This window comes from Phyllobates terribilis, unplaced genomic scaffold (assembly GCF_046119375.1).
Source record: "Phyllobates terribilis strain yellow unplaced genomic scaffold, ASM4611937v1 Scaffold_152__1_contigs__length_4461920, whole genome shotgun sequence".
In the NCBI taxonomy this organism is placed as follows: Eukaryota; Metazoa; Chordata; class Amphibia; order Anura; family Dendrobatidae; genus Phyllobates; species Phyllobates terribilis.
This window is the reverse complement of record NW_027362912.1, coordinates 3,391,116-3,463,204: the sequence shown is the minus strand read 5'-3', so window position 1 is coordinate 3,463,204 and position 72,089 is coordinate 3,391,116. Positions and strand designations below refer to the sequence as shown.

Sequence of the window (72,089 nt, the reverse complement as noted above, 5' to 3'; positions counted from 1 at the left end):
TAGCTTAACAAGATGCTTTTCATGCTCCTCGGAATAGTGGTGGAGGTCGCAGTAGCTTAACAAGACGCTTTTAATGCCCCTTACAAGAGCCATACAGTACAGCATTTTAAATATATTATTCCCATTATTGGGGAGTGGGTCTCCCACAGTCTTTGCTTATGCCTTCCAAGCAAAAGCTGACAAAAATAAGGACTGAGGAACTTTCAATAATGGCAACACGGACCACGGTCACCCTGGTGGTATAGTGGTGGTGGAGGCTGAGGATAAGGAGAAGAACATAAAACAGCCGAAATGAGGAAGCGTATACCCATGTGTGGGTGTGAAGTGGTGCATTTGAATACACCTCCCGAAATAACACAGTGGATTTGACTTTATGTTACTCTGCTGTCATTTGGTGGTGATGAGAAGTCTGGCCCAATCCAGCTCTTGTTCATTTTGATAAGGGTCAGCTTGTCAGCATTGTCAGTTGACAGGCGAGTGCGCTTATCAGTTATAATTACCCCAGCAGCACTAAAAACACGCTCCGATAACACGCTAGCGGCAGGGCAGGCCAGGACCTCCAAGGTGTACAGAGTGATTTCATTCCAAGTGTCCAGCTTGGATACCCAATAATTAAAAGGCACAGAGGAATCACGGAGGACGCTGGTACGGTCGGCAAGGTACTCCCTCACCATCTTTTGAAACTTTCCACTCCTTGTGAGAGTACCCCGCGCCTCAGGGCCTGTAAGCTGGGCAGGTCTCAGAAAACTGTCCCAGAATGTTGACAGTGTTCCCCTGCCTCTGCTGGATTGGAGTTGCCTCTCTCTCGCTTGTACGCCTTGGTTGGTCAACGAACTCTGACCTCTGCCGCTAGTGTCTTCAGATGGGAATTTTTTTTTAACAGTTCTGCAGCAAGGGCCTTCTGGTACTGCCCCATTTTTGTAGACCTCTCCACCTCAGGAATAAGAGAGTGAACGTTCTCCTTGTAGCGGGGGTCTAAAAGTGTCACCAACCAGTAATGACTGTCACCCAACATTTTGACAACGCGAGGGTCACGGTTAAGGCAGAGTAAGAAAGTCAGCCATGCGCGCCAGACTGGTAACGGGCAAGACTTCCGTGTCCACACCAAGATGACGAATGACCATGCTCTCCTCCTCCTCCTCCCCCCTGTCCTCAGGCCACCCACGCTGAACCGACGGTATGACAGTTGTACAGGTACTACCGCCTACAGCGCATGATACAAGCTCCTGTTCTTCCTCCTCCTCCTCTCCCTCATTGTCCCCCAATGCACGTTGGGATGAGATGAGGCTGGGCTGTGTGTAATCGACCGCTACGGCTTCTTGATCCATCTCATCATACTCTGGCTGCAATGCCTCCTCTTTAATTCTCTGCAGAGAGCATTGCAAAAGACAGATAAGTGGAATGCTGACGCTAATGATGGAGTCATCGCCACTCACCATCTTGGTGGACTCCTCAAAGTTGGTCAAGATGGTACATACAGTACAGACCAAAAGTTTGGACACACCTTCTCATTTAAAGATTTTTCTGTATTTTCATGACTATTAAAATTGTACATTCACACTGAAGGCATCAAAACTATGAATTAACACATGTGGAATTATATACTTAACAAAAAAGTGTGAAACAACTGAAAATATGTCTTATATTCTAGATTCTTCAAAGTAGCCACCTTTTGCTTTGATGACTGCTTTGCACACACTTGAGAGACTGCCATAAAGACTGAGAGGAGGGGGCATCTTTGCATGCAGTATGGACAGGGGATTGCCATGCACACACAACAGGTGACACCTGCTGACACTGGTCGTGGACCCTGGGGTTCGCCCCACAAAGTCGGGTGCTTTACTGCCATGTGCCTGATCATGCTGGTGGTGGTCAGGCTGGTAGTTTTGTCACCCCTGCTGATGCTGGCATGGCAGGTGGTACAAATGGCCTTTTTGGGGTTATCAGCAGAGTCTTTAAAAAAATTCCAGACTCTGGAAGACCCACAGGTTGTACTGGCAACGTCCCTCGTGTTGGTGTTACGGGGAACTGTTGCCGGCCTTCTGTGTGCGGCCACCACACTGCTTCTTCCTGCCTGTTGGGGTACTCTGTCTCCCTCACCCGGTCTGCTGCTGGCCTTGCTCTGCATGTCCTCCTGCCACGTTGGGTCAGTTACTAGATCATCCACCACCTCCTCCTCTTCCACTTGCGCACCATGATCCTCCTCCTCACTTCTTGGCAATTGTGTTTCGTCATCGTCAACCTCTTGTGACAAATTGCCAGCGTTGACTTCCTGTGGCCGTGGCTGTTCAAATATTTGGGCATCTCTACATGGGATCTCCTCTTCCACCACTTCAAGCGGAGCAGGCGAGGGGCACAAATCTGGAAATGGACCAGTGAACAGCTCTTCAGAGTGTCCAAGTGTGGGATCAGTTGCTGTCTGACGATACTCGGCATGGTGGGAGGAAGGAGCATCAGGGTGAGGAGGAGTATGCGGTCGAGACTCACGGCTACTAAGAGTTGACCGTGTGGAAGACAGACCGGAAGTGGTGGTCTGCTATCCAATTAATAACCTGTTCACACTGATCAGTTCGCAATACTGGTGTTGTTCTGTGCTTCCCTAGTAATTCGGTCAAGAAGTGGGAGCGAGAAGATATGGCTGTTGGTTGTGGCACATTTTCACCTTGGCCACGGCCCCGTCCTCTGCATGTACCATCACCAGAACGTCCACTTCCATGTCCCTTGCCACGCGCCTTGCCCATTGTAAAGTAAGTAAAATAGCTTACACTCGCACTATCAATGGAAAAAGGGTAATAAAGTAGATTAGAACCGTGGAAGAGGAAAATCACAGTTCTATTTCTCTGGCCTACACCCGACTCTTTTAAACAATCAGAACAATCAGGGAGAAACTATTACTGTTTTTCTTTACGGAAAAAATACCAAAAGGTGAATAATAGAGATTTTTACCGTGGAATGGCAAAACCACAGTTATTGTTTACTGGGGTATACCAGAAAATTTTGAATAGATATATTTGCGGCTGAACAATGAGCGACACACTCAAACTGTTTATTTTTAGGTAAAAATGGCCCAAAAGTGGATAATACAAAGATTTGACCCGTGGAACTGCAAAACCACACTTGTATTTCTCGGGCCCACACCAGACTATTTTCAACAGATATATTTGTGTCTGAAAAATCAGGGAGACACTATTAGTTTTTTTTTACGGCAAAAAATGCCAAGATCAGGATAATAGAGAGTTTTACCGTGGAACAGCAAAACCACAGTTATAATTTAGTGGTGTATACCAGACTATTTTCAACAGATATATTTGTGTCTGAACAATCAGGAGACACTACTACTGTTTTTCTTTGCGGCAAAAAATGCCAAAAGCAGGATAATAGAGATTTTTTACCGTGGAACAGCAAAACCACAGTTATAATTTACTGGTGAATACCAGACTATTTTCAACAGATATATTTGTGTCTGAACAATCAGGAGACTCTATTAGTTTTTTTTTTAAGGTGACACATATTACTATAACTTGCACCCATAGTGCAAAAAAAACAAAAACCCTAAAAAAACACAATGGGTTCAACCGTACTCAAATTGTTAACTAGGAGCAATGATTATTGTGAATAATATAATATTTTGATTGGAGATGATCCACCCTCTGGTTCCACCACTGATCCTGAGAATGAAGGAATGGGGAACCTATCAGCTTTTTTTTTCCTGCACAGCTGTGCTCCCAACCACCCACAGTGCAAAAAAAAACCCTAAAAAAACAATAGGTATAACCGTACTCAAATTGATAATTGGGAGCAACGATTAGTGTGAAGGATATAATATTGTGATTGGCGATGTTCCAGCCACTGATTCTGAGAATGAAGAAATGGGGAACCTATCAGCTTTTTTTCCTGCACAGTTGTGCTCCCACCCATTGAGCAAAAGTACCCTAAAAAAATACCCTAAAAATATGCACGTACTCAAATTGTTAATTGTGAGCAATGATGAGTGTGAAGGGATATAATATCTTGATTGGCGATGGTCCGACCTGTGGTTCCACCACCGATCCCAAGAATGAAGGAATTGAGAACCTATAAGCTTTTTTTTTCCTGCACAGCTGTGCTCCCAACCACCCACCCATAGTGCAAAAAATAAAAAAACAATAGATCCAACTGTACTCAAATTGTTAAATTGGGAGCGCGAAAAAAATAATGCATCCACTTCTTTCTAAATTAGGCTGTCAGACCCCCAAGAATGACATCCTACCGTGTTTCCCCGAAAGTAAGGCCCTGTCTTACATTAATTTTACCCCCAAAAGTCCCACCCTGCCTTACTTTCGGGGGAGGCCTTACATTGGGAAAAAAAACAGGCTGAACAGTATGCAGCCTCCCCATACAGTGGTTCTGCCCCCCACTCTGCCACCACACACACACACACACACAGCCCCATACGGCACCCATACACATACCGTACACATATCGTATACACACACACACACAGCCCCATACGGCACCCATACACATACCGTACACATATCGTATACACACACACACACACACACACACACACACACACACACACACACACACACACACACACAGAGAGAGTTTCGGAACTTACCGTTACTTTCCTTCTGTTTCGATCTCCTCTGCGGTGCCGGGCTGACGATTCGGATGCCGGGGAAGCTGGACCAATCGGAGCGAGCCTGCAGGCGGTGACGTCGCAGCTGATTCGGCCAATCAGCTGCGAGCCGGCTGACTGGCCAATCACACTCGAGCTGATGGCCAGCAGGGACTAGGGAGCCTGTGACGAACAGGCTGATCGGCCAATCAGCTGCGAGCCGGCTAGGGAGCCTGTGACAAACAGGCTGATCGGCCAATCAGCTGCGAGCCGGCTAGGGAGCCTGTGACAAACAGGCTGATCGGCCAATCAGCTGCGAGCCGGCTAGGGAGCCTGTGACGAACAGGCTGATCGGCCAATCAGCTGCGAGCCGGCTAGGGAGCCTGTGACGAACAGGCTGATCGGCCAATCAGCTGCGAGCCGGCTAGGGAGCCTGTGACGAATCAGCCTTACATTCCCCGGCCCCCCCCCCGCTACCCTGCCTTACAATCGGGGGGTGCCCTACATTGGCGGACCCCCCGAAACCCCCCACCCTGCCTTACTTTCGGGGGGGTCTTACTTTCGGGGAAACACGGTAGTAATATGCCATGACTTATACCTCTTTAAATGTATGCAAAGGATAAACCTGGATATCCAGGTATACGTTCTATTGATTGATTTCTATAAGGGCCTATTTACACATGTAAATGTGTATCTGCTACGGACATGAATGATCGGCTGCAGCCCTTCCACGTGGCCAGTCAATGGATCCGCAAATCACAACAAGTAATTCAAGGAAATGGAAAAGTAAAAAAAAAAATTCTAGTAACATTGCATAGCGTACCGGCGATTGCGCTATTTAACTTGCCATCAGTGATTGACGGCATATAAATGGTTAAACAGCAGTGATTGACGCTCCGCTCTGGCCGCTGCTGTTACAGCAAGATGTCAGCTGTGTAGGATGGGGGCTCTGCTCCTGAGCCCACCCGAAACAGCAATCCAATGGACGGTTTCACACACCACATTATCCAGTGGTGTTTAATTTGCTTTTCTATTGAGGAAACAAAACCGTTTTAATAACGTTTTCCTTCTCTGGTATCTAGGAGCCATTTCAGCTATTTGTAAAGGGAATCTGTCAGCAGGTTTTTCTTGGCTATTCTGAGAGCAGCATGATGGGGTGAGCGCCACACTAGGAGTAGGACCACCGAGCCCAGAGCTATTGCAAGACGTGCAGACAATATATACCAGGTATGAATGAATCCAATACAACATTATTGTTACTTGGGAATGAACCTACTTGGATATAATACATCCCTTGATATGTATATACCAAAAGGTCATTATCTTGGGAATGCCTATATTGGCTTTTATTATTTGGGATTATATCCTTTTACTATGTGACCTAGGATATACTATCAGTATGCATTAGCACAATTGGAGCTACTACTATTTAGCCCTGGTGTCTCTGCAATTCAAATATTTACATTATACCTCCTCACTATTATATGGTATTACTATATATATGTGTGTGTGCTCTTTTCTTTCCCGCCATGTACCCAAATTGTTATAATAAAGGTCTTTTTTAACACATTGACCCCTTGTCGGATGTACTATATATTGGTTGTTGTTGAGAGCAGCATGATGTAGAGACAAAGACCCTGATTCTAGGGACGTCTCACTTACAGGGCTGCTTGTTGTAGTTTTGATAAAAATCACACTTTTATTAGCAGAAGATTATCACTAGAGGACTAGTAAACCTGCAGCCAGGTAGTCCAACCACGCCCCCCACCACTGATTGGCAGTTTAAATACAGTGTACACAGAAAGCTGCCAATCAGTGGTGTGGGTGGGGTTATTATACAGAGCTCAGCATTCAAAGATCTGCATGAGAAAAAAAAAACTGCAATTTTATCAAAATAACACCAAGCAGCCCAGTAAGTGATACATCGTTGGAATCAGGGCCTCGGATTATGCTGCTCTCAAATGGGATAGCAAAAGCCTGCTGACATATTCCATTTAAAGGGGCAGCTGCTACTAAATCCAGACATGGTGCAAAATGTAAATTCTGCTGCAGATTTACTGCTGTAGATTTTTAATTCCTAAAAATCCCTGTAGATTCAGAGGATCTCAACCTTTTCAATGCAAATTATTTTCAAGACTTATTCACAGATATTATGAAATATTACAGTAGAAATAAAAAAAAAAAAGCACAATACCTAAACCCCTTCCTTGGGAAAAATATACGGCAAGTATAAGAAAGACAAAAATTTATTCTGGAGTCATATTGAAGTCTAAATAGAATTGTAACCATACAATGTAAACAGCAGCGAATGTAAGTAGGATCCACTGGATCTATATAAGAGGAACGTTTTCCAAAGCTGATCTTCTGAGCCCACCGCTATGCTGGCTGCACCGGCATTGTGATCGTCAGCACCTGGAATATACGTCACGTTTTACTGCAGCTCATAGAACCAAATGATAAGACGCAGAGCAGTGTGAGGCTTGTGACTCGCTATACACAAAATATACGACATGTTTGATGAATGGCATAAAGGAAAGCCGATGCATTCAGATGTCTCTGGGCAACTATATGTTGTGATAGATAAGTTCCTGTCAGGGTGAGGGGCAGCATCCTATCTGCTCACTCATCATGACAGGTTTACAACATGTTGACTCATGGACGTGATCAGTCAGTCAATCGATGACATAGATGCACGTTCTTGATTCCGACAGGTAGGTCAGAGAAGTCCGTCTCAAACAGTTTACCTTCACCCATCTAGGATGGATGGCTGCTGACATCGCTGGCCATTATGTCCATACGCAATTATTATCCCCTAATTGTGATGTACAGTACAAATTTATATTGTGGTACCGTGTTAGCCAGAAAATTTGATGGAAATAATTTTATGCCCAAAAATGGCAAAAGTATTTCTCAGAGTGATACCTTTATTGGCTAACTAGAAAAAAAAAAATATATATGCAAACTTACAGAGCACAAAGGCTCCTTCTTCAGGCAAGAATTCATGTGTAATATTGCCTGAAGAAGGAGCCTCTGTGCTCTGAAAGCTTGCATATATATTTTTTTCTGGTTAGCCAATAAAGGTATCACTCCGAGAATACTTTTGCCATTTTTGGGCATAAAAGTATTCACATAGAATTATCCACTAATTAAAAGAATTTATTTTTGCTAAATAAATGTATACATTTTTTAAAATTTTATTTTATACATTTTCTCAGAGAACCTCTTTAAGAAGGAGATTTCAGAATGGGCTATAAGACATGTCCAGCTTTGCTTAATTGTCTCACCTTACTGTCCTTGTTGAACTGAGCTCCACTTTGTTCTTGGATGATATTGTAAGGAATGAAGACGTCTAGATGATACAAATCGGGACGTCCGACTATTCTGTCTTCACCCAAGTCCAACACAAGAGATCTAGCAGAAGACTGTAAAGAGAAGACCAGCGTGGTAACAACGCTTATGTCGCTGAATGCTTCTGTACGGGAAAGAAAGTTGTAACCAACAAGTGCACAAAAATCTAAACTTTTATCTTGATACGTGGCCAACTAGAAGTTACTGTGTAGCTCCACACGTCTCCTACATTAAATCTGACACGTGGAGGAACTGCTCACAGAAAATGCTGAAAAATATTTTTTAGGATTCACACTGCATTAAAAGGGGTTGTCCACCACTTTAATACTAATGGAATATCCTTAGGATAGGTCATCAATATTAAAGTGCCAGACAACCCCTTTAAGTGAGGCATAATGAATGGTACCAGAATTTCAGATAATGTAGCCTTCATTAGGCAGAAGGCCCACTCGGTTATATGAAGAAATCTGGGGTCCCCAAAAGCAAACCCCGTAATCACCAGATTCCCGTGTGGTGACTACTTAATCTGCTTTTTGGGAAGACCAGAACTGACCCCTATATTTAACCAAGTGGGTCCCCTCAAGCTACATTATCCTGTCTGATGAAGGCTACATTAGCTGAAACATTCTTAATCTTCATTATGCCTCATTTAACGCAATGTGAATCATGGACATGAGAAAAATCAAATTAAAAAATAAATACATTTAAAGCATTTTCTGTGCGATTCCTCCAAATGTCACATTAATATAGAAAAAATAAAGAGCGGCGTGTTCTACACTATTGCAACAAGCCTCTTTCATCATTTATATCATCATTATAACATCATTTATATGCACCAGCACCATGGAATCAATGGCACTATATAATTAAATAACAATAATAATATATACATCTTCCCACCAGCTTGTTTTCCCTCTATCTCCTCTCTGGATCTATGAAGCCAGAACTGTCAAAGAAGAGGTGATGGTGGAGATGGAGGGGAAACAAGCAGGGGGGAAGGCTTATATAAATGACTGGTCCCGCAGTGAAGCACTGGGCATCTGTGCTTGGTTTGAACAGTCATTCTCCGCTGACAGAGTCGTTTACAGAGATCTTCTTTCCAATTCCAACAGCTTGCAAACAACCCACCATGGTATGAAAAAAAAATTAGATCATCATCATCCAGCAAATGTGTCACAGCTGCCAGCAATTGGCTACTGTGGACACATCAAAGCTGATGATAAAAGTTGGCAGAGGAGGACCGGTAGCACGAGGTTGGCACAGACTTTTAATAAAGGAAGACTATTGGAAATCACATGAAATACAAAAAGGTCACAATCCTAAACCACATCTGAGGGTCTCACCACTTTAGGTAAAGAGATTTCAGCCACCAGAAAACTTGGGTGTCCTACAGGAGGTTCCGCCACAATCATGTAATCTGGTTTCACGGGTGAACTGATAAAAAAAAGGAAGGCAGCAGTATATTGCAAGGGTACACCATCAATTTATGATCTGTTGGGGTCGATCTCTAATATAATAAAGGGGCACTGATGCTGGTAATGAGGAACAGCCCCTTTCACAGTCATTCCCTGCACATTGGCATCATGGCCTCCACTGTGCAGCGGAACAACAGCATAGATCCAGCAAAGTGAATGGGCTTAGCTGCAGTTCTCCTGCACAGTGAAAATCTGGGTAGCTGCTCCACACCAGCATATTCTTTAAAAAGGGCAGCGGGGTTACTTCCAGGGTGCAGCCCCCTTATTCTTGGAGTCCAAGAAGTTGGATATCCTATATCTTTTGTAAGATGGGATTCTAAAAAAAGTAAATGCATGCATTAAACCTCAAAGTAACCCAAACCTTTCAACTTCTGAGATTAGGGACTTGCTTGGAGTTAGCTGGGAGGGTCTGTAGGAAAAAAATAAAGAACATAAAGGCATAATAGTTAAAACAAAAAAAAAAAAAACATGTCCACATTGTTCTTGCACCATAACAAGCCATTCTGCAACTTCCGCCATCTGTTGGGTATAACCCATCACCACGAGGAGTGGCGCTCCCCCATCTGTTGGGTATAACCCATCACCTCAAGGAGTGGCGCTCCCCCATCTGTTGGGTGTAACCCATCACCACAAGGAGTGGAGCTCCCCCATCTGTTGGGTGTAACCCATCACCACGAGGAGTGGCGCTCCCCCATCTGTTGGGTATAACCCATCACCACGAGGAGTGGAACTCCCCCATCTGTTGGGTATAACCTATCACCTCAAGGAGTGGCGCTCCCCCATCTGTTGGGTATAACCCATCACCACGAGGAGTGGAGCTCCCCCATCTGTTGGGTGTAACCCATCACCACAAGGAGTGGCGCTCCCCCATCTGTTGGGTGTAACCCATCACCACGAGGAGCGGCGCTCCCCCATCTGTTGGGTGTAACCCATCACCACGAGTAGTGGCGCTGCTCCATCTGTTGGGTATAACCTATCACCAGGAGGAGTGGCGCTCGTCATACTTTGTGTCCCTAGGGCAAATGTGGTATTATAAGACATTCAATCAATTGAATGGCGGACCATGTACTGCATGGATGAGCGAGGAACATCAGAGAAGAAGCCGCCGATGCTCAACAGCAGCCTACTCTGTCGTCTTTTACAGACTGTATGTCATAGACTTGTACCTTAGAGTTGGGACTTACCCCATTATGTCCATTTCCTGAATCATCGGTTTTGATTTGGTTCTGATATTCTGTTCAAAAATGGATCCCAGGAACTTCCGATTTTTCAGCATTTTTCACTCTGAAGGGAAACCATAGATGATAAACAGGGTCGGACTGGAACTGAAACTCAGCCCTGGCATGTGAGAACACGCAGGCCCGCTCGACGCGCGTTGAATGTAAAATATTTTCGTGAATGATATGGGTATATGTCACAATAAAAATTGCTGCAAACTGCACTTTATCATCGATAGACAAAAACTGACATAATGTAAAATATAAACTTCCCTCCAGGAAAATGTTAATTTCTTTCAACTGGGGGGGTGGACATATTTGTAATATAGAGCTCCAAGTTCCCAAAAACGCTATGTTTGATAGTACCAGGAAAAGTGAATCCTTGCAGATTTGAAGCAGTTTCATGTCTATTCTTTCAGTATTTTTGCAGCGTTTCTAAAGAACGGGAAAAAAAAATCTCAAAAAACGCAATATCAAGGGGATTTTCCTGCCGAGCGACACGTTTTTTGTGCAGAAATGTTCTTCCCTTTCTTTTTTGTTTATATTTTGTGTTATACACCAGTGGCCAAAATTGAGGCAACACTTTCAGTTTTTCACCATCACCAATATTTAATGGAGGATTTCACTGACCTACTTACTTGTACACACGCCCTCTTCTGCCATATGTATTCTATGTTGGTTTATAGTGACCTGGGTGTGGGTTGTAAGACAGATATTGTGCGATTAAAATGCGGTTTTTATATTTTAATGCCAGTTTGTCATCAGAAGGTAAGCAATTACATGTTTTCGTTCTCAAAGTGTGTAAGCGGTTTCAAGAGACTGGTTCGATAAAGAATAAAGCAGGTAGAGAAAGGAAGAAGGCTACAACTCCTCAGACTGATAGAAGAATTGTTAGAATCGCCCTAAATAACAGGAAATAAACGGCTGTTAACATCAACAAGGAGCTTGTCAACACCGGAGTGACAGTGTCCGATCGGACGGTTCGACGACGACTGGTAAACGCAGGGTTAAGAGCCAGAATACCAGGTAAAAAGCCATTTCTGAATGTCTCACAGCGTCAGAAACGTCTGCAGGGGCCAAAGAACATTGTAAATGGACCATTGAACAATGGAGAAATGTTATATGGAGCGATGAGACACGCATATCCATCTTTGGCAGCGACGGTGTCTGCTACGTTCGACGACGACCTGGAGAGGACTGGTTGCCAGAGGGTACAGTACCCACCATGAAGCCTCCTCTGAGTGTTATGGTGGGGGGCTGCGTGTCCAGAGATGCAGGTGGTCGGCTGCAGGTAATTGAAGAAACAGTTAATGCTGAAAAGTACATCAAGGAAGTCCTTCAGCCTAAACTCAATCCTTCGGCACGTGATGTATTTAGTGAAGGGACACCGTTTATTTTAAGATGGAGCCCCATGCCATACAGCTAAAAAATGTCTCTCTTGGTTCAAGGACAAAAATGTCCAGCTATTGAATTGGCCAGGAAACAGCCCAGATCTCAATCCTATTGAGAATCTCTGGGCTCGGCTCAAAAGAGCGGTGTCAAAACAGCGGGCTTCACACAAGCAGGAACTCATTGCAGCCATCATCACATCATGGCTTCATATCATCACACCATCTGATTTACACAAACTGGTAGATAGCATGCCAAGTAGATGCCAGGCAGTCATCAAGGCCGAGGGCTATCCAACTGAGTATTAACATTTAGTGTTAGATATGAAAATAGGACAAATCAATGGCTTCATATCATCACGCCATCTGATTTACACAAACTGGTAGATAGCATGCCAAGTAGATGCCAGGCAGTCATCAAGGCCGAGGGCTGTCCAACTGAGTATTAACATTTAGTGTTAGATATGAAAATAGGACAAATCAATGGCTTTTCTCCCACAGTCATCTGAGTGACAATAGTGTCCAATTTGTTGACAAATGAACAAATTTCCAGCAAATATTGAGTTTCTATATGAGATTTTATTTCTACTGAAAAACTTTACTGTGAAATCAAAAACATTCATGAAATTTGTATTTGTATTGGCAAAATGCTAAAAATTCATAAATCTTGGGGGTGTTGCCTCAATTTTGGCCACTAGTGTATAGAGTTCCTCAGTATATTTATATGTTGTCCCCCGTCACCTTTTTCATCTCTCCTTACAAGTATGCCTTGTATCTTAACTTAAACATGGTAGTAAGTAGCATATTAAACCCTTTTATAATGGGTAGTGTAGAATCGCTGCATATTTCAGGGTTATGCGCTCCTGAGGACTCATTAGTGCTGCGCTCCTCAGGCGAAACCTGGTTGTGATCTCGTATAATATGGGGCTAGCCGGTCTCACCTACCAGTTTGGGTCACAAACCCTTTTTCGTTTGCTTTGATGTTTTACTCATTGTTTATTACGTTTACACCCCAAATCTCTCCTAATCCTGGAGATCAAACCTATGAAAGCAATTTATGAATGATCGTAACACCTCTATAAAGGGTAATTATCATCTCCTTCATAAATATACATTTATATGTATAAATACATATGTGGTCAATGCATAGTACTGGCACATGACTTATCACTCTCCAGGACCTTACAAAGCACCAGGAACATTCATAACAAGCGGAGGTGAAGCGATTCTGGCAAATTAATAGGAAAGGATTCTTTACAGTTAGAGCAGTCAGACTGTGGAATGCCAACCACAAGATATAGTAATGGCAGATAGTATAACAGCATTTATAGAAGGGCTGGATACTTTTTTAACAAAACATGACATTGTGGGTTATAAATAATCTAGTAATAGAAAATGTATAACTTTGGAGATAGACCAAGGACATTAAAGTTAAAACTTTTTCAACCTATGTAACTATGCAAGTATGCAGAATGCACATTAGGAAAATGCTTGAAATGCAATTCCCTATAATATTATTTTACAAGTAATTTCCTCTTAATTTTCCGCTTTGTAAAGTGCTAGTTATAAGCCCAATCTATGGATCTAAAAAGTGCAAAACACTCCTGAAACACTTGTACGTATGTTCTATAATCTTTATTTCTTATGGTGCCTAAGGGAAGCCGTAATGATAAGACTCCTGCTTGGTAACAAGTGCAGTTATTTGCCTCCATAATGAAAGTGAATTACCAATGATGAAAGGGTTAATACTTGGACCCTGCATCAGTAATAGCCCTTGTAGTAACCATGACAACTATTGTGAGGGCATAAACAAGTGTCATAAAGAAGATTCCATAAAAGAATGCCGCGCTGCCATGATCAGCGCCATTACTGATGATGCGCCTGAGGACCTTGAGCTTGACCACCCCACGTAATGTGCCAATGTTGGTGTAATTTGGAGGTTCTAGCAGGGAAAGGGGTTGTCTTCTTAGACACCCCGGGGGGAAGGGAAGGTAACAGAGGGGGGGTCCCCAAAACAGGATCCCCTTCTGTTACTATGTACAAAGAGCTGCTCTTCTTTGGGAGTTCATGGATGGATCCTTGACTTTAATGGGTGATAAATTGGGAGGGGGAGGGGATACTCATCCTATTAGGGGTTATCCATAATGAGCAACCCCTGTAACCAAGTACCCAACATCTTGAGAGACGGAGCTGGATCTGTAAGGGAGAAGTGGTAGATCCACCTGGGAAATCAGATCAACTAAATTCGTTCCAGCAATAAATGTGGTGACAGATATCGCAGCCAGATCTCTCCCACATCCAGTTTATCACATTAATAGTCTATATTTGTTATGTCGTTCTCTGTAAATATGTAGAAATTCTAAAACTCCGTCATATATCGGCACTAACTCTCTAAGCCCAAGGGAAGGGCAGCCCTCCAGCCATGGTTCCCTAGAGGTTTCCTCCACAGGGGGTTTTCCTCTGCTGAGCGCTGGAGGGTGACTCTTCGTGAGTCGAGGGTTGTGCCATTTTCGGTGTCATGTAAATTTAAATAAAGTTGAGAACGTTTGACACCTAATTGCAATGATTTGTGTATTTATTTTGTATGTGTCTGATTCATTTTGTTTGGGAGTCGGGGTCCATCACACATCACTGAGTCATACATCTGGACATCTGTCGCCAGAAGTTTTGCTCCAGGGGTTGCCCCTGCTCTGGGGAGTTTGATGGAGCAGAGAAGACAAGAATTACAGAACTCATCCTCAGAATAAGGACTTCTATTACAGTACTACAAGCAGCTTCCTCGCCTCATTCACACAGTGAGTATTTTGGGCACTAATTTACATCAGTATTTGTAAGCTGAAAACCAGAGGGGAACAAACACAGTGAAAAATAGTAACTGAAACACTTTCACCTCTTCTGTTTTGGATCCACTCCTGGCGTCTGCTAACAAATACTGATGCAAAATATCGCCATGGAAGTTCCCTAAATTCTTACTGACTGATTTGACTGTTTGAGTAGCAGTCAAGCAACAGAGGTTGCAAGCGTTAAAGGAGTTTTCTGGTATCAAAAACCCCTGTCCCCCTTGCCATTTTTCTCTATCCTGAACCTGTGCTTCCTGCCCTGATCTCAGACTGTCTGACCTAGTCCTTGTCTTCGCTCTCCTGAGTCTGGTACCCTGGTACCTCCGGAATGCTGCTGCAGTCCCGAGAACTGCACTGAAGTGGTACCTGGTGTCTACCGGCGGCCCAGTCTATCCTCACCACCAGAGGTTCTAGTGGAGACCAGTAGACGCCTAGTCACAACCCTCCCGTGGGGCAGTGGGTCCATATCCACCAGGGTTACACCCACATAGCAAATGTGGTACCAATATTCAAGAAGGGGATAACATCTGAGCCTGGAATTTATAGGTCCGTAAGTTTAACTTGTACTGTGGGCAACAACTTTGAGGGTTTTCTAAGAGATACTAACCTGGAGCACCCCAATAAGAATAACCTAAACATATGATTATGAGGGATCTGTCCTGCAAACTAATCTGAAAAGATTCTATGGGGAGGTAAGTTCAGGTTGGACCAGGGAAACTTAGTGGATGTTGTCTATCTGGACTTTTCAAAGGCATTTGATACGGTGCCATACAACAGGCTGGTACATAAAAATGTTCAATATATTATATGGTAAACTTGCTCCACGAAAGAACAAGTCCTTGTGTGGTCGATGGAAAAATCAAGGAAAAGATCAGTGATGCGGTCGTTACCTCTTGACAGCTCCATTTCGTACTTGTTCTCTAGTCCCTCCATGGCCACGGTGATAAAAAATTCCCTGAAAAGCTCATTATTCTAATAAAAAAATACAAAGTAAGGAGCTGACACAAAGGAGAGCAGACAGCTCGTATGTCGGAATAAGCAATTGCAGTTACCGTAATTTTCTCAAAGAAGGTGCCATTAATCACTATGTCGTACGCCGAGCAGCCGCCTCCACCTGTAGGACAAAGTGCACCAGGACTTAGATACTTTGCGGTGCCGACTCAATCCATTGACCTTAGTAGGGCTGCTATGAATAAGTGGTATAAGTTCTTAAAGGGGAATCCAAGTAGTGGACAATCCCTCTAAGTCCCAAATCTAAACCAAAAAAGTTCAAAAGTCAACAACAAGATGTCAAACTTTTGTCCGCAGACTGGAAGTGGACCTACCAGAACCTGTGGAGATGGCACCTTTGACCATTGAGGATTAGTAAGTTGTAATACTTGCTATTTTAACCCCTTTAAGGATATCTCTGGACTATCCCTTTAAAAAGAGAAGCACTGTATTAAAAAAAAACGTACTATTATCAACTTCAACGTGGGGCTCTCCAAGGCTCATGGGGACTCGATAGCCGGAGGGATCATCAGATTCCAGGATGCTGACTAACTCCTGCTCCGTCAGTTCCGGGGCCGCTGGGATCTAGTTCGACTTGCAGATGTTAATAAAGATTTTGGTATTTTTGGATGTGCGAGTTTTAATGCTGAAACCTAACACAGAAATAAAAACAAAAAGTGAACAAAAACACAATAAAATCGGCAAAAGCCAAGCAGCATTTACATGTAATCAACTGCATAAGAAATTATGTGACCCCCCACGTTGGTTGCATCATGTGACCGTTGCAGTCAATAAGACCCCACTGTGGTATCTGTCACATAATATGCACAAAGTAATCTGGATAATAATCAGAGGACGCCCATCTCACCCGGCTGGGGTCTGATCTCTGCTTTCTGGTAAGTTCGGTATTCTGCTCTGCATCTCCTGTTTGGCCTGAAATGAGGCAACAAGTGAGAATCAGTGAGTAACATGAACAGGATGGTTCTGCAAACTGATTTTTCCTGCACCAAAATAGTACAACTGTGAGGGGTCTAAAGCCAACAATACACATTAGGTAAATGTTGGAGACTGCCGCGCCCCCAGCGGCTGACGGAGGAGACATTCACCCGGTGATTGCTGGCCTCTCCAATTCATCTTTCGTACCTTCATCAGCATCTGTTCATACAGCGCTTCCTCCATGTTTGTGTTCATTTCTGCAGACAGCAGCGACTTGTCAGACGCCATTTTTTCGGTCAAAGACAGAAGCTCATGAATCTTGTTTTATAAGAGAAAACCTGAAAAATGAAAATATGTATTAATCTTCTCCACAGACGACAAGGGGAGAGTGCGGGAGCCTGACAGCCGACGACATGAGGGGGTGCGGGAGCCTGACAGCCCTCGACACGAGGGGGTGCGGGAGCCTGGCAGCCCACGACAAGAGGGGGTGCGGGAGCCTGGCAGCCCACGACACGAGGGGGGGAGGCGCGGGAGCCCGACAGCCCACGGCACGAGGGGGTGCGGGAGCCTGGCAGCCCACGACAAGAGGGGGTGCGGGAGCCTGGCAGCCCACGACAAGAGGGGGTGCGGGAGCCTGGCAGCCCACGACAAGAGTGGGTGCGGGAGCCTGACAGCCCACGACACGAGGGGGTGCGGGAGCCTGACAGCCCACGACACGAGGGGGTGCGGGAGCCTGACAGCCCACGACAAGACGGGGGGCGGGAGCCTGACAGCCCTCGACGCGAGGGGGTGCGGGAGCCTGGCAGCCCACGACACGAGGGGGTGCGGGAGCATGGCAGCCCACGACACGAGGGGGTGCGGGAGCCTGACAGCCCACGACACGAGGGGGTGCGGGAGCCCGACAGCCCACGACAGGAGGGGGTGCGGGAGCCTGGCAGCCCACGACACGAGGGGGTGCGGGAGCCTGGCAGCCCACGACACGAGGGGGTGCGGGACCCTGACAGGCCACGACACGAGGGGGTGCGGGAGCCTGGCAGCCCACGACACGAGGGGGTGCGGGAGCCTGAAAGCCCTCGACACGAGGGGGTGCGGGAGCCTGACAGCCCACGACACGAAGGGGTGCGGGAGCCTGGCAGCCCACGACACGAGGGGGTGCGGGAGCCTGCAGCCCACGACACCAGGGGGTGCGGGAGCCTGACAGCCCACGACACGAGGGGATGCGGGAGCCTGGCAGCCCACGACACGAGGGGGTGCGGGAGCCTGGCAGCCCACGACACGAGGGGGTGCGGGAGCCTGGCAGCCCACGACACGAGGGGGTGCGGGAGCCTGACAGCCCACGACATGAAGGGTGCGGGAGCCTGACAGCCCACGACACGAGGGGGCGCGGGAGCCCGACAGCCCACGACACGAGGGGTGCGGGAGCCAGACAGCCCACGACACGAGGGGTGCGGGAGCCAGACAGCCCACGACACGAGGGGGTGCGGGAGCCTGACAGCCCACGACATGAAGGGGTGCGGGAGCCTGACAGCCCACGACACGAGGGGGTGCGAGACCCTGACAATATTGGGAGTGGGATTCTGCACACCTACAGCTAGCTACTTATTGTACTGAATGTAGTAATCACCTTGGCACATTCCCATCTTCTTACCTGTAGTACAGACGCCAAACACCACTACTCTGACTGCAATCACCCAGCTACAGGGTCACCACGCCCCAGCAACAAGGGAGTGTCTAGATTGGAGTTGATTTCTTGAGGGGGAGGAGTGATTTCATGGAATCATGATGTCACCGGAAGGGGCGGGGCCTTCTCAGTCCAGTGGACACTATTCCACCTGCTGCTGCAGCAGTGCGCACATTGTGCCGGGACAGGAGGACTGGTGATGAGGAGCTCGTGTTCTGCGTTGTGCTGAGGCGGGGAGAACACAATATTAATTATAATAATTTTTTTAGGCTGTGTGCCCACTATGCTTTTTTTAAGCGTTTCCGTGGTGGCAATTCTGCTGCAGAAACGCTTAAAAACGCTTGATAGAAGGCCTGCCATGTTCCCCAATGATAATCCGCATGTGCTGTGCACATGCTGTGTAAATTTCCGCTGCGGATTATCATTGCGGAAAAATCCGCTGCACTACCAATTATTTTGCGGAAGCACGGCGCTTTCGCCGCCATTGACTTGCATTAGAACACATGGAATCCGAATCACTGCATCTGTACATGCAGAATCCATGCGCTTCAATGTGCGGATGGTACCCGGGTTTGGAGAAGAGGAGACTGTCCTCCGGACTCGGGTACCATAGAACCTGTAAAAAAAGAATAAAATAAAAAATAAATATTATACTTACCTTCTGATGGCCCCCGGTGTCTTTATCCGATGCGTCCTGGCTTGCCGGCAGCTCGCGATGGTCTGAAAAGGACCTGCCGTGACGTCATTTAGTCATGTGACGGGTCACGCGACCGCTGACGTCGGCAGGCCATCAGAATGTAATTATATATTTATTTTTTACCATTCTTTTATGGTCACACTATATAAATCCATGCCGGTTGCATGTATTTATATAGTGTGACCAAGTTGTCAAGCACTTTCCAAGTGATGCTAAAATCGCTTGGAAAGCGCTTGTCAACCCGCATGCGGAAATGCAAGTGAAGAACGCTTCACATCAGCAAGTCCCAGGCAGGAAAAAAGCATGTACAATCCGCATGCGTTTTTTCTGCCAGGTAGATGCGGAAACGCTCAAAAAAAATCCGGAGCATTTCTGCATCGTGGGCACATAGCCTTACATTAATTGCATGACTCAATATTGAGCACACGTAACCATCTATACACAGCTGGAGGCCGCACGTAGCCATCTATACACAGCAGGAGGCCGCACGTAGCCATCTATACACAGCGGGAGGCCGCGCGTGTAATGGGTCTGGGAGGCGGAACCTCTGAGCTACTATACAAGGGGGCGGTCCTTGTAAGGGAGCGGGTGGCGACCAGGGTAGACGGGCAGGCAGTCACAGCAGGTGACTGGGACAGTCTCTGAATGAACGGACAGGAGGTCACGGCAAGTGACCGGGGCAGTCTCTGGATGAACGGGCAGGAGGTCACGGCAAGTGACCGGGGCAGTCTCTGGGTAAAGGATTGGTACGACCTGTGGCGGCAGATGATAGACGTGAGCTCCCAGGTGAGCAGGCGAGAGTCACTGGATAATCGGGTGGTCACAGCATGTGACGGCGGAGCCTCCAGGAAGACCAACAGACAGGTAGCAGATGAGCGCTCCCAGGTGAGCGGGCAGGAGTCTCTGGACAGGCGGGTGGTCACAGCATGTGACGGCAGAGCCTCCTGGTAGGCTAGCAGACAGGCAGCAGATGAGCGCTCCCAGGTGAGCGGGCAAGCTGGTCCTTAGACAGACTGACAGGAGTTGGAAGGCAGACCGTCGGACCTCAGGCAAGCAGGCAGGTAGAAGATGTGCGCTCCCAGGTGAGCGGGCAAGCTGGTCCTTAGACAGACTGACAGAAGTTGGAAGGCAGACCGTCGGACCTCAGGCTAGCAGGCAGGTAGCAGGATATCAGGCAGGAATTAGACAGCAGACTGGCAGGAATCTGGCAGGTAACTGGCAACGGGACCTGAGGGCTGAAGCAGAGTAGTGAACAGTGCTACAACATTGCTCGGGCACCTCCATTTTGGAGGAGGTGCCTTATATATGGGAGGTCCTCCGGCAATTGGCCGGGGACTCCTTAGGACGGCGCGTGCGGTCCCTTTAAGAGAAGGGGAGCGCGCGCGCCCTAAGCACACTGCCGGGGAAGGAGCGCGTGCCGGAAGCAGCGGGGAGAGCAGCGCTGGAGGACGCCGCGCCAGGAGCGGGGAGGTGAGAGGGACGGCGTCTCTGCCTAGAACGGGGCAGAGACGCCGATGCTACAGTACCCCCCCCTTTAGGCCCCCTCTTTTTTTGGCCAGAAAGAAATTTCTCAAGGAGAAGCGGGGCGTTGATGTTCTCCCTGGGTTCCCAAGTTCTCTCCTCAGGACCAAACCCCTTCCAATCTACCAGAAAAAAGGTTTTTCCTCTTACCCTCTTGGAGGCCAGAATACTCTCTACCTCAAAGATGTCATCAGCGGAAACCGGAGCAGGAGGGGCACCTGGATTTTTGGAAAAAAAGTTAAAGACAACGGGTTTGAGGAGAGATACGTGGAAGGAGTTGGGGATCCGTAGGGTGGCCGGGAGTTTTAATTTGTAGGCCACAGGGTTAATTTGCCTGAGGACTTCGAAGGGGCCAATGAATCGAGGACCCAACTTGTAGGAGGGTACTTTGAGCCGCACATGTTTGGATGAGAGCCAAACCTTGTCTCCCGGACGGAATTGGGGCGGATCCAGACATCTCTTATCAGCATATCTCTTCATCCGCTCAGAGGAGAGAAGAAGAGCGGACCTGGTGCTCTCCCAAATAGTAGAAAATTCGCTGACAAGAGACTCCGCAGCAGGGTTGTCCACAGAAACGGAGACAGGAAGTGGAATCCGGGGATGTTGGCCACCGACTATAAAGAACGGGGATTTGGAAGAGGACTCGCTCTCATGGTTGTTATAAGAGAACTCGGCCCATGGTAGGAGATCCACCCAGTCCGAGTGGTGAGCATCAACGAAGTGCCGGAGGTAGCTGGACAAGATCTGATTGATCCGCTCCACTTGACCATTGGACTGAGGGTGGTAAGCGGAGGAGAAATCCAGGGTAATGTCCAGCAGCTTACATGTGGCTCTCCAGAAGCGAGAGGTGAAGTGAACCCCACGATCCGACACGATGTGGAGGGGCAGACCATGGAGACGGAAGATGTGGCGGATAAAGTCTTTAGCCAGCTCGGGTGCAGACGGAAGACCAGGCAGGGGAATGAAGTGGGCCATCTTAGAAAAACGGTCAGCGACAACCCAAATGACAGTACAACCGGCAGAAACTGGAAGGTCGGTGATAAAGTCCATAGCGATGTGTTGCCAAGGAGCAGCAGGTACGGGAAGGGGCAGGAGATGGCCGGCAGGTAGATGTCGGGGAACTTTGTTACGGGCACAGGATGAACAGGCCGCGACGAAGTCTACCACGTCCTTACACAGGGTAGGCCACCAGTAATGCCGGGTAATAAGTTGAAAGGTCTTCTTTTGGCCAGCATGGCCAGCTAGTTTAGAAGAATGTCCCCAGCGACGAACCCTCTCCCGATCTGGCACAGCTACGAACGTCTTACCGGGTGGAAGACGAGTCAGATCCAAGGGGGCCACATTCATCACCTTGGAGGAGTCGATGATGTGCGTAGGTTCCTCCTCTTGATCGGAGGACAGGAAGGACCGGGACAAGGCATCAGCTTTGACGTTCTTGTCCGCCGAACGGAAATGAAGAATGAAGTCGAAGCGGGCAAAAAACAACGACCACCGGGCCTGGCGAGGATTGAGTCTCTGGGCATTTTGGAGATATGCCAGGTTTTTGTGATCCGTGTAGATAATTACCGGGTAGAGAGCCCCTTCAAGCAGATAGCGCCACTCTCCCAGTGCCAATTTGATGGCTAGCAATTCCCGGTCTCCAATGGAGTAGTTGCGCTCCGACGAGGAGAAGATTTTGGAGAAGAAGCCGCACGTTACCATTCTCCCAGTAGAAGACTTCTGGGTGAGCACCGCTCTGGCTCCGGAGGAGGAGGCATCAACCTCCAGGTAGAATTGTTTATTACAGTCTGGACGGTGCAGGACGGGAGTAGAGGCGAAGGCTTTCTTTAGGGAAAGGAAGGCCTCCTCGGCTTCAGGCGACCATGTCCTGGGGTTAGCCCCCTTACGGGTAAGTGCAGATATGGGAGCAGTCCGAGACGAGAAGTGTGGGATGAAAAGACGATAATAATTAGCGAAGCCCAGGAATCGCTGTATCGCCTTCAAACCTTCAGGACGAGGCCATTTTAGAACGGAAGAGAGCTTCTCGGGATCCATTTGCAGACCTGTTTGGGAGATGACATAGCCCAAGAACGGAAGGGAGGTCTGATTGAAGAGGCACTTCTCGTATTTGGCGTAAAGGTGGTTCTGCCGAAGCCTAAGCAGGACCTGACGAACATCCCTCCGGTGTGTGGGGAGATCCGGAGAGAAGACCAAGATATCGTCCAGGTATACCACTACGCAGGAGTACAGGAGGTCACGGAAGATGTCGTTGACTAGTTCCTGAAAGACAGCGGGAGCATTACAGAGACCGAAGGGCATCACAAGGTACTCGTAGTGACCGTCCCGGGTATTGAATGCTGTCTTCCACTCGTCTCCTTGATGGATACGGACCAGATTATACGCTCCTCGTAGATCCAGCTTGGAGAAGATCCTGGCGCCCTTGAGACGGTCAAACAATTCGGAGATGAGTGGCAGGGGATATTTGTTTTTTACCGTGATGAGATTGAGTCCTCTGTAGTCAATACAGGGACGTAGCGAGCCGTCTTTCTTTTTGACAAAGAAGAATCCGGCTCCAGCCGGGGAGGTAGATTTTCGGATAAATCCCCTAGCCAGATTCTCTTCAATGTACTCAGACATGGCTCGGGTCTCGGCTGCAGACAACGGGTAGATACGCCCACGGGGAGGAGTGGTGCCAGGTACCAGGTCGATCGGGCAATCGTATGGCCTATGGGGTGGCAACGTCTCAGCTTCCTTCTTACCGAAGACGTCCGCATAGGGCCAGTAGGGAGCCGGGAGACCAGGTAAGTTAGCTGGAGTAGGCTGAGGGCGAAGTGGACGGACCGGGACCAGGCAGGTCCTATGGCAGTCAGGACTCCATCGGAGTACTCCACCGGACCGCCAGTTCAATACGGGTTCATGTGTCTGGAGCCAAGGTAGACCTAGCAACAGGTAGTGAGAAAGTCCGGACAGCACATGGAATGAGATCTCCTCAGAGTGCAGCATTCCCACCTGCAGGGTTATGGGTTCGGTGACGAGCAGGATGGTCTCCGAGAGAAGTCTTCCATCCACGGAGGCGACTGACAATGGTTCAGCCAGGGACTTGGTGGGAATATGGTATCTCTCTACCAGAGACTGGGAGATGAGGTTTCCAGCAGCTCCAGAATCCAGATGGGCGAGTTCAAAGAGACGGTTTTCTCCCCAAGCAATAGAGACCGGTAAGGTCAGAGACGGAGAGGGCTTACTTTTGTCTAGGACGACCTCTCCGAGTGGTCCTAGACACTGGCGTTTCCCGGCTTTTCCGGGCAGGAACGGATGAAGTGCTTCATACTGCCACAATAGAAACAGCTTCCCTCGGCTCGGCGAGATTCTTGGCGAGAACCGACCATCTTGGTCTGGTCGACCTGCATAGGCTCAGGAGAGTGTAGCTGAGGAGAGACGGAGGGAGTGACGGGTTTCTGAAAAGTAGGAGCTAGACGTGGAAACCTCCTCTCACGGGTGACCTCTTTGGCACGCTCCTGGAACCGCAGGTCAATCCGGGTGGCAAGAGTTATTAGGTCATCGAGAGTGGTAGGAATATCCCGACCGGCAAGTTCATCTTTTATACGGCCGGACAGACCCTCCCAGAAGACGGAAACCAGAGCGTCATTATCCCAGGCCAGCTCCGAGGCAAGGGTACGGAACCGTATGGCATATTGGCCCACGGTGAGACTTCCCTGACGGAGGCGTAGCAGAGATGATGCGGATGAGGTCTTCCGTCCGGGTTCGTCGAAGACTTTCCGGAAAGCCGTGAGAAAGGCAGGCAAGTCGGACACCAGGGGGTCTCCTCTCTCCCATAGAGGATTTAGCCAGGCCAGGGCCTCTCCGGTGAGATGGGACATGATGAAGGCAATTTTGGCCCTGTCGGAGTTAAACTGGTGAGACAGGAGTTCAAAGTGCAGGGTGCACTGATTTATGAAGCCCCGAGCCTGGGCGGAGTCGCCTCCGAAACGAGGAGGTGCAGAAAGCCGGGGTCCGGGTGTAGGATACCATGTTATTAGTTGGCAGTGGAGCTGCCGGATTGCGAGTCATGGCACTGGCGGTGGTTGCAGGCAGAGCAGTCAGAGTGTCCAGGCGAGAATTGACATTCCGCAGGTGACCCAGGATGGACTCCTGTTGGGACCTCTGACGGGAAAGTTCATGACACAGGTCCGAGAGCGAGGGAGCTTGGGTGCCACCGGGTTCCATGGCCCGAGCAAACTGTAACGGGTCTGGGAGGCGGAACCTCTGAGCTACTATACAAGGGGGCGGTCCTTGTAAGGGAGCGGGTGGTGACCAGGGTAGACGGGCAGGCAGTCACAGCAGGTGACTGGGACAGTCTCTGAATGAACGGACAGGAGGTCACGGCAAGTGACCGGGGCAGTCTCTGGATGAACGGGCAGGAGGTCACGGCAAGTGACCGGGGCAGTCTCTGGGTAAAGGATTGGTACGACCTGTGGCGGCAGATGATAGACGTGAGCTCCCAGGTGAGCAGGCGAGAGTCTCTGGATAATCGGGTGGTCACAGCATGTGACGGCGGAGCCTCCAGGAAGACCAACAGACAGGTAGCAGATGAGCGCTCCCAGGTGAGCGGGCAGGAGTCTCTGGACAGGCGGGTGGTCACAGCACGTGACGGCAGAGCCTCCTGGTAGGCTAGCAGACAGGCAGCAGATGAGCGCTCCCAGGTGAGCGGGCAAGCTGGTCCTTAGACAGACTGACAGGAGTTGGAAGGCAGACCGTCGGACCTCAGGCAAGCAGGCAGGTAGAAGATGTGCGCTCCCAGGTGAGCGGGCAAGCTGGTCCTTAGACAGACTGACAGAAGTTGGAAGGCAGACCGTCGGACCTCAGGCTAGCAGGCAGGTAGCAGGATATCAGGCAGGAATTAGACAGCAGACTGGCAGGAATCTGGCAGGTAACTGGCAACGGGACCTGAGGGCTGAAGCAGAGTAGTGAACAGTGCTACAACATTGCTCGGGCACCTCCATTTTGGAGGAAGTGCCTTATATATGGGAGGTCCTCCGGCAATTGGCCGGGGACTCCTTAGGACGGCGCGCGCGGTCCCTTTAAGAGAGGGGGAGCGCGCGCGCGCGCGCCCTAAGCACACTACCGGGGAAGGAGCGCGTGCCGGAAGCAGCGGGGAGAGCAGCGCTGGAGGACGCCGCGCCAGGAGCGGGGAGGTGAGAGGGACGGCGTCTCTGCCTAGAACGGGGCAGAGACGCCGATGCTACAGCACGTAGCCATCTATACACAGCAGGAGGCCGCACGTAGCCATCTATACACAGCAGGAGGCCGCACGTAGCCATCTATACACAGCGGGAGGCCGCACGTAGCCATCTATACACAGCGGGAGGCCGCACGTAGCCATCTATACACAGCGGGAGGCCGCACATAGCCATCTATACACAGCGGGAGGCCGCACGTAGCCATCTATACACAGCGGGAGGCCGCACGGCGCCATCTATACACAGCGGGAGGCCGCACGGCGCCATCTATACACAGCGGGAGGCCGCACGGCGCCATCTATACACAGCGGGAGGCCGCACGGCGCCATCTATACACAGCGGGAGGCCACACGGCGCCACCTATACACAGCGGGAGGCCCACAGCGCCCCCCCCAGAGAGAGCAGGAGGCCGCACGGCGCAATCTATACACAGCAGGAGGCCGCACAGCGCCCCCCCCCACAGAGACAGCAGGAGGCCGCACGGCACCATCTATACTCAGCAGGAGGCTGCACGGCGCCCCCGACCCCAAAGACAGCAGGAGGCCGCAGGGCGCCATCTATACTCAGCAGGAGGCCGTACGGCGTCACCTATACACAGCGGGAGGCCACACGGCGCCACCTATACACAGCGGGAGGCCGCACGGCGCCACCTATACACAGCGGGAGGCCGCACGGCGCCACCTATACACAGCGGGAGGCAGCACGGCGCCACCTATACACAGCGGGAGGCCGCACGGCGCCACCTATACACAGCGGGAGGCGCCACCTATACACAGCGGGAGGCCGCACGGCGCCACCTATGCACAGCGGGCGGCGCCACCTATACACAGCGGGAGGCCGCACGGCGCCACCTATACACAGCGGGAGGCCCCACGGCGCCACCTATACACAGCGGAAGGCCGCACGATGCCATCTATACACAGGGGGCCGCACAATGCCATCTATACACAGCGGGAGGCCGCACGGCGCCATCTATACACAGCGGGAGGCTGCACAGCGCCATATATACACAGCGGGAGGCTGCACGGCGCGCCCCCCCCCAGAGACAGCAGTAGGCCGCACGGCGCCATCTATACACAGCGGGAGGCCGCACGGCGCCCCCCCCCCAAGACAGCAGGAGGCCGCACGGCGCCATCTATACACAGCGGGAGGCCGCACGGCGCCCCCCCAGAGACAGCAGGAGGCCGCACGGCGCCATCTATACTCAGCAGGAAGCCGCACGCAGTCACGCACACACAAACATATACAGACATATACATACACGCATAAACACATTTGAAGCACAAAAATACATATAAACAGACATCACACAATGACATCTGCCTGCACACACACACACATACATACATATACATACACACACACACACTCACCATCCCCCGACTCGGCTCCAGCTCTTTTCCGGTGCAGCACTGCAGGCCGGGTGCGCACTGCGTGACGTCACAGCTAGGAGACACGGCCGCGCACAGGGCCGTGTCTCCTAGCAGTGACGCGGCCGGGCCAGCACAGGGAAGTTAACTGCTGCAGTGCTGGCCCGGCCGAAGAAGAAGCAGCGGCTGTGTGCCGCTGCTGGGGGAGCGATCCTGGGCCCCCCCCCCACTGCCTGCCGGTATGTGCCGTGGCGCAGCACATATAATGAGGACAATCTGGCCATAGACACCCCGGAGCCCCGGGCCCCCTGGAGGTTCGGGGCCCCGGGCGGTAGCCCAGATCGTCCTCATTATAATCCACCTATGGTTATATACATGTAACACTCACTACCCCCTATTCCTGTGTATTGCTGTAGTATATAACCTATACTCGTTATCCATCATTATAAATTAAGAAGATTTTCCACTTTATCCGATATATCTACACTCAATCAGTAGATTAGATGTCTGCTGAAGAGGCAATACACATGAACGTCTCCACATCATCCTCCCCGACTGTATCTATATGTGCCCCGTGACCCCCGATCAAGTGTCTCCATCACGTGCTCGCAGCATCACAGGTCACATAGTTTCCTCGTAGCGTTGGTGCGCGTTGTGTATCGCGCCGCGCCTCCTCAGCACCCATTGGTTGGTGGAGACATACCTCCATCCTGATTGGCTATAGTTGGCCGTTTAACTCTTAGCTCTTTCCGAATGATGCCACCCCTTGACGAAGACAAGAAGCCGAAACATACATCGGGTGGACGCCAATCAGGAGTGGGATCTGCATCTGCTATAGCGCGAGTACAATGCACATGTGGTCACCTTTTTTAAAAACGCTTAAAGTGGATACAAATACATATCTGTCAACAGCACATATGCCCAAGTCAGTGCACTACTCTCTACAGGATTCACACCGACATCCAAATAATAAGGGACCAGCCCTTGTATATATACATATACAGGTGCATCTCACTAAAATAGAATATCATCAAAAAGTTAATTTATTTCAGTTCTTCAATACAAAAAAGTGAAACTCGTATAGCCATAATCATCAGCATTAACAGAAATAAACAATAACTGTTTGATTATATTCTAATTTAGTGAGAAACACCTGTATTTGTTCACATATGAGATATATAATTTATGTAGATTTATTCTTTGGAGGCACTTGCACTTTATGTAAAGTTTATGATAATTAAACAATCATATGTACAGATATATCTAACTAATGATATGTATATATATTTTTATATACTGGATTAATTTGTAGCTTGATTCTCTGTATTATCCCTTTGCTGTTCTAATCATGATCCATTCCCACTGGTGTTAATTGTAATTCCTGTCTCGACGTCCCCTTTGCGCATAGTTTTTAATTCCCCCCCTTTTTCTGCATTTCCTCCTCTTCCACCTGGTTATCAATATAATAATTATGTGCATCACCCACATGCCTGGACTCTTCTGGTCGATGTCTCCTTTCTGCTATACACTAGAGTGGTATACTATGTGCACAGATACATGGAGTGCCATATACTTCTCAGGAGGTGCGCAGCGTCCACCTCCTCACCGCACAGGCCCACAAGCTCCTCTCCGGCAGGAAGAAGATGCATTCAGGCGGCTCCTACCACTGCAGCAGACGGCAGTGCACAAGGATACAGGGTGCAGTGTGGATGTGTCTGCACCACTGGGATGTGGCCGACCTGCATGTATACATATGCCCCTCTGCAGGGCGGACTGGCCCACCGGAGGATCGGGAAAACCCCCGGGTCCTGATGGCCCCGCCCCCTAACCCCTCTGGGCCCTGTACAGAGAACAGAGGGCCCCCCCCGGTTCGCAGCACTGCCGATATGATTAGTGATGGGCCCTCTGCCTCCTCTGGGCAGCGACACTGCCGGCGCGTGCGCAGGAGGTCAGTCTCAGGGTGATGACGTCATTGCCCTGGGACTGCTTCCTGTGCGCGCTGTGGAGTACGGACCCTGCGTCGCTCCAGGCAGCGGCTGCAGCTCATCTCGACGCGTCAGTATGAAACGGGGAGGGGTGGGGGGAAGGGATAGGGGGGAGGGGTGACTGGGAGGACCCCTGGCCGGGGCTGGCAGTAAATACTGCTGGACAATGGGCATGATTATCATCATGCCCATTGCCTAGCATGTCCTGCTGCCAGCCTCTGGTTACTGGTACTATGCCCAGCAGCATGTACTACCACCAGTGGCTGGCAGGACATAGTGGGTGGGCGTGATAGTACCAAGGAGGCTGGCAGGACATACTAGGCATGAATCATGCCCAGCATGTCCTGCCAGCCACTGGTGGTACCATCATGCATGCCCATTGCCCAGCCACTGGTGGTGTGGTACTATCATGCTACTACTAACACCAGTGGCTGGCTGGCAGGACATGCCATGTGAGCTTGAATGCTAATACCACAGAGGCTGGCAGTACATACTGGGCAATGGGCATGATAGTACCAGCAGTAGACTGACTAGGCGGTCTCCAGGGCTCCGTCTCCCCTTCTCGCTGCTGTTAGGCTGGGTTAACATTGCGTTTATGCTGTGCGTTACAACGCATCCGTTGTAAATCAGCGCAGACGCAATGTACCGTAGACTTGCATTGCAAAAATAAGCATGTGTTTGAAAGTATGCATTATTTGCAACGCACAGGAAAACATGGTCGGCGGCTGGAGGCCAGCTGAGCACTTCTCTGACAACTGGGTTCTAGTGTCATTCTGTGCCTGCTCATCTCTGTCAGCCGGCATATTTGTCTGATGGCAAAGATGTAGCTCAGCTGGAGACAGAAGATCTGTGGATTACGTCAGAGCAAGGGTTTTGTTTTTAATTAAAGATGGAGTCCCTACATGTGTTTTGTGTTTTATTTTTATTAAAAAAAAATTCTGTGTTGTGTTTTTTTCTGTTTACTAGAAATTCATGGTGGCCATGTCTAGTTTGGCGTGACGCCATGAATTTCAGGCTTAGTGCCAGCTGATAATACAAAGCTGGTATTAACTCCATTATTACCCAGCGTGCCACCCCCCACCAGGGCCGTTGGAAGAGCCGGATAAAGTGCCTGGAAATGGCGCTACGATGAATGCGCCAATTCCAGGGGTGTCTGCAGGCTGCCATTTTCAGCGTGGGGGGCCCAGAATGCTTGGGCCTTACCATGCTGAGAATCCCAGCCCCCAGCCCCCCCGATCAAAATATGGCGGGAGCCCACGCATTTTTTTTTTTTAATTATTTTTTTAAATAATTTAAAAAAAACATTGGGCTTTCCTGACTTTTGATCGCCAGTCAAGGTAAAACCAGGCAGATAAAGCAGACAGGTACGGGCTGCCACCTCTATCTGCGCTGAGAATCAAAAATTCTGCAGAGCGCTATGTCATTTTTGTTTTATTATTTATTTATTTTCACACTTCTATATGTGTGACTGTCCCAACAGCTAATCACAGACGCTGACACAGAGAATGGGCGTCTGTGACTGGCTGCTTGAGTAACCTGAAAGCTGCCCATACATAGTACCATACTAGAATGTATGGGCTGATTGTACATTACTCAAACAGCCAATCACAGAAGCCCATCCTCTTTGACAGCATCTGCGATTGACTGTTGGGTCTGTCACATATGAAAGTGTGAAAAGAAAATTTTAAAAATGAATTTTTGATTCTCACCGCAGATAAAGCAGACAGCTAAGTACTGCCACCCCCAGCTGCCTGGCTTTACCTTGGCTGGCGATCAAAAGAGAGAGAAGCCGAATATTTGTTTTAAACTTAACTTTTTTTTTTCCCGCCATATGTTGATCGCCAGCCAGATAAAACAAGGCAGCTGGAGGCTGGGATTCGCAGCATGGTAAGGCCCAAGCGTTCTTGGCCCTCCACGCTGAAAATCGCAGCCCACAGCCACCCCTGAAAATGGCGCATTCATCATGGCACCATTTCCAGGTGCTTTACCCGGCTCTTCCAGCGGCCCTGGGGGTGAGTGGCACCCTGGGTAAAAATAGGGTTAGTACCAGGCCAGCTTTGCCTTATCAGCTGGTACTAAGCCCGAAATTCATGGTTTCACGCCAAATTAGACATAACCACCATCAATTTCTAGTAAACAGAAAAAAAAAGACAGAATTTTTTTTTTTTTTATTATTATTAAAAATAAAACACATTTAGGGACTACATCTTTAATAAAGAAAAATCCTCACTCCCAACGGAATCCATAGGTCTTCTGTCTTCATCTCTCTTAGATCTTTGCCATCAGACAAATATGTCTGCTGACAGATGAGCAGGCACAGAATGACACTGGAGCACTGTTACTGTGTAGTGCAGTGCTATGTTTCTTTTTTGTCATTTCATGCAGTGTAGAAATCTTGGGAAAAGTGTGGATTGTGCTCTGGAAGTGATCAGTTATAGCTAACTATGTTATTTTCTGCAGAGATAAGTCCTGTATAGAAGATGTGATATATCGGTCTGCAGTTAAAGAACTTCACCTAGAGACATCACTGGTGAGTATGTGTATTACCTATACACACACACACTGACACTATATACAGAGCTCCTGTGCATAATGTCACTGGTGATCACTGTATTACCTGTACACTGACACTATATACAGAGCTCCTGTGTATAATGTCACTGGTGATCACTGTATTACCTGTACACTGACACTATATACAGAGCTCCTGTGTATAATGTCACTGGTGATCCCTGTATTACCTATACACACACACACTGATACTATATACAGAGCTCCTGTGCATAATGTCACTGGTGATCACTGTATTACCTGTACACTGACACTATATACAGAGCTCCTGTGTATAATGTCACTGGTGATCCCTGTATTTCCTATACACACACACACTGACACTATATACAAAGCTGTGCATAATGTCACTGGTGATCCCTGTATTACCTGTACACTGACACCATACACAGAGCTCCTGTGTATAATGTCACTGGTGATCACTATATTACCTGTACACTGACACTATATACAGAGCTCCTGTGTATAATGTCACTGGTGATCACTATATTACCTGTACACTCACACTATATACAGAGCTCCTGTGCATAATGTCACTGGTGATCACTATATTACCTGTACACTGACACTATATACAGAGCTCCTATGCATAATGTCACTGGTGATCACTATATTACCTGTACACTGACACTATATACAGAGCTCCTATGCATAATGTCACTGGTGATCACTATATTACCTGTACACTGACACTATATACAGAGCTCCTGTGTATAATGTCACTGGTGATCCCTGTATTTCCTGTACACTGACACTATATACAGAGCTCCTATGTATAATGTCACTGGTGATCACTGTATTACCTGTACACTGACACTATATACAGAGCTCCTGTGTATAATGTCACTGATGATCACTGTATTACCTCTACACTGACACTATACACAGAGCTCCTGTGTATAATGTCACTGATAATCTCTATATTATCTGTACACTGACTCTATATACAGAGCTTTTTTACATTTTCATTATCAGTCACTATCTGGTGCCATTATGTGCCATGGTCATGGCGTGGCGGTATTTGTCCCTTGTATGTGGTATTATTCAGACAGTCACTATGTTGTGCTAATATGTGGTCTTCTCATGGTGTGGCAGTATATATACCTTGTACTTGGTAGTATTTGATCACTATGTGGTGGTATGTGTTCTGGTCATGGTGTGGCGGTATTTCTCTCTTCTATATGGTATTATTAGTCTAGGTAAAGTGGATAGTTGTCAGTCATTTGTTTTTTCGGATATTAAGAATGGAAACATTCTTTATTTGCAATACATATTAAATACTTGGATGTTTAACCTCTCCCTGTGTTGTGACTACTACACAGCAGCAGAGATTTATTGGTTAATAAAGTTGATTCATTTTGAAAGAGTTTGTGGACTTATGTTATTCCTATATACGGTAACTGCATGGTGCTGGTGGGCCCCAAGATTGATTTTTTCCTGGTGGGCCCCAGGTACTCCAGTCCGGCGCTGGTCCCAGTTACCTCCTCATCTGTCCTGCTGTCGGCTGGGAGTCCTGTACAGTGCAGCATGTAGTGTGATGTGAATGCCACACTATGGAGATGCTGCTCCTACTACTGCCAAGTGAGGCTCTCACCTCCCCAGTATGGTGCCCTCAGGAGCTCCCACAGGGCATCACAGGCCTTAGTATGAAGCAATTCCACAAGTCTTCTAGTATTGCTTCATACTAAGGCCTTTGATGCCCTGTGAGAGCTCCCTGAGGAGGTGAGAGCCTCACCTCATAGGGCCCCATGATCTCTATGTACGATCCCTGACTGGGCCCCATGATCTCTATGTACGCCGCTGACTCGGCCCCATGATCTCTATGTACGCCGCTGACTGGGCCCCATGATCTCTTTGTACGCCGCTGACTGGGCCCCATGATCTCTATGTGCACCGCTGACTGGGCCCCATGATCTCTATGTACACCGCTGACTGGGCCCCATGATCTCTATGTACGCCGCTGACTGGGCCCCATGATCTCTATGTACGCCGCTGACTGGACCCCATGATCTCTATGTACGCCGCTGACTAGGCCCCATGATCTCTATGTACTCCGCTGACTAGGCCCCATGATCTCTATGTACTCCGCTGACTGGGTCCCATGATCTCTATGTACGCCGCTGAGGGGGCCCCATGATCTCTATGTACACCCCTAACCTGATTGGCCCCATGATCTCTATGTACGCCGCTGACTGGGCCCCATGATCTCTATGCATGGCTCTGACTGGGCCCCATAATCTCTGATCTCTCATGATGTTTTTTTTTTATTAAAGATGGAGTCCCTAAATGTATTTTGTGTTTTATTTTTACTGTGTAGTGCGGCACTATGTTGCATTTTGTCATTTCATGCAGTGTAGAAATCTTGGGAAAAGTGTGGCTTGTGCTCTGGAAGTGATCAGTTATAGCTAACTATGTTATTTTCTGCAGCGGTAAGTCCTGCATAGAAGATGTGATATATCGGTCTGCAGATAAAGAACTTCACCTAGAGACATCACTGGTGAGTATGTGTATTACCTATACACACACACTGACACTATATACAGAGCTCCTGTGCATAATGTCACTGGTGATCACTGTATTACCTGTACACTGACACTATATACAGAGCTCCTGTGTATTATGTCACTGGTGATCACTGTATTACCTGTACACTATATACAGAGCTCCTGTGTATAATATCAATGGTCATCATTGCATTACCTGTACACTGACACTATATACAGAGCTTCTGTGTATAATGTCACTGGTGATGACTGTATAACCTGTACACTATATACAGAGCTCCTGTGCATAATGTCACTGGTGATCACTGTATAACCTGTACACTGACCCAATATACTGAGCTTTTTTACATTTTTATTATTTTAGCATTATTTGTCACTATGTGGTGGCATTATGTGCTTTGGTCATGACATGACGATATTTGTCCCTTCTATGTGGTATTATTCAGTCACTATGTGGTGGTAATATGTGGTCTCATGGTGTGTCAGTATTTATACCTTGTATCTGGTAGCATTTGATCACTATGTGGTGGTATTATGTGCTTTGGTCATGGTGTGGCGGTATTTGTGCCTTGTATGTGGCATTATTTGGGCACTATGTGGTGGTAACATGTGATCTGGTCACGGTGTGGTGGTATTTCTGCCTTCTATCTGGTAATATTGGTCTTGGTAGAGTGGATTGTGGTTGGTCATTTGTTTTATCTGATATCAATAAGGGGAAACCTCTTTATTTCCAATAGATATTAAATACTTGGATGTTTAACCCCTCCCTGCCCTGTGACTATTACACAGCAGCAGAGATGCAGTTACAGAGGTTCACCAGAGAAAGCAAGTTGGCATTTGGTGAGATTTTCACCTCTGTATTTATAAGACAAAACCAGGAGTGGGTGAGAAATGCATAAAACATGACCTCGGATTGCTCCACTCCTGGTTTTGTCTTATAAATACAGAGGTAAAAATCTCACCAAATACTCAAAGTGCCACAATTCTTCTGACAGTGCGGATTCCACCAATAAATAAGTGATCCCCTTCCCAACCTGTGCATCGCTGATAACTTGTTTTCACCAATAAAAACCCTTTAATGCAAACTACAGTAATTGTACATCGCAGTTCTGGTGAGGGCACAGTGATGGGCAGGAGCCGCCAATATAATGGGTATAACGGCTAACAGGTATTTGCAAATAGCTGAAGGGTGGGTGGGCCCGGGTGGGCCCCTGGAGTAAATGTCCCTGGTGGGCCCCAGACACCCCAGCCCCTGATTTGTCATGCACGGACCCGAAGCGACTGTGCACTGCGATACACACATCCTGTTGAAATTTCTGCTGGCGTTTACAAGCCCCAACCCCCCCTGGGCCCGGTCGCAGTGACTGCCACTGCGACCGCGGACATTACGCCCCTGGCTATGTGAATCATATGTCCCATTTTGGTGCTCCTCACCATTTGCATGGCACAGTCATGCATGCTTCTCTATCACCATAGCATGCTGCAAACAATCAGGATGGTTTCTGCTACATCTCTATATAAAAAGATAGTACATCTGTATTTCTATGATACGTAGAGTGGATGGAAATCATACATCTTGCTAATATTTATTATATTACATTCATCTGATGCTCTGTAGTAACAATGTAAATTAAATTGGCGACTTAGTGCAGTACTATTACTATTAGTAAATGTGGGACCTTGTGTTCCACAGAATATCTGAATATTACCTGAATATTTAATCTCAGCTAATGTTCATTTATCTCTTAAATATCATTGGTCAGATGCTGATCACATGACCAGTGGTGGTGCATGCATGATGATTCCATATGAAGTGCACTGAGTGACAGTTGGAAGTGACAGTTGGAATTGACCAACAACAGTGGAGGAGATGTCGGCTAACTCTAAGCAAAGCAATAATATGGATACAAAAGAGGAGGAGATTGTGGTGAGCAGAGAAAGAGTGAAGACACGAAGACCTTCCCATGACACATCTGATGATGAGAGGAAGTCTTCAGTCAACAGGACAAAACCACCAGTCCAGAAGAAAGAAGAAGTAGAGGAGAACGTGGTGAGGAGAGAAGGAGCGAAGAGACTAAGACCTTCCCATGACACATCTGATGATGAGAGGAAGTCTTCAGTCAACAGGACAAAACAACCTGTCCAGAAGAAAGAAGAAGAAGTGGAAGAAAAGGAGAAGATAGAAAGTCAGAAGATGGGAGCCAAGAAGAGAGGAGCCATCTTCATCTCATCAGGGGACAAAAAGGAGAAGAAAAGAAGAAGAATTACATTAGGACAGAAACCCATGGATCTAAAGCAGAAGGCTGAAGAAGCTGAAGGAAGCAGCGGTGTTCGGCCAACTAGCTCCAAAAGCACAGTCTCTGATACCATCAAGAGGAGATTATTATTCCATCAAGTGCTTGGCCGGGGATGCTATGGAACGGTCCTGCTGGCGGAAGATTCATCTACCCGCAAACATTTTGCTGTTAAGATCATCGGCAAAAGAGCCCTGCTTGCTGACGGTGATGAGCGTGTGATGGTGGAGCGACGGGTTTTACAGCTGGCATCTGGGAGCCCCTTCCTTGTCCACGCAGACTTTGCATTCCAGACCAAGGTACAGTATTGATTGCTCGATATTAGGAAATGTCACACGTACCACACACTGCTCTGCCTCATGGACCCCACTGATATCATCTTCTTACATCTCAATGTAGCATGTCCCAAGGTAACCGCAGACAATAAGATGAATGTGATGACTATACACATGGGATATTGTGGCCCCTACTGTAGTCAATAACATTTATGGCGGGGCTTGGTACATTGGGAATCATTTATTAAAACAGCCTTTTTACTTATCCCAGCCAATCACAGAACAGCTTTTACTTTTCCAGGTCAGTTAAAACAACCTTAGCTGAGCTCTAATTGGTTAGTATGGGCAACTAGTTTTCTAGTGAGCAGATTTATTAATGAGGCCCAATGTACCCCGCTCTATAAATGATTGAAAATATTAGATGTCATCATAGAGGTCAATGAACTGTAGAAAATCACTTGCCCGGACCTCATGTGTCTAATTGGGTGACTGGTAATATTTGTATCATTTACAGCATTAGCTGGGCATTATCTTGTTCGTAGGCATCATCGCCATGTAGTAGTCTCTAGCTCATTTCTTTGACACTGTAGAATTTTACATATTATTATCTTGTATAGACATGGGATTTCAGAATAGATTAAATGTATTTGTTATTTTTTGTTATTTCCTGGATGACATTGTATTTTGTGTATACCATGTGGGGGGACCCTGTGTACACTATATGTCAGGGCTATTGACTTTTGTGCACTTTATATACAATTTGAAAATGTGTTAATATTTTTGTATACAAGTATTATCTGTATCTTAAAGTTTTTTTTAATTAATGTTGGGACATTTTTATGCACGTGCATCTACTTGTTTTTCATTGCCATGTTTTCTATGTATAAATATACTGGAATAAAGTACAAAATCCACTGTCTTGGAGTGAAATTTCTTCTAACCTCACCAAGTAATGAAAAAGATGGTATCATATTGACCAGGGGCGAGGTGGGCCAGAGGGGCACATGCCCTCCAGTCCGGTGGCCAAGCAGCTGCTTCTTTACAGACTGCAGGGCGGCCCTGTATCTTTCATTGTGTACATGTGCCAGCTGGGCATCTGCAGCCCAGAACAGCCGGCACAGGCCACGTTCTTATGCCTGCCGGAGAGAAGCTTCAGCCGCTGAGCAGTACGAGAGGGCAGACATCTTTGATTCTTGTAAAGCCACGACCCCACTATCAGTATTTGGTCAGTATTCGGTCAGTATTTTTTCACAGGAGTGGGAGACAAAACCAGGAGTTGGTGATAAATGCAGAATTGGTGACTTGTTTCTATTATACCTTTTCTCTGATTGTTACTGACCTGGTTTTGGTTCCCACTCCTGAGAAAATATACTGACCAAATACTGATAGTGGGGCCGTGGCCTTAGCCTGAGCTCCGGATAGTGGTCAGGACAGGAGATTTATACTTTTTGTAGAGTGTGGAAGTGGCAGGATGCTGCTCACCTCCTGACAAGTCCAGGGCCAGATCCTGAATGTTTTCTATGGTCGCTCTGCTGAGGATCAGAAAGATTTATTGTAGCAGATGGACCCTTCAAGCAGGTTGGGGTCGTGCTGTCAGTGTGAGATCATCGGCTCTCGATCTGTATGAATGTTCAAATCACATCGGACCTGAGATAGAGACACTTCAGACCTTACTATACAGACCCCTGCCCCAGACTGATCCTGCACCAGCTACAGGTCCAGAGCCGGCATAACCACCCATTGCACCAGGGCAAGTGCCAGGGCCCTGGGCAAGAGGGGGGGGGGGCACTCACAGTTGGGGACACTGGAACGCTATTGGGCCTGTGAGTTGGGGGGGCCCGGTGTAACCACCCCCCCCCGTGCTTTACGGTGTTTGAAATACTCACCTCTCGTCATACCCTGCTGGCCGCAGGTCCAGTCTCCTCTGCGTCTTCTGACTCTGTGACGTCTCAGTGTTGAAGAGACAGGACCTGTAGCCAGCAGGGTATGAGGAGAGGTGAGTATTTTATTTATTTTTTTATGTATGGAGCCCATTCTCTATGGAGCATTATATGGGGCCCATTCTCTATGGAGCATTATATGGGGCCCATTCTCTATGGAGCATTATATGGGGCCCATTCTCTATGGAGCATTATATGGGGCCCATTCTCTATGGAGCATTATATGGGGCCCATTATTCTGTATGGCATATTACATGACGCCCATTATTCTGCATGGAGTAATATATGGGGTCAATTATGGTGTAATGAGCATTATATGGGGTTCATTATTCTGCATAGAGCATTATATGGGGCCTATTATTCTGTATGGAACATTATATGGGGTCCATTATTCAGTATGGAGCCCATTCTGTATAGAGGACTATGTGGTGCCCATAATACTGTATGGAGGACTATGTAGTGCCCATAATACTGTTTGGAGGACTATAATGTACAGTCTAAAATGAAAACTTTTGAATCCCCCCTTGACACGCCCCATGCACTGTGAGGATTCGCCGGTTTCTGAGCTATTATAGAATTTACAATAGATATCACTCATGAAATGTAAGAAGTACCGTATTTTTCGGACTATAAGATGCACCGGACCATAAGACGCACCTAGGTTTTAGAGGAGGAAAATAATAAAAAAAAAATTTAAGCCAAAAATGTGTTCATGATGCACTTTTAAGGGGGAGGGGGTCTTCTGCTGACACTGGTATAGGGGTAATGTCCCCCAATTCTGACAATATCCCCCATCCTGGTATATATGCCCCCCCTTTTATACGTGGTCCCCATCCCCATCCTGGTATGCATGGCACCCCTCATCCCTATCCCGGTATGCATGGCACCCCTCATCCCTATCCCGGTATGCATGGCACCCCTCATCCCTATCCCGGTATGCATGGCACCCCTCATCCCTATCCCGGTATGCATGGCACCCCTCATCCCTATCCCGGTATGCATGGCACCCCTCATCCCTGTCCCGGTATGCATGGCACCCCTCATCCTTACCCTGTGTGACAGTGTCACTGGTTTTATATGTGAGGGGAGGTATGTGTCACTCAGGATGCTCTCCTGTGTGAACTAAGACCGACTTTATTTTTCTGCCAGCGTGTTATATGCTGGTAGGCTTACTTTGTTAAAGGGTGTGCGGTTTTATGGGAATGGCAAAGAGGGCGGGACGCCATTCCCCCTACCTCCCCTCAGGGTGTGGCTGAGCAATGTGTAAAAGCTCAGTCCCTTTTTTTTTTTCTCTGGAGTGTGGTCTGGGAGATGGAAGTCTCCAGACAGTATTGTGGAAGCTGCAGAGCTTTTCACATGGACTTTAGCAGTGCAGTTTATGCTACCGAGAGCGGGCGGAACCCGCTCATCTATGGACTGAGTTATACTTTGTTTTGTTTTTTTCGTTTAACCCAGAGGGGTCATGTTTGTTTTTCCTGTGAAACCTGCATGAGTTTATGGCTGATATTAAACCAGCAGAAAGGAAAACCTGAGAACGTGTGTCCTGAGTCTGCCTCCAGGAGAGCCGAGCGAGTCGACTTGCCACACCTGGTATAGTGGTATGCATGGCACCCCTCATCCCTGTCCTGGTATGCATGGCACCCCTCATCCCTGTCCTGGTATGGATGGCACCTCTAATCCCCATCATGCTGCACATGGCCCCCTCAGCGTTACCCTGGTATGTATGGCCCCCTCAGCGTTACCCTGGTATGTATGGCCCCCTCAGCGTTACCCTGGTATGTATGGCCCCCTCAGCGTTACCCTGGTATGCATGGTCCCCCTAATCCTTATCCTGGTATGCATGGTCCCCCTAATCCTTATCCTGGTATGCATGGTCCCCCTAATCCTTATCCTGGTATGCATGGTCCCCCTAATCCTTATCCTGGTATGCATGGTCCCCCTAATCCTTATCCTGGTATGCATGGTCCCCCTAATCCCCATCATGCTGCACATAAAAAAAACAAAAACCACTGATACTCACCTTTCTTCTCTCCTCCAGCGCTGCGTCCTGTCTGCCCGCACTGATCTCTCCATGTGAGCCGCGCATGACATCACTGCCATGCGTGGCTCACAAGGAGAGATCAGCTGCCAGAAGTCACTGCTCCCCATGCCGGGACTGTGTGCGCGGGGAGCAGTGACTTCACTCTCCTTCATAGCCGGCACACAGCGTAGCTAACATTTTGGAGGGAAAAAAGTGCGTCTTTATAGTCCGAAAAATACGGTAAGTGAAATCTTTGGCATTGTACTATATCTATATTTCTCCGCCTTATCTGTGCATCATGAATTGTGGTATGTGTTAAAGGGGCCCACTGAGACTCTTTTGAGCCTACGAAAACCTGGAGCCGGCCCTGTACAGGACATCACAGATTATATCTATACTGCCATCTATACAATGTGATGTCTGGTAGTCGGTGCAGGATCAGTCCAGGGCATATATGATCTAATGTCAGTGCACAATAAAGTACATACTGTACATTGCTGACATACTGTGACTACAGACATCAGATCTTATACAGTATATATATGCTGTATGTATATACATGTATATGACTGTAGATACCACCAAAATGGAACAATAGGTGCTTATTGATGCTAAAATAAATATTGCAAAAATTAAAAGACAATTCTACAGAGTATAACATTGGAGGACCCCAAGTCACCAACACATGAGTATCACATATATAGAGACAGTAGTGAATATATATATATATACTAGATGGTGTGCGGATTCAAACGCATCGGGTATTCTAGAATATGAATGCGGTACACCGGGCGCAATCAGCACAGCGGTGTTTAAATTTGGCGCCAATATCGCTTATTGGTCCCGGCCGCGACCAATCAGCGAATTGTATTAGTGAGGACCGGGGAGCGGCGCTGCGGGAGATGACCGGCTGCTCGCAGCAGAAGTATCCCGACCGGCGGCGCCGCTCCTCCCTTCACACTTACCGTCGGGAGATCAGCGGTCCTAGCCGCTGATCTCCCGACGGTAGCCGCATGGAGGTCAGCGGCGCCGCCGGTCATCTCCCGGCTGCATCCCTGCTGACCTCCGTGCGGCAGATGAGCCGCTAACGGCCGCCATCTTTTTTCTGAAATCCCGCGTCGCTGATTGGCCGCGGCCGGACCAATCAGCGACGCGGGATTTTCTGGACAGACAGACAGACGGGATAAGACAATTATATATATTAGATATATGCCTATAACTTGCCAAAAAAAATCCTAATGATTGCACGCATATGTAGCACAATGTGAATGTTAATCTATATAGTTGACAATAACCAAGGGGAAATGTAAGTGTCTTTAGAACTACTAAGAAGATAGCTTCTTACACTCACAAGCCCAAGTGAGTACACATATATAGTATATAATATTAAACTCTGTAAAGAATCTCCTATAAAATAATACATTCAAAATGGAAGAGCAGTAGTTACAAGGCAACTTAAATGTCCAAGTGAGTAAATGTGGGATGTGGTCCTATGTGCACCAATGTACCTTTCGTCCTTGCTTCATCAGGGTCCCCCAAAACATCCATTTTGGATGTTTTATTTTATAGGAGATTCCTTATAGAGCTTAATATTATATACTATATATGAGTACCCACTTGGGCTTGTGAGTCTATTGTGGTATAGCGACAAGCTCGGCTGTATGCGTAGGTAAAATACAAGATACTGTCTCTTTAAATTCTCAGGTTAGTTTATTTAGCAGTCATAAACTACCCTTGAGTCCATAAATAAAAACACAGCCCATTCAGCTAAAGAGACAAAACAAAATGCTAAACTTTCAGAACTTTCAGCAGAGTCCTTATCTCGGCCAAGGTCTGGCCACTCACAATTAGCTACACACAGGTTCATCACAGCATGTGCTAGCTCCTTCCTAGAACAAAGTTTCCCCAGGTACTGAACACACCTGAGTGTCAGGGCTGACTATTTAAAGCCCAGACACTCCCCTGATTGGAATGAAGGTGGATAACGTTCCTCCCTACACTTTCATTATCCACTGAAAACATTCCATTGTAAATGTGGTTCTATTAACTCTCTGCACCTACTGCATGAGAACTTGCATGTTTTCACATCACTGAGTCTAAGAGTCTCAGCGACACATACCTCCCTTCTGACACACTACCAGAGACTTTGTCACACTATGAAGATATCCTTTTAGTAGTTCTACAGACGCTTACATTTCCCCTTAGTTAATGTCAATTATATAGATTAACATTCACATTGTGCTACGTATCTGTGCAATCACTAGGATTTTTTATTTTTGGCAACCATATTATAAATATATATATATATACACACACACAAACACACACACACACACACACACACACACACACACACACACACACACACACACACACACACACACACACACACACACACACACTAGCTATTGAACCTGTTCTACGCCCGGGTGGCGAGCATTTTTATTGGTATATGGTCTCCCATGCTGGTATGTGCTGCCCCCCACTGGTATTTGTGCTGCCCCCATCCTGTCCCCTCTCCCCAATCCGGGTATGCATGGCACCCCCTCATCCCAATCCGGTATGCATGGCACCCCATCTCTCATCCTGGTATGTATGGCACCGATCATTCCCAAACCTGGTATGTATGGCACTCAATCCCTCTTCCTGATGTGCATGGCACCCCATCCCTCATCTTGGTATTTATGGCACACCTCATCCCTATCCTGTTATGTATGTTACCCCTCATCCTGGTATGCATGGCAACCCATCCCTCATCCTGGTATGCATGGTACCCCTCATTCCTATTCTGGTATTTATGGTACCCCTCATCTTGGTATACATGGCACCCCTCATCCCAATCCGGGTATGTATGGCACCCCTCATCCCCCAATCCTGGTATGTATGGCCTCCTCATCCCCCATCCTGGTATGCATGGCTCTCTCATCCCCAATCCTGGTATGCATGACTCTCTCATCCCCAATCCTGGTATGTATGGCCTCCTCATCCCCCAATCCTGGTATGCATGGTCCCCTCATCCCCCAATCCTGGTATGCATGGTCCCCTCATCCCCCAATCCTGGTATGCATGGTCCCCTCATCCCCCAATCCTGGTATGCATGGTACCCCTCATCCCTATTCTGGTATGCATGGAACCCCACTTTCCTATCCTGGTATGCATGGCACCCCTCACCCCCCAATCCTGGTATGTATGGCACCCCTCACCCCCCAATCCTGGTTTTCATGGTTCAGTCACCCCCCAAATCCTGGTATGCATTGTACCCCTCATCCCCCAATCCTGGTATGCATGGTCCCCTCACACCCCTTTCCTGGTATGTATGGTACCCCTCATACCCCTTTCCTGGTATGTATGGTACCCGTCACACCCCATTCCTGGTATGTATGGCACCCCTCATCCCTTTCACGGTGCACACATACAAAAAAATAAACACATACTCACCTTTCTTCCCTGTGCTCCAGTGCTACTGTATCCTGTTCTGCCGGGGGAGCAGTGCGGCGCCAGAATACGCACGTGCCCATACCGTGCTGTTCAACGGCATTTTGCTGAAGACACACTGCAAATATGTCTTCAGTAAAATGGCGCCGGATAGAGTTATGCACATGTGCCGATTCCAACACCTTCACTCCTGCCCTGGTCTCCGGCGAGAAGAGAAGCACCGCTGCAACGCTCCTCCCGGTCAGGTAAGTATGGCGCCGGAGATCGCGGTATGTGTTCAGTGTCTACGCATACCGCAATCTCCGGCGCCATACACTCCTCTTACCTGTAACGTAATAGGTTCTTCTGTCTAGAGCCAGACTGCGCAGGCATGTAGCACTTGCCAAGTCTTTAAAGGCTTCAGACAGAGGGAGGCTTGTAGCATTATATTATATATACAGTACAGACCAAAAGTTTATTTAAAGATTTTTCTGCATTTTCATGACTATGAAAATTGTACATTCACACTAAAGGCATCAAAAGTATGAATTAACACATGTGGAATTATATACTTAACAAAAAAGTGTGAAACAACTGAAAATATTATATTATATTCTAGGTTCTTTCAAGTAGCCACCTTTTGCTTTGATGACTGCTTTGCACACTCTTGGCATTCTCTTGATGAGCTTCAAGAGGTACAGTAGTCACGGGAAATGGTCTTCTAACAATCTTGAAGGAGTTCCCAGAGATGCTTAGCACTTGTTGGCCCTTTTGCCTTCACTCTGCGGTCCAGCTCACCCCAAACCATCTCGATTGGGTTCAGGTCTGGTGACTGTGGAGGCCAGGTCATCTGGCGTAGCACCCCATCACTCTCCTCCTTGGTCAAATAGCCCTTACACAGCCTGGAGGTGTGTTTGGGGTCATTGTCCTGTTGAAAAATAAATGATGGTCCAACTAAACGCAAACCGGTTGGAATAGCATGCCGCTGCAAGATGCTGTGGTAGCCATGCTGGTTCAGTATGCCTTCAATTTTGAATAAATCCCCAACAGTGTCACCAGCAAAGCACCCCCACACCATCACACCTCCTCCTCCATGCTTCACGGTGGGAACCAGGCATGTAGAGTCCATCCGTTCACCTTTTCTGCGTCGCACAAAGTCACAGTGGTTGGAACAAAAGATCTCAAATTTGGACTTATCAGTAGTGTTGAGCGATACCTTCCGATATCAGGAAATATCGTATCGGATTGGATCGGACCGATACCCAAAAAGTATCGAATATCGCCGATTCCGATACCGGAAACCAATGCAAGTCAATGGGACACAAATATCGGAATGAAAATAAACCCTTTCTTTCCTTGTAGGTTAATTCTACATGAAGTAAAACAACTAAGAATAATGTAGAATGTATTACGCGAAAAGCCGGCAATTCAGCAGCGGCATACACCTTTACCCGACAATTTACAACAGAAAAAATAGAGCTTCACACATAGATTAGATAGATAGAAACATGTCAGTCACATATATATGGAGTACAGTGACAGTGTTGCTTACTGTACTTGTCATTTAGTGTAAAGGATTTATTTTAAAAAATAATAGTGTTTTCATGCACCGTCTCTTTAAAAAAGTCGGCCGGCAATTCAGCAGCGGTACCCGACAATTTGTAACAGACAGAATAGAGCTTCACACATAGATTAGATAGATAGAAACATGTCAGTCACATATATATGAAGTACAGTGACAGTGTTGATTACTGTACTTGTCATTTAGTGTTAAAATAAAGGATTTATTTAAAAAAAAATTGGCGTGGGGTTCCCCTTAATTTTAGTCTCTAGCGGAGGTTAAGCAGACGGCTGGGGCAGATGTTTGAAGCCTGGGAAGGGGGTAATACCCACGGAGCTTCCCAGGCTACTAATATGAGCCCCCAGCTGAATACCTAGCCTTTACTAGCTATTAAAATGGGGGACCCCCTCAAAAAAATGACGTGGGGTCCCCCCTAATTTAATAGCTAGCAAAGGCTAGGCAGACAGCTGGGGGCTGATATTAATATCGCAGGAAGGGTGCCATGAATATTGGCCCCCTCCCAGGCTAGAAACACCAGCCGACAGCCGCCCCAGAAATGGCGCATCCATAGGATGCGCCAATTCTGGCACTTAGCCTCGCTCTTCCCACTGCCCTGTAGCGGTGGCAGTGGAGTAATAGGGTTGGGGTTGATGTCAGCTTATAATGCCAGCTGACATCAAGCCCAGGTTAGTAATGGAGAGGCGTCTATAAGACACCCCCATTACTAACCCCATAGTCAAAGTTAAAAAAAAAAACACAAACACCCAGAATAAAGTCCTTTAATTGAAATAAGCACACAATTCTTTATTGTTCTAAATTAAACTCTACTTACCATCACGCCCATTCCAGCTGAAGCCAACGATCTCCTGCAGTAAAAAAAAATAATAAAGCAACCTCATCCTTACCTTTCCATGGTTCCCAGGACAGCTTCAGCTCTGCTACATCGAGATGACAGGCTGGACCGCAGCAGAACGCTGCCATCCAGCCTGTCATCCCGCAGACACTGAGAAGCGCAGGCATGCTTGCGCTCTTCAGTGTCTCTCTGTGACGGCATCCAGATGAGCCGAGGTCATGTCCAATGAACTCAGCTCACCTCATGCACGTCACTGACAGCGTGGGAGAATTCTCCTGCACTCAGCGCTTCAGCGTGAGAATTTTCCCACGCTGTCAGTGACGTGCATGAGGTGAGCTGAGTTCATTGGACATGACCTCACCTCATTCACGTCACTGACAGCGTGGGAAAATTCTCAGCTGAAGCGCTGAGTGCAGGAGAATTTTCCCACGCTGTCAGTGACGTGCATGAGGTGAGCTGAGTTCATTGGACATGACCTTGGCTCATCTTTATGCCGTCACAGAGAGACACTGAGGAGCGCAAGCATGCCTGCGCTTCTCAGTGTCTGCGGGATGAGTAAGTATAGTTTAATTTAGAACAATAAAGAATTGTGTGTTTATTTCAATTAAAGGACTTTTTTCTGGGTGTTGTGTTTTTTTTAAATACTTTACTAGAAATTCATGGTGGTCATGTCTAATATTGGCGTGACCCCATGAATTTCGGGCTTAGGGCCAGCTGATAATGCCAAGCTGGCCCTAACCCCTTTATTACCCAGTGAGCCACCACACCAGGGCCCTGGATGAGTTGGGTACAGCGCCAGAAGATGGCGCTTCTATGAACGCGCCATTTTCCGGGGTGGCTGTGGACTGCAATTTGCAGCGGGGGGGGGGGGGGGGGCAGAAAGCTTGGGCCTCCCTGCGCTGCGGATTCCAGCCCCCAGCTGCATAGTTGTACCTGGCTGGACACAAAAATAGGGCGAAGCCCCACGTATTTTTTTTTTTAATTATTTCATGAAATTCATGAAATAATTAAGAAAAAAAGGGCTTCCCTATATTGTTGTGTCCCGCCAGGTACAAATAGGCAGCTGGTGGTTGGGGGCAGCCCGTTCCTGCCTGCTGTACCTGACTGGACACAAATATAGGGCGAAGCCCCACATCATTTTTTTTTTAATAATTTCATGAATTTCCTGAAATAATTAAAAAAAATTGACGTGGAGCTTCGCACTATATTTGTGTCCAGCCAGGTACAGCAGGCAGGAACGGGCTGCCCCCAACCACCAGCTGCCTATTTGTACCTGGCCGGACACAACAATATAGGGAAGCCCTTTTTTTCTTTATTATTTCATGAATTTCTTGAAATAATTTAAAAAAACAATACGTGGGGCTTCTCCCTATTTGTGTGTCCAGCCAGGTACAACTAGGCAGCTGGGGGCAGGAATCTGCAGCGCAGGGAGGCCCAAGCTTTCTGCCCCCCCCGGTGCAAATTGCAGTCCGCAGCCGCCCTGGAAAATGGCGCGTTCATAGAAGCTGGATGCTGTACCTGGCTGGCATACAAAAATATGGCAAAGCCCACGTCAAAATTTTTGGGAAAAATTAATTAAAAAATAAATAATAATTTAGGGACTGCATCTTTATTAACTCCTCAAATGTCATTTAGTGTTAAAATAAAGGATTTATTTAAAATAAAATTGGCGTGGGATCCCCCATAATTTTAGGCTCTAGCGGAGGTTAAGCAGACGGCTGGGGCAGATGTTTGAAGCCTGGGAAGTGGGTAATACCCACGGAGCTTCCCAGACTACTAATATCAGCCCCCAGCTGAATACCTAGCCTTTACTAGCTATTAAAATGGGGGACCCCCCCCAAAAAAATGACGTGGCTTACCCCCTATTTAATAGCTAGCAAAGGCTAGGCAGACAGCTGGGGGCTGATATTAATAGCCCAGGAAGGGTGCCATGAATATTGGCCCCTTCCCAGGCTAGAAACACCAGCCGTCAGCCGCCCCAGAAATGGCGCATCCATAGGATGCGACAACTCTGGCACTTAGCCTCGCTCTTCCACGTTGCCCTGGTGCGGTGGCAGGGGGTAATAGTGGTGGGGTTCATGTCAGCGCCAGCTGCCATGAAGCCCAGGTTAGTAATGATGGGCGTCTATAAGACACCCCCATTACTAACCTACAAAGTGTTAAAAAGAAAAAACACACACTACACCCAGAAAAAATAATTTATTTGAAATAAAACACACAATTTTATTTAATTCTTAGTTTACTAAAAAAAAAGAGTTACCTGTCCACGTTCCTGCGCTGATCTCCCATGCACAGCTGTCACATCTGGAGATGGTGACAGCTGTGCATGGCTGCTGTAAGCTCGCACTGCCGGGAACACGTCCGCTCCCGGCAGCGGGAGCCACTGACTGAGGTCACCGGAGTGCATTCAGGCAGCGCAGCTCCGGAGACCTCCTTTACGGCAGTGCTGTACCGTGGGAATTTCTTACGATACAGCAGGGCCGTAAAGGAGCTAACCGGAGCAGCGCTGCCTGAACTCCGGCGAACCCGCTTATGCAATGACGGGGCTGCTTTACGGCCCCGTCATTCTAGCGGCGGCTGCTTTACGGCCCCGTCATTCTAGCGGCGGCAGCGGTTTAGAGCGGTCACATTCTATGTGGCTGCTCTAAACTGGAGATCATCGTGGGACACTCGTGGACTACTACGGAGGGGTAAGGATAAGGTTGTGGTTTATTATTTTATATTTTATTACAGGAGATCGATGGCTTCGGGGAATTAGGTGTCTAGGTGAGTATAGGTGTAGTTTTTTATTTTTTACTTTATTTTAGGTGGCGATCGGCGGGGACAGGTAATGTATGAACTAATTTATTGTAGGCTACCACTGGCCACCAATGACATGTATTTAAAATTTATTGGGGACACAGTAGGGCAATTTAAATAGCAGGATCAGGCTGATGGGAACTACTGCTCCCATCGAGCTGATCCTGCTGGCACGAGTGGACGGGGGACAGACATAGGCCGATGGGAGTAGTAGTGTCACATCGGCCTATGTCTGCCTGCACGCACACACCCGCAGACATCGCACAGACACCGCACACACCCGCAGACATCGCACAGACACCGCACACACCCGCAGACATCGCACAGAAACCGCACACACTCGCAGACATCGCACAGACACCGCAGACATCGCACAGACACCGCGCACACCCGCACACATCGCACAGACACCGCACACACCCGCAGACATCGCACAGACACCCCGCACACACTCGCAGACACACGCACAGACACCCACACACACCAGTCATGACGGGCTGATCGTCTGGGAGGTGAGGCTGACCTGTGCGACCGTGGGAAAGTTCATGTGAGTTCATACAATGCAGTCAAGCATGAACTCACATGAACCCTCTGAGGGCACCGCGGCTACTTCAAATGAACAGCTGATCAGCATCACCTGATACCTCAGCTGTTCATTTGAAATAACCGGCGGGAAAGCGCAGCACAGAACGGGAAAGCCGGCGGTGAAGTCTTTTCACTGCCGACTTCCCCGCCCGGGTCCTTCACTCCCCGCTCCTTGGTGCTGCGCTCCCCGCCCGGTCCTAACTTACGATCGGGATGGGATGTGGCGAGGGGAGCGGAGGATCGGGGTGGGAGGCTGCAGGGAAGCAGTATGGGGCTGTGTGATTGTTTAAAAGCCGGCGGCTTTTTACCGCCCGCCGGCTTTTAAACGATCAGTAGAATTCTCCCACGCTGGGATGGCATTCTGATGACAGGCTGGATCTCAGCTGAGCGCTGCCATCCAGCTTGTGATCCTTCAGAGACACTGCAGAGCGCAGGCATTATGGGAACTTCCGATTCCGGTATTCGATATTGTAAAAGTATCGGAATTAAGTATCGGAATTCCGATACCGCGAATATCGGCTGATACCCGATATTACAGTATCGGAATGCTCAACACTAGTGATGAAAAAAATTTGAACATTTGTAAATAAAAAACCATTGGGTTTGTGCGTCCATTTTCTAAGACCTGCAAATGTTTTATTCTTTTTTTGTGAGGTGGGGAGATGTTTTGATCACATTTTATTGCCTTTTGTTAGGAAAGTGTGTCGGCCAAAAACACACTTAATTGAATATTTTGATAATAATATAATTTTTTTTTTTTATACTTAATAAAGGAAAAGGGTTGATTCAAATTATTATAAGTTTTTATTTGGTTTATATTTTTAACACGTTTTTATATATGTTTACTTTATTTTTTCAGTCCTCTTATGGAATTTAAAGGGTTTTTCAACAAACAAAGTACATTTTAACTAATAGATCTTGGAGTAAAAATAAGTTCTACAATTGGATGTGTTAAAAACATGTTCCTGTGCTGAGATAATCTTATAAATGTGCCCCTGGTTTGTACTGTGTAATGGATGTGTCTGACCTTACAGGGCCATGGTCTGATCATACCACAGCTCCTGGGCAGGGGGGGAGACAAAAGAGTATACAGACATTACAACACGGGATCACAGCTGATTCATTTTGTGAGGCAAAACATTTTGCTGTCTGTTTTTAAGCAATATTTTTCCTGAAAGAAATAATCATTTGTGATCCTGTCTGTATCCTCTTTTGCTTCCTCCTGCCCAGGAGCTGTGGTATGATCAGACCATTTTCCAGCACGGTCAGACACGGCCATTACACAGTACACAGCAGGGGCACATTTATAAGATTATCTCAGCACAGGAACATTTATTTTTACACTCATCCTAGTAGTTCTCATAGTCAGCTGCCATGATAACCCATCCGCAGCCAGTGATCAGTGTAACAGCAGCGATCAGAACAATCTCTGATGGCTGCGGTTACAGATGCCGGCTGTGTACAGGCATCTCCCTGTAGAACCGCGAGCAAAACGCCTGTGGGTGGAGGTCACACAGCCCTACCCCGCTCATGCCATACTGCCTCTGGATTTGGCTCATCCCATCTTTATTTCTTCATTATATCCTGATATTTATTCTTATGTTGGCCAATGACTTTTGCACTATGTACATTATTACGGCCATATATTCAAGTTATGTGTCACAAGAATTATATGAGATTTTTCCTATTTATTATATTAGATGTACTGTTTTTCTCTTTGATGTTATTCTGGTATATACATATATATATCTGCACATGCACTTTATGTATTTAATATATCGATGGTGTTAATTTACTTGTATTCATGTATTTACTGGATGAAATCCAATATATGTGCGTCCTAGGGAGAACCACTATTCAATACATAGGCTGTGTCTCTACACCCCACGTGTGTTTTAATGTATAGTTGTCAATTACATGTTTTTTAACGTATTTTTCATGTCTGATCACTGATTTATCCAAATAAAGAATTTACTCCATTATGTCTGCTGTATTATTTAATCCTTACTGGATTGTTGTAGGTCATTTCATACTTGAATTGTGGTCCAGTGGACCTTAATGATTATACACATGTATTTTTTTTCCTGAATGTGTAGCTATACCCCATTCATTGTCGGTGTTATGTGTACAGGCATCTGCCCAGTATGATGCGGGCTCAGCTCCTGAACCTGCTCCATACATAGAGACCTGACACTGGATGAGCTATTACATCATATGTCGGCAAACGCTTTTCTGCGTCCTTTAAAAGTTAGCAGTGGGAGAGCATGATAAAAAGGCTTACCTACCCCCTGAGACCGACTTTAGCTCTTAGGCCACGGCCCCACTATCAGTATTTGGTCAGTATTCAGTCAGTATTTTTCTCAGGAGTGGGAGCCAAGACCAGGAGTGGGTGATAAATGCAGAATTGGTGACTTGTTTCTATTATACCTTTTTCTGATTGTTCCTCACCTGGTTTTGGCTTTGGGGTGACAGCTAATATTTTAACAATAGTAGGGGTAACATTAGGCCTTATTCAGAAATACTGTCTGTTATTAAAATTGGCTTTGTTATCAATAGTAATAAAACCTCAATTTTTTTATTTTTTTTATTTTATTTTTAAAAAGCAGATTTATCAGCCATCACCCCAAGATTCCCATGATTCTTTAGGTCATGGTGCTCTTTGGATGACAGCTAATATGTCTAGAGTTTACAGTAGGATGCACTGGTCCATGTTTATAGACGTCACAATGATTTAGTAACGTGCGGAATTGTACTCATTACACTGAGCTCTGACTTCTTGGGATGGGTAACAAGGACATTTTTGGGGTAAATGAGGCCCAATATACCCCTTACTATAGATTATTACATTTTTCGCAGTGTTCCCTCATCTGTATAATAACATCTTAGGTCCTGATGCTCCTAGTGAAACCACTAATATTAGGATAATTTGGAAAAAAACAGAGAAACTAGGAGTTTCTTATGCAAAGATATGACAAAATCTTTATTAAATACACATGTATACATAATAGCAAATAGACAATAAAGACAAAAACAGTGTGCATAGGGGTAAGTGTAAGGAAACCCCCCAGGGGAAAACCAATCAGAGATTATATATAGCTCTATGCAAGGTATAGGCTGGGAAAAGCGGGGTGTTTTAGGCTAGTGGTAACAGGTTGACCCAGGTAATCTATATAGGGCAAGTGGTGAGAGTATAAGCACTAAGTGTGCCACTAAAATACCAACTCCCAGGGCCACCATCAGCAAATGTATAAGTATCAGAATAATGGACCAGAGGGCCTATGACCGCTTACCCTAAATTGTAGTATCCCAAGGACCCTCAGACCGGTGGCTAGGGTGGTTTAGCTTCTTCCCAGGGAAACCACTAATATTAGTATTATTTACAGTATGGGGTAAATTATCACATGAATGTAAGCATCAAATCCATTTAGTAGCCCTTGGACATTGAAGACCATCTCTGAGACCAGCACAGTTGTAATATGTGATATGTCTGTTTACATGTATTTTTCTGTATGTCTTCAAATATGTTTATGTCTGTATGTGTCTTTGTATATGTCTGTATATGTTTGTGTGCGCACATTTCTGCGACCCGTATATGTGCAAGTCTGCATGTGTATACGTGACTCCGTGTGCGTATATGCGTGACTGCATGTGCATGACCGTGTGTGTATGACCATGTGTGCGCATGCCTGCTGGTGTCTGACTGTGTGCATGACCGCGTGAGTGTATGTGACTGCGTGTGTATGACTGCTTGTGTAAAAGACTGCATGTGTGTGCAAGACTACGTGTGTGCGTGACTGAGTGTTGACTGCATGTGTGTGTATGTGCATGACTGCGCGTGTGTGTCTGTGTGTGACTGCATGTGTGTATGTGTGTGACTGCGTGTGTGTGTATGTGTGACTGCATGTGTGTGTATGTGCGTGACTGCATGTGTGTGTATGTGCGTGACTGCATGTGTGTGTATGTGCGTGACTGCATGTGTGTGTATGTGTGTGACTGCGTATGTGTGTGTATGTGTGTGACTGCATGTGTGTGTATGTGCGTGACTGCATGTGTGTGTATGTGCGTGACTGCATGTGTGTGTATGTGCGTGACTGCATGTGTGTGTATGTGTGTGACTGCGTGTGTGTGTATGTGCGTGACTGCATGTGTGTGTATGTGCATGACTGCGCGTGTGTATGTGCGTGACTGCATGTGTGTGTATGTGCGTGACTGCATGTGTGTGTATGTGCGTGACTGCATGTGTGTGTATGTTCGTGACTGCATGTGTGTGTATGTGCGTGACTGCATGTGTGTGTATGTGCATGACTGCGCGTGTGTGTCTGTGTGTGACTGCATGTGTGTATGTGCGTGACTGCGTGTTTGTGTATGTGTGTGACTGCATGTGTGTATGTGTGTGACTGCATATGTGTGTGTATGTGTGTGACTGCATGTGTGTGTATGTGTGTGACTGCATGTGTGTGTATGTGCGTGACTGCATGTGTGTATGTGCGTGACTGCATGTGTGTGTATGTGTGTGACTGCGTGTGTGTGTATGTGCGTGACTGCGTGTGTGTGTATGTGCGTGACTGCGTGTGTGTGTATGTGCGTGACTGCGTGTGTGTGTATGTGCGTGACTGCGTGTGTGTGTATGTGCGTAACTGCATGTGTGTGTATGTGCGTGACTGCGTGTGTGTGTGTATGTGCGTGACTGCATGTGTGTGTATGTGCGTGACTGCATGTGTGTGTATGTGCCTGACTGCATGTGTGTGTATGTGCGTGACTGCATGTGTGTGTATGTGCGTGACTGCATATGTGTGTATGTGTGTGACTGCATGTGTGTGTATGTGTGTGACTGCATGTGTGTGTATGTGCGTGACTGCATGTGTGTGTATGTGCGTGACTGCATGTGTGTGTATGTGCGTAACTGCATGTGTGTGTATGTGCGTGACTGCGTGTGTGTGTGTATGTGCGTGACTGCATGTGTGTGTATGTGCGTGACTGCATGTGTGTGTATGTGCCTGACTGCATGTGTGTGTATGTGCGTGACTGCATGTGTGTGTATGTGCGTGACTGCATATGTGTGTATGTGTGTGACTGCATGTGTGTGTATGTGTGTGACTGCATGTGTGTGTATGTGCGTGACTGCATGTGTGTGTATGTGCGTGACTGCATGTGTGTGTATGTGCGTGACTGCATGTGTGTGTATGTGTGTGACTGCATGTGTGTGTATGTGCGTGACTGCATGTGTGTGTATGTGCGTGACTGCGTGTGTGTGTGTATGTGTGTGACTGCGTGTGTGTGTATGTGTGTGACTGCCTGTGTGTGTATGACTGCATGTGTGTGTATGTGCGTGACTGCATGCATGTGTATGTGTGTGACTGCATGTGTGTGTATGTGTGTGACTGCATGTGTGTGTATGTGCGTGACTGCGTGTGTGTGTGTATGTGTGTGACTGCATGTGTGTATGTGCGTGACTGCGTGTGTGTGTATGTGTGTGACTGCGTGTGTGTGTATGTGTGTGACTGCATGTGTGTGTATGTGCGTGACTGCATGTGTGTGTGTATGTGCGTGACTGCATGCATGTGTATGTGTGTGACTGCATGCGTGTGTATGTGTGTGACTGCATGTGTGTGTATGTGCGTGACTGCGTATGTGTGTGTATGTGCGTGACTGCATGTGTGTATGTGCGTGACTGCATGTGTGTGTATGTGTGTGACTGCATATGTGTGTGTATGTGCGTGACTGCATGTGTGTGTATGTGTGTGTATGTGCATGACTGCATGTGTGTGTATGTGCGTGACTGCATGTGTGTGTGTATGTGTGTGACTGCGTGTGTGTTTGTGCATGACTGCCTGTGTGTGTGTCTACATGTGCGTGTGGACCAGTGTACAAAAAACTGATGTATATCTGAGGATTAGTAATAACTAGCTAACAAATTTATCCATTTAAAAATTAAAAATGTATTCAATTTAGATTAATACCAAAAAGCTATGCAGGGGCTCATACTGTATCTAGGAGGCTATGTGGGGTCTCATACTGTATCTAGGAGGCTATGTGGGGTCTCATACTGTATCTAGGAGGCTATGTGGGGGCTCATACTGTATCTAGGAGGCTATGTGGGGTCTCATACTGTATCTAGGAGGCTATGTGGGGTCTCATACTGTATCTAGGAGGCTATGCAGGGGCTCATACTGTATCTAGGAGGCTATGTGGGGTCTCATACTGTATCTAGGAGGCTATGCGGGGTCTCATACTGTATCTAGGAGGCTATGTGGGGTCTCATACTGTATCTAGGAGGCTATGTGGGGTCTCATACTGTTTCTAGGAGGCTATGCGGGGTGTCATACTGTATCTAGGAGTCTATGCGGGGGCTCATACTGTATCTAGGAGGCTATGTGGGGTCTCATACTGTATCTAGGAGGCTATGTGGGGGCTCATACTGTATCTAGGAGGCTATGTGGGGGCTCATACTGTATCTAGGAGGCTATGTGGGGTCTCATACTGTATCTAGGAGGCTATGTGGGGTCTCATACTGTATCTAGGAGGCTATGCAGGGGCTCATACTGTATCTAGGAGGCTATGTGGGGTCTCATACTGTATCTAGGAGGCTATGCGGGGTCTCATACTGTATCTAGGAGGCTATGTGGGGTCTCATACTGTATCTAGGAGGCTATGTGGGGTCTCATACTGTTTCTAGGAGGCTATGCGGGGTGTCATACTGTATCTAGGAGTCTATGCGGGGGCTCATACTGTATCTTGGGAGCTATGCACGGGGCTCATACTGTATCTAGGAGGCTATGCGGGGTCTCATACTGTATCTAGGAGTCTATGCGGGGTCTCATACTGTATCTTGGGAGCTATGCACGGGGCTCATACTGTATCTATGGAGCTATGCGGGGGCTCATACTGTATCTACTGTATCTAGGGAGCTATGCGAGGGTTCATACTGTATCTACTGTGTCTAGGGAGCTATGCGAGGGTTCATACTGTATCTACTGTATCCTGGGAGCTATGCGAGGGTTCATACTGTATCTACTGTGTCTAGGGAGCTATGCGAGGGTTCATACTGTATCTACTGTATCCTGGGAGCTATGCGAGGGTTCATACTGTATCTACTGTGTCTAGGGATCTATGCGAGGGTTCATACTGTATCTACTGTGTCTAGGGATCTATGCGAGGGTTCATACTGTATCTACTGTGTCTAGGGAGCTATGCGAGGGTTCATACTGTATCTACTGTGTCTAGGGAGCTATGCGAGGGTTCATACTGTATCTACTGTGTCTAGGGATCTATGCGAGGGTTCATACTGTATCTACTGTGTCTAGGGAGCTATGCGAGGGTTCATACTGTATTTACTGTGTCTAGGGAGCTATGCGAGGGTTCATACTGTATCTACTGTATCCTGGGAGCTATGCGAGGGTTCATACTGTATCTACTGTATCTAGGGAGCTATGCGAGGGTTCATACTGTATCTAGAGAGCTATATGGGGGCTCATACTGTATCTAGGGAGCTATGCGCAAGGCTCATACTGTATATGGGAGGCTATGTGGAGGCTCATACTGTATATAGGAGGCTATATGGAGGCTCATACTGTATCTAAGGCGCTATCTGGGGGCTCACACTGTATATAAGGAGCTATGTGGGGCTCTTACTGTATGTAGGGGGCTATGTGGTGGCTCATACTGTATGTAGGGGGTGATGTGGGAGGGCTCATACTGTATATAGGGGGATGTCAGCATACTTAATTGTGCTCAATATTAAGTTATTATTATTTATTATTATTAAATATTATATTATAAAAAATAATTATAATTAATATGTTAATATTAACATTGAGCAGAATTAATTTCAGCCTATTGGTTTGGTCTCCACAACAATCATGGTCTCTCATGTGGCCCCTTGGGAAAATTAATCTCCCACCCCTGCTCTATTTTATATAGCGCCATTTTATGTATGGTGCTGTACATAAGGGTGAACTTTGCGCTGCGCGCTGTGTGCACCGCTGTCTTTGTCCATCTACAGATGTGTACAAGCGCACCTATGTGTTACTTTTCTTGGTCATGCCCTCAGCACTCTCTTAAGGCTGTGTGCCCACGTAGCATTTTTCAAGCGTATATGCTGCGGAATTTCCGCAGCGTAAACGCTTGAAAAACGCATGTATATCCGCACCCCATGGTCCCCAATGGCATTCCGCAATGTCAATGCCCATGCTGCGGATTTTTCCGCAGCGTTTATGCTGCGTTCAAAAATCCGCAGCATGTCATTTATTTTTGCGTTTCCGCATGCAGAATTGCCTTTGTCCAATGCATAAAAAACGCAAGGCAATTCCGCATGTGGAAAACGCGTGATAAACGCGCGAAAAATGCGCGATAAACGCGTGCGGAATTCCGCATGCGTTTTTCCGGGAGAGGACTTGCATTTATGAAGCAGAAATTTTCTGCTTCATAAATGCAACGTGGGCACATAGCCTAAAGGAGTTATTTGACGAGCCCCACGTGAATGGCGCAGCAGTGCGCATCATCAACCACAGCTCCATTTATCTTTTCACAGTTCCGTTTCTCTGGATCATGGTGGTCCCAGTGGTTAGGTCCGCAGTGATCAGAAAGTCATCCCCTATCTATAAGAAGGGGGATAACTTCCAAACTGGGGATAACCCATTTAAACAGGATTTCAAAATGTATTTTTATTTGCCCATAGGAATGTAGAAAATGATAAACCAATAATGACTCTACCTAACTGTAATACAGCCTCTCCAAGAATAGGACCGAGGAAATGGCACTGTGCAGTCTATATGTATACAGAATAATCCAAATACTGAAAATTACACTCCGTATACAGGACAGGAGAAGTGGTACTGTGCAGTCTATATACAGTATATACACAGAATAATACAGATACTGAGAATTAAAACCAGTATACAAGACGGGAGAAGTAGTACTGTGCAGTGTATATATACAGATTACTACAGATACTGAGAATATTGCAGTCAATTTATATACACAGAATAATACAGATACTAAGATTTACATCAGTATACAGGGCAGGAGAAGTGGTACTGTGCAGTGTATATATACAGAATAATAAAGATACTGAGAATTACACCCAGTATACAGGGCAGGAGAAGTGGTACTGTGCAGTGTAAATATGCAGAATAATACAGATACTGAGACTTAGGCCACAGCCTCACTATCAGTATTTGGTCAGTATTATTTCCGCAGTATCTGTATTATTCTGTACATACAGTATACACTGCACAGTACCACTTCTGTCTGTATGCTGATTGCAATTGTCAGTATCCGTATTATTCTGTATATATACAGTACACTGCAAAGTACCACTTCTCATGTCCTATATATACTGTGTGTAAGGCCACGGCCCCACTATCAGTATTTGGTCAGTATTTTTTCTTAGGAGTGGGAGCCAAAACCAGGTGAGGAACAATCAGAGAAAAGGTATAATAGAAGCAAGTCACCAATTCTGGATTTATCACCCACTCCTGGTTTTGCCTCCAACTCCTGAGAAAAAATACTGACCGAATACTGACCAAATACTGATAGTGGGGCCGTGGCCATAGGGAGAATTATACACAGCATACATAGCTCCAAAATATATGCTACAAACATCTAAATATATATATATATATATATATATATATATACCCACACAAACACTGGGACCATTGTATATACATGTAGTAAATATTATAGTATATATATTATAGTATGAACTATGGAGCTGTGTATATAGTTATTTAGTGTGGTGCTGTGCCTGAGTACATAACTTTTAGTGGGAAGTCCACACCATATACAGAGCTCCACACTATATACTGGGTTATAAAACATGGTATGGAGCTGTGTGTATACTATATAGTGTAGAGATGTGCCTTTTATATAAAATGTGCAGCCCACACTATATGCTATACACACATATTATATTCACATCACATCTACACTATATATTACACACAGCACCTCACTACATGCTATATACACAGGTCCACACTATATACAGTACTTAATTATGCTGTTTACATCAGATAGTATAATCTGGGGCCGATGCATATACATTACATAGGATACACTGGGGATGATATGTATACATTACATAGGATACAATGGGGCCGATGTATATACTTCTGAGGGGATGTGCTGGGGGCGATCTATATACATCACATAGGATACACTGGGGCCGATGTATATACATCAGATGGGATACGCTGGGAACGATGTATATACATCACATGGGATACACTGGGGCTGATGTATATACGGATTATAATGAGGGCAATTTGGGCTACCGCCCGGGGCCCGAGGCTTCAGGGGAACCCATGGCCAGATTGCCCTCATTATAATGTTTTGTGCGGAGGCAGGGGTAGGTTTGGCAGGGGGACCGCACTGTACCTTTTAGACGCCGGCCACATCACAGGGAGGCAGACACGCACCCTGCGCGCTGTGTGCTGCATCTCCAGGACTGACATCACACAGCAGCGCCTGGAGCTTCTTTATCCTGCGGGAGAGGAGCTGGTGGATCAGGTCAGTGAATGGCGGTAAATATGAGGTCTGGAGAGGATGTCTGGAGTGAGGAGGGGGCTGCAGGATGCTGCTCCCTTCCTGATGAGTTTCCATAAGATTCCATAGTGTCAGTTCAGCGGCCGCTCTGATAGGGCTCTGTATAAGTTATTGCAGGACTTTCATCGTTGCTGCAGATCAGGTCACTCTGGGTCATCGGCTCCAGCATCACCAGATCTGCAGGAAAATTCAGAGTCCTGTAATAAATCCCACTGAGCCCCAGCAGAGCGACCACAGACATTGCATAGAGGATCCTGCACTGACTGATCAACCCTGAACCTGCAGGACATCACATACTGTACTGATCCATATATGATATGTGAGGTCCTGTAGGCAGGTGTGATCAGTACAGTGTATATCCCTGTACAAAATGTCACATCCAGTAAACAGATTAGTGTATATTATACTGTGGTACAGACATCAGACGGGATATAACAATGTGTATAGTATAACATCTAATGTCTGTATCACAGTATATTATACTAGCTATTGAACCCGTTTTACACCCTGGTCACAAGCATTTTTAGTGGTACATTTCTGGCGCCATTTTTTTTAAGACACTGTGTCTGCGAATTCTCATAAACACTTCAATAAAATGGCGCTGGATAGCGTGGTAAGCGCATGCACTGACTCCGGCACCATTTCATTGAAGTAATGTGCTACAAAATTAAAGGGTTCCCTTCATCGGAAATAACGCTATTAACCTGCGTTCAGGTAAACAGCGTTTTTATACTGCCCAGTAGCTGAATGCAGTGGGGAGAAAATGATCTTTATTCTCCTCGCCAGCATTCGGTTTCAGTCATGAGGGCAGTGCCGGTTCGGTCACCACTTTCAGTATACAGAGCGTCCTCTGCAACCGAGCCCCCGGCCCTGACTGACACTGACTCTACATTGAGACCGGCTGTCAGTCAGGGCCAGGATTACAGGGGTTGCTCTGTATACTCAAAGTAATGACTGAACCGGTGCCGGGCCAGACCCCATTACTAAAACCAAATGCTCCCCCATCCTGGTATATGCTCCCTCCCCATCCTGGTATATGCTCCCTCCCCATCCTTATCCCCCATCCTGGTATATGTTCCCCCATCTTGCCTGCTCTGATGTTCTTCCATCCATACAAAAAAAAAAACACTCCTACTCGCCTTTTCCCCTCTCGCTTGCAGCGCATCCTCGAACACCGGCAAGGCTGGAGGAGTGTGGCGCCAGAGTTCGCACCTGCGCATGCATGAACCACAACGCCACACTCCTCCAACCTCGCCGGACATCAAGGTATGTGTCCTAATGGCGCCGAAGATGGCAGTATGACGTGATCTCCGTCATTACAATCCTTTATCCTCGTCCTCCTCCCTGTCACCTGTAACATCTGATGTGTTCTTCTGTCTCCGGCCAGACTGTGCAGGCGCATTGCGTGCACAGTCTATAGAGGCTTCGGACAGACGGACACATCCCTGATTATATTATAGATAGTCATGTATTCTCATATAGACTCTACAGGGCCGTACCTAGGGGAAGAGGAGGGGCATGTGACCTGGGTACAGCCGTCAGGGGGGTGCCTTCGGCCCACCTCATGCGGTGGTCAGAGGTGTCTCCCAGGCAGCTGCAATTTGCCGCCCCCAGAGTGGGAATCGACCATTCTCTGAGCTTGCTGTGGAACCGACAGTCGATCAGAGAAGGGAGCTATGTGCGGGCTCATACTGTATATAGGGAGCTATGTGCGGGCTCATACTGTATATAGGGAGCTATGTGCGGGCTCATACTTTATATAGGGAGCTATGTGCGGGCTCATACTGTATATAGGGAGCTATGTGCGGGCTCATACTGTATATAGGGAGCTATGTGCGGGCTCATACTTTATATAGGGAGCTATGTGCGGGCTCATATTGTATATAGGAAGCTATGTGCGGGCTCATACTGTATATAGGGAGCTATGTGCGGGCTCATACTGTATATAGGGAGCTATGTGCGGGCTCATACTGTATATAGGGAGCTATGTGCGGGCTCATACTGTATATAGGGAGCTATGTGCGGGCTCATACTGTATATAGGGGCTATGTGCAGACTCATATTGTATCTAAGTAACTATGTAGGGGCTCATACTGTATGTAGGTGGCAGTGTGTGGGCTCATACTATATGTACAGGGCTATGCGGGGGCTCATACTGTATGTAGGGGGTTGTGTGGGGGCTCATACTATATGTACAGGGCTCTGCGGGGGCTCATACTGTATCTAGACCGCTATGTGCAGGCTCATACTGTATATAGGGAGCTATGTGCAGGCTCATACTGTATATAGGGAGCTATGTGCGGGCTCATATTGTATATAAGGAGCTATGTGCGGGCTCACACTGTATATAGGGAGCTATGTGCAGGCTCATATTGTATATAAGGAGCTATGTGCGGGCTCATACTGTATATAGGGGCTATGTGCAGACTCATTTTGTATCTAAATAACTATGTAGGGGCTCATACTGTATGTAGGTGGCAGTGTGTGGGCTCATACTGTATGTACAGGGCTATGTGGGGGCTCATACTGTATGTAGGGGGCTGTGTGGGGGCTCATACTATATGTACAGGGCTCTGCAGGGGCTCATACTGTATCTAGGGAGCTATGCGGGGCTCATACTGTATATAGGAGGCTATGTGGGGGCTCATACTGTATATAGAGGGGCTATGCGGGGGCTCATACTGTATCTAGGGAGCTATGCGGGCGCTCATACTGTATCTAGGGAGCTATGCGGGGGCTCATACTGTATATAGAGGGATGTCAGCATACTTAATTCTGCTCAATATTAAGTCATACAATTAATATAATTTTTTTTAATTATTTTGTTAATATTAATATGGACCAGAATTAATTTCAGCCTATTGGATCGGCCTCCATAACAGTCACGATCTCTCATGTGGCCCCTCCGGAAAATTAATCTGCCACCCTGATCTACTATATATAGTGCTATGTTATGGAAATTTTTTTTCCTCATTCTCTGTCTATAGATGTGATCAGAACATCTGTGTGTTGATCACATGTCCAATCACATGATCTATCAAAGGGGATCATGTGACATGTCACGTGATACATCCGTTACCTGCGGGGGGGGGGGGGGGGCACACCTTTTAAACTGCCCGGGGCCCTGGCTACTCTTAATCCACCCCTGTGTATATACATCATATAGGATACGTTGGGGACAATGTATATACATCACATAGGATACGTTGGGGACGATGTATATACATCACATGGGATACACTGGGGCCGATGTATATATAGGGGCATCTCACTAAATTATAATATCATCAAGAAGTTAATTTATTTCAGTTCTTCAATACAAAAAGTGAAACTCATATATTATATAGAGTCATTAATATAATTGTCTGATCCCGTCCGTCTGTCTGCCTGTCCTTCTGTTCAGGAAATCCCGCGTCGCTGATTGGTCTGGCGCGGCCAATCAGCAACGCGGCATTTCAGAAAAAGATGGCGGCCGTTAGCGGCTCATCTGCCGCACGGAGGTCAGCGGCGATGCAGCCAGGAGATGCAGCCGGCTGCTCGCAGCATAAGTCCCCTGACCGGAGGCGCCGCTGACCTCCATGCAGCTACCGTCAGGAGATCAGCGACTACGGCCGCTTATCTCCCGACGGCAAGTGTGACGCCCCCCCTCCCCTCTCCTCTCCTCTCCTCTCCGCTCCTCTCCCCTCTCCCCCCCCCCGCTTGCTCAGGGCCCCAGCACCCGGCGCCATACTTACCCCTCCCTGTGCCTCCGCAGCAGCTCCTGTGTCTTCCACTGCCGTTCTGTGACGTCTCAGGTCAGAGGGCTCGGTGACGTCTTTACACTGCACTCTCTCCTGAGCGGTCACAGAGCGCAGCGGAAAGATGCCGGCTACGCTGGAGTCCGGAGCAGCAGCTGAGAATTGAGGTGAGTATTGGATTTTTTTTTATTGTATGGGGGCATAGGGCATTAAATGGTGGGGTGGGGGTGTGTGACATCGTGGAGGGGCCTTATAAGCGAGGGGGGGTGTGATATCCTGCATGGGCCACTATGGGGGGGATGTGACATCCTGCATGGGGTATTATATAGGGGGGATGTGACTTCCTGCATGGGGCATTATAAGGGAGGGGGGGATGTGACTTCCTCCATGGGGCATTATATAGGGGGGATGTCACTTCCTGCATGGTGCATTATAAGGGAGGGGGGATGAGACTTCCTCCATGGGGCATTATAAGGGGGGTGGTGACATCCTGCATGGGGCATTTATATGGTGGGGGGGAGTGACATCCTGCATGGGGCATTATAAGGGTGGGGGGAATGTGACATCCTGCATGGGGCACTATGGAGGGGATGTGACTTCCTCCATGGGGCATTATATAGGGGGGATGTGACTTCCTGCATGGGGTATTATATAGGGTGGATGTGACTTCCTGCATGGGGCATTCTATAGGAGGGATGTGACTTCCTGAATGGGGCATTATAAAGAAGGGGGGGATGTGACATCCTGCATGGGGCATTATACAGGGGGATGTGACATCCTGCAAGGGGTATTATAAGGGAGGGGGGATGTGACATCCTGCATGGGGCATTATCCTGCATGGGCCATTATATGGGGGGGATGTGACATCCTTCTTGGGGCATTATAAGGGAGGGGGGATGTGACATCCTGCATGGGGCATTATAAAGGAGGGGGGGATGTGACATCCTGCATGGGGTATTATATGGGGGGGAGTGACATCCTGCATGGGGCATTATAAGGGAGGGGGGGTGACATCCTGCATGGGGCATTATAAGGGAGGGGGCGATGTGACATCCTGCATGGGGCATTATATGGGGGAGGGGGAAGTGACAACCTGCATGGGGCATTATAAGGCAGGTGGATGCTCCCCGGTCCTCACTAACACGGTTCGCTGATTGGTCGCAGCCACCGGCCGCGACCAATCAGCTATTTCAGCGCCAAATTTAAACACCGCTCTGCTGATTGCTCGCGGCCGCCCGCGGCGACCAATCTGCGATTGTGGCGCCAAATTTAAACACGGTCTCCGGCCAATTGGCGGCAGATTTAAAATAAGTACGCCACCGTCGGGAGACATATTCTAGAATACCCGATGCGTTAGAATCGGGCCACCATCTAGTATATTATATAGAGTCATTACAAACAGAGTGATCTATTTCACGTGTTTATTTCTGTTAATGTTGATGATTATGGCTTACAGCCAATGAAAACACAAAAGCCATTATCTCAGTGAATTAAAATAATTAACAAAAAAACACCTGCAAAGGCTTCCTAAGCATTTAAAAGGTCCCTTAGTCTGTTTCAGAAGGCTCCACAATCATAGGGAAGACTGCTGAGATGACAGATGTCCAGAAGGCAGTCATTGACACACTCCACAAGGTCCCAGAGTTCCAATTTTCATTTGGAAATCAAGGTCCCAGAGTCTGGAGGAAGAGTGGAGAGGCCACAATCCAAGCTGCTTGAGGTCTAGTGTGAAGTCTCCACAATCGGTGATGGTTTGGGGAGCCATGTCATCTGCTGGCGTAGGTCCACTGTGTTTTATCAAGACCAAAGTCAGCACAGCCGTCTACCAGGAAATTTTAGAGCACTTCATGCTTCCCTCTGCCGACAAGCTTTTTGGAGATGGAAATTTCATTCTCCAGCAGGACTTGACACTAGTGTTGAGCGAGTATGTTCTATTAACCCTTTCGCCGACTATGCTCGGGCCGAGCTCCGAGTATTTACAGCTGCTCGGTGATAAGGTTAAATCGCTCCTGTGTGCATGATTTGCAACTGTTTGACAGCTTTATTACATGTGAGGAATGTCTATTTCTTACACATTCCTCACATGTAATAAAGCAGTCAAACAGTTGCAAATCATGCACACGGGAGCGATTTAACCTCATCACCGAGCAGCTGTAAATACTCGGAGCTCGGCCCGAGCATACTCGGTCAGAACATACTCGCTCAACCCTACTTGGCACCTGTCCACACTGCCAAAAATACCAATACCTGGTTTAAAAACAACAGTATCACTGAGCTTGATTGGCCAGAGAATCTATCGGGTATTGTCAAGAGGAAGATGAGAGACACCAGACCCAACAATGCAGACGAGCTGATGGCTGCTATCAAAGCAACCTGGGCTTCCATAACACCTCAGCAGGGCCACAGGCTGATCGCCTCCATGCCACATTGCCGCATTGATGCAGTAATTGATGCAAAAGGAGCCCCGACCAAGTATTGAGTGCATTTAATGAACATACATTTCAGTAGGCCAACATTTCGGATTTTAAAAACATTTTTCAAGCTGTTGTTGCTGTAAAGTATTCTAATTTACTGAGATAATGACTTTTGTTCATTGGCTGTAAGCTATAATCATCAACATTAACAGAAATAAACACTTGAAATAGATCACTCTGTGTGTAATGACTCTATATAATATATGAGTTTCACTTTTTGCATTGAAGAACTGAAATAAATTAACTTTTGATGATATTCTAATTTAGTGAGATGCACCTGTACATCATATAGGATGCTGGGGCTGATCAGTATACATAATATAAGATACACTGGGGCTGATGTATATACGTCATGTAGGATACACTGGTGATGATGTACATACATTACATAGGATATGCTGGAGACTATGTATATACATCATATAGGATATGCTTGTGCCAGTGTATATGCATCATATAGGATACCTTGGGAGCGATGTACATAGATCATATAGGGTACGCTGGGGCCGATATATATACATCATATAGAATACACTGTGTCATGGTGTGACTGTGGGATAGCAAGTGTGCTCCTATTCTGACCCTCAGGCTCGGGGTCCCTAGCTATTTCTGATCCCAGGATTACTCCTGAATGTGGAGATGCCCGAGCCTCGTTCCTTACTATGCTCCTAAGCAGCACTAGTTTGTACAGTGTATGGGGGGAATACAAAACAAGATAGGACAGAACTGAAGCACAGTCACACAACACGCTCTCAGGGAAATACACAAAGGAATATAAAGTCTAAAACCCGAGAGGCAACAAAGTAATATAAAGACACCTAGGGAAAAAGGAAAGGGTTACCAAACAACGCTTGCAACAACTTTAGCAATAACCACTAAACCAGTATGTGTTCACCTTTCCAGAACAGGATAGAGAAAAACTATACTGGCATTGCCAGCAAAGCACAGCCGGCTTAAATGGAGAAACAGCAGACACGACTGGTTCTCCTCTAGCATGTGATCAAAGGCAGTCAACAACCTCAGCCCAGCAAAGACTAACTTTTGCTCACCTGCCAAGGAGCTGCAGCTCTAAGAGTCGATGCCCTAGTCACCCTGCACTGACCATAGCTATCAATGGAGTTACAAGGAGCAGTATATGAATCTGTGGAATCCACAGACTTGGACGCCGCCATCACAGTTTGTGATGTTAGAGAAAACCTCCTTGTGACATGCTGATGTACAAACATCATATAGGATACACTAGGGCTGATGTATATATAGTACATCTTAAAGGATATACGGGTGCTAATGTAGAGTATATACACCATATAGGATACACTGGGGCTGATGTATATACATCGTATAGGATACACTAGGGCTGATGTATATATATCATATAAGAGATACTGGAGCTAATGTACAGTATATACATCGTATAGGATACACTAGGGCTGATGTATATACATCGTATAGGATACACTGGGGCTGATGTATATACATCATATAGGATATACAGGTGCTGATGTACAGTATGTACATCACATAGGATACACTGGGGCTGATGTATACACATCATATACAGTAGGATACACTAGGGCTGATGTATATATATCATATAAGAGATACTGGAGCTAATGTACAGTATATACATCGTATAGGATACACTGGGGCTGATGTATATACATCATATAGGATATACAGGTGCTGATGTACAGTATGTACATCACATAGGATACACTGGGGCTGATGTATACACATCATATAGAATACACTAGGGCTGATGTATATATAGTACATCTTAACGGATATACGGGTGCTAATGTAGAGTATATACATCATATAGGATACACTGGGGCTGATGTATATACATCGTATAGGATACACTAGGGCTGATGTATATATATCATATAAGAGATACTGGTGCTAATGTACAGTATATACATCGTATAGGATACACTGGGGCTGATGTATATACATCGTATAGGATATACAGGTGCTGATGTACAGTATGTACATCACATAGGATACACTGGGGCTGATGTATACACATCATATACAGTAGGATACACTGGGGCTGATGTACATACATTACATGGCCTCAGCTTGTTAACTCATTCATAGCCTGGAGATGAATCAGTGTAGCATGCAGCCCTCCCAGAGCTTGAAGATGAGCCTGCAGGAAAGTAAGGAGCCGGCGCGCAGAGAGCGGTAGCCCCTCCTACCAAGAACATCCTGATAACACTATCTGGCACTAGGCCTGGCAAAGAGTACGCCACTGCGGTGTACTGAACTCTGTGCGTGTGCGTCGTGCATGGGCGCGCATGGGCGGGTACACACGACATGGACATGAAAAAATATTAAAAGGCCAGCAGCTGCAAAACCACGTCCGATGGCCCACAATGTAGGTGAGGGCTGCAGCCCAGTGAGCATGTGCCTGTTGGGCTTGTAGTAGTGGCATGGTTCTAGAGGTCAATATATCTTTGAACATAAGTATGAGATATACAACCAATACCATTTTAATGGCAACTCTCATATACATATATATATATATAGATAGATAGTGTCGGACTGGGGTGTCTGGAGCCCACAGGAGGAATTGATCCTCAGGGCCCACCCTACAGCTATATGTAAATACCTGATAGCCGATATCCCCGTTATAGTGGAGCGTCTGCTGTAAATCACAGGCGGCTCCTGCACATCTACTGTGCACATGCTATAACTAGGATGTACAATTACGGTAGTTTGCATTAAAGGGCTTCTTTGGTTAAAACAAGTTATCACCGATCCAAGGGCTCCACGGGATAGGTGATAACTGACTGATCGTTTGGGTCCGAACATTGGAAACCGCACCGATCAGAAGAATGGGGAAGTTTTATCCCTGTCAGGATACTTATCCCCATTTTAAAATGCAGCGGCAGGTGGGACGTCTGACTGCAGCTCCCTTCATTCTCTTTGGGGTTTCCAGAAAAAAAACAAAAACAGCCACTGAGGGAATGAATGGATCAGTGGTCAAGTCGCACATGAGCTCCAGTCTAATGGGGAGAAAAGCTCCACATTCTACCAATCGGTGCAGGTCCCAGCATTCAGACCCCCACTAGTCAATAACTTATCACTTATCCTGTGGAGAGGTGATTACTTGTTTTCATCGGAGAACCCCTGTAAGTGCATCTTGTTCCAAGTATTTAATTAATCACTAATGGAAACAAAGAATCTTCTCCTAATTAATATCAGAGAGAACAGATGACTGCCATACACAACACAATCCACTGTACCAACACAAACAGTACCACATACAAGGGAGAAATACTGCCACACCATGACTGGACTACATATTACCACCACATAGAGACCGAATAATACTACATACAAGGGAGAAATACCACCACACCATGACCAGACCACATATTACCACCACATAGTGACCGAATAATACCACATACAAGGGAGAAATACCACTAAACCATGACCAGACCACATATTACCACCACATAGTGACCGAATAATACTACATACAAGGTAGAAATATCACCACACCTTGACCAGACCAGATATTACCACCCCATAGTGACCGAATATTACTACATACAAGGGAGAAATACCACCATGCCATGACCAGACCAGATATTAACAGCAAATAGCGTCCAAATAATTCCCCATCATTTCTCTCTCCTACCTCCATAATTGCTCTTCCCCATCCCAATCATTGCTCTCCCCCACCTTCTCCAACATTGTCATATCTGCCCAACCTTCTCCATCATTGCCATATCTCCCCCCACCACCTCCACCATCATTGCCATATCTCCCCCCACCGGCTCCGTCATCATTGCCATATCTCCCCCACCTGCTCTGTCATCATTGCCATATCTCCCCCAACCTGTGCCGTCATCATTGCCATATCTCCCCCCACCTACTCCATCATCATTGCCATTTCTCCCCCACCTGCTCCACCATCATTGCCATATGTCCCCCACCTCCTCTATTACTAATGCCATGTCATATCTCCCCCTACCTCCTCCATCACCATGCCATGCATATCTCCCCCCACCTCCCCCATTGCCATGCCATATATCCCCCACCATGTCATATCTCCCCCCACCTCCTCAATCACCATTGCTCTCCCTCAAAAAACCCCAAAACTTATCTCTCAGCGTGCTCCCCCGCAGCACTGTCCTCTGCTTCCTGCCCGGCATCTTTCTCCCTGACACAGGCCCATGCTGCATGATGACGTCATCAAGCAGCGCGAGCCTGTGTGAGGGAGGAAACGCCGGGCAGAAAGCAGAGGTGAGGACGGATCCCTGCAGCTATGCTGCCATTTTCCTCCTGTCGGCAGTGGAGCTGGAGGGATCGCTCCTTGCCTGCCGCACAGGATGAGGGCAATCTGCCCATGGGACCGAGAAGCAGGCCAGATTGCCTTCATCAGCCGCACTGCAAGGGCCCCCCTGACCCTCCAGGCCCTTGCAGTGCGGAGCACCGGCGGCCATGTTAACCAGGGGCACCCGTGTGTCCTGCTCGGGGGCCCGCTGAGGACCCGGGCCCACCGGAGAATTCTCCGGTGTCCCGGTGCCCCAGTCCGACCCTGTATATAGACACACTTACACATTGGTGTGTACATACAGTACATGTGCATGTGTGTGAGTATATACTGTATGTGTATATGTGTATAGTGGCGTTGCTTGAAGTTTATAGGCCCTGTAAGGCAGCGCTAGTCATCATGCTGGGGGACACTCGCTGCATCGGGTCAATTAAAGCACACCAGCCACGTTTTCCAGTATTTCACAATCCAGCAGTTTATTACACTTCACTACTGCTTATCACCGAGTCCAACTCAGTGGCTCGCCGACATACACATATAATGTCCAGGAGCCTTTCAAGTGGCAGACAGGCCCACTTGGCTCCAGTTACAGCCATCAGCAAAGTCACTTATATCAACGTCCATATAATGCAGTGCTTTACCTTTGCCGGGTTTTAGCTGCTTCAGTCAGATTTGTTCTGCCACCACTGTGGCTTTACAGCTGCCCAGATGGGGGTCTCCAGCCCTCGTTCCTTCAAAGGCTACTGGTATGTTTTCTCACCTAACATCCAGCCTCTGCCTTCCAGGACTCTTGCCTTCCAAGCCTCTGGCCCTCCAAGGCTACTGGTATCGCTTACACGTAAGGATCCAGCCTCTGCCTTTCAGGCTTCACTAGGCCTCACTAAGCCTCTCCAGGCTAACGGTGTCCCACACACGGGAACAGGCCTCACGCCTTTCACACCTGTCTCAAATCTACC

General features: G+C 47.2%; 1 long non-coding RNA gene across 2 annotated transcripts; it reads right to left on the bottom strand.

Moving 5' to 3' along the window:
• Window positions 1-15,761: 15,761 nt before the first annotated feature.
• LOC141206951 (uncharacterized) lies at window positions 15,762-60,572 on the bottom strand. 2 transcript variants are annotated; one of them, XR_012277437.1, is made up of 6 exons: window positions 60,464-60,572; window positions 17,005-17,135; window positions 16,730-16,794; window positions 16,329-16,514; window positions 15,924-15,985; window positions 15,762-15,843 (listed from the first exon to the last, which is right to left on the bottom strand). It is a non-coding gene; the product is annotated as an uncharacterized lncRNA (long non-coding RNA). The 2 variants fall into 2 exon arrangements; XR_012277436.1 differs by lacking the exon at window positions 60,464-60,572 and adding an exon at window positions 42,731-42,799.
• Window positions 60,573-72,089: the final 11,517 nt, after the last annotated feature.